The following is a 72,089-nucleotide window of genomic DNA, read 5'->3' on the forward strand; positions in this document are numbered from 1 at the left end:
GTTTGGTAGGTTTCCCTAGGTGGCGGCTGAGCTACAGGCCAAAATCTACAGGTAGGCACTTTGCAAAAAACACCTCTGTTTTCCTTCACCAATTTGGCTGTGTCCACGTTGCGCTTTGGGGCGTTTCCTGTCACGGGCGCTAGGCCTACCCACACAAGTGAGGTATCATTTTTATCGGGAGATGTGGGGGAACGCTGGGTGGGAGGAAATTCGTGGCTCCTCTCAGATTCCAGAACTTTCTGCCACAGAAATGTGAGGAACATGTGTTTTTTTAGCCAAATCTTGAGGTTTGCAAAGGATTCTGGGTAACAGAACCTGGTCCGAGCCACACAAGTCACCCCATCTTGGATTCCCCTAGGTCTCTAGTTTTCAGAAATGCACAGGTTTGGTAGGTTTTCCTAGGTGGCGGCTGAGCTACAGGCCAAAATCTACAGGTAGGCACTTTGCAAAAAACACCTCTGTTTTCCTTCACCAATTTGGCTGTGTCCACGTTGCGCTTTGGGGCGTTTCCTGTCGCGGGCGCTAGGCCTACCCACACAAGTGAGGTATCATTTTTATCGGGAGATGTGGGGGAACGCTGCGTGGAAGAAAATTCGTGGCTCCTGTCAGATTCCATAACTTTCTGCCACAGAAATGTGAGGAACATGTGTTTTTTTAGCCAAATTTTGAGGTTTGCAAAGGATTCTGGGTAACAGAACCTGGTCCGAGCCACACAAGTCACCCCATCTTGGATTCCCCTAGGTCTCTAGTTTTCAGAAATGCACAGGTTTGGTAGGTTTTCCTAGGTGGCGGCTGAGCTACAGGCCAAAATCTACAGGTAGGCACTTTGCAAAAAACACCTCTGTTTTCCTTCACCAATTTGGCTGTGTCCACGTTGCGCTTTGGGGCGTTTCCTGTCGCGGGCGCTAGGCCTACCCACACAAGTGAGGTATCATTTTTATCGGGAGATGTGGGGGAACGCTGGGTGGAAGAAAATTCGTGGCTCCTGTCAGATTCCAAAACTTTCTGCCACAGAAATGTGAGGAACATGTGTTTTTTTAGCCAAATTTTGAGGTTTGCAAAGGATTCTGGGTAACAGAACCTGGTCCGAGCCACACAAGTCACCCCATCTTGGATTCCCCTAGGTCTCTAGTTTTCAGAAATGCACAGGTTTGGTAGGTTTCCCTAGGTGGCGGCTGAGCTACAGGCCAAAATCTACAGGTAGGCACTTTGCAAAAAACACCTCTGTTTTCCTTCACCAATTTGGCTGTGTCCACGTTGCGCTTTGGGGCGTTTCCTGTCGCGGGCGCTAGGCCTACCCACACAAGTGAGGTATCATTTTTATCGGGAGATGTGGGGGAACGCTGGGTGGAAGAAAATTCGTGGCTCCTGTCAGATTCCATAACTTTCTGCCACAGAAATGTGAGGAACATGTGTTTTTTTAGCCACATTTGGAGGTTTGCAAAGGATTCTGGGTAACAAAACCTGGTCCGAGCCACACAAGTCACCCCATCTTGGATTCCCCTAGGTCTCTAGTTTTCAGAAATGCAAAGGTTTGGTAGGTTTCCCTAGGTGGCGGCTGAGCTACAGGCCAAAATCTACAGGTAGGCACTTTGCAAAAAACACCTCTGTTTTCTGTGATGTGTCCACGTTGTGTTTTGGGGCATATCCTGTCGCGGGCGCTAGGCCTACCCACACAAGTGAGGTATCATTTTTATCGGGAGATGTGGGGGAACGCTGGGTGGAAGAAAATTCGTGGCTCCTGTCAGATTCCATAACTTTCTGCCACAGAAATGTGAGGAACATGTGTTTTTTTAGCCAAATTTTGAGGTTTGCAAAGGATTCTGGGTAACAGAACCTGGTCCGAGCCACACAAGTCACCCCATCTTGGATTCCCCTAGGTCTCTAGTTTTCAGAAATGCACAGGTTTGGTAGGTTTTCCTAGGTGGCGGCTGAGCTACAGGCCAAAATCTACAGGTAGGCACTTTGCAAAAAACACCTCTGTTTTCCTTCACCAATTTGGCTGTGTCCACGTTGCGCTTTGGGGCGTTTCCTGTCGCGGGCGCTAGGCCTACCCACACAAGTGAGGTATCATTTTTATCGGGAGATGTGGGGGAACGCTGGGTGGAAGAAAATTCGTGGCTCCTGTCAGATTCCATAACTTTCTGCCACAGAAATGTGAGGAACATGTGTTTTTTTAGCCAAATTTTGAGGTTTGCAAAGGATTCTGGGTAACAGAACCTGGTCCGAGCCACGCAAGTCACCCCATCTTGGATTCCCCTAGGTCTCTAGCTTTCAGAAATGCACAGGTTTGGTAGGTTTCCCTAGGTGGCGGCTGAGCTACAGGCCAAAATCTACAGGTAGGCACTTTGCAAAAAACACCTCTGTTTTCCTTCACCAATTTGGCTGTGTCCACGTTGCGCTTTGGGGCGTTTCCTGTCGCGGGCGCTAGGCCTACCCACACAAGTGAGGTATCATTTTTATCGGGAGATGTGGGGGAACGCTGGGTGGAAGAAAATTCGTGGCTCCTGTCAGATTCCATAACTTTCTGCCACAGAAATGTGAGGAACATGTGTTTTTTTAGCCAAATTTTGAGGTTTGCAAAGGATTCTGGGTAACAGAACCTGGTCCGAGTCACACAAGTCACCCCATCTTGGATTCCCCTAGGTCTCTAGTTTTGAGAAATGCACAGGTTTGGTAGGTTTCCCTAGGTGGCGGCTGAGCTACAGGCCAAAATCTACAGGTAGGCACTTTGCAAAAAACACCTCTGTTTTCCTTCCCCAATTTGGCTGTGTCCACGTTGCGCTTTGGGGCGTTTCCTGTCGCGGGCGCTAGGCCTACCCACACAAGTGAGGTATCATTTTTATCGGGAGACGTGGGGGAACGCTGGGTGGAAGGAAATTCGTGGCTCCTCTCAGATTCCAGAACTTTCTGCCACAGAAATGTGAGGAACATGTGTTTTTTTAGCCAAATTTTGAGGTTTGCAAAGGATTCTGGGTAACAGAACCTGGTCCGAGCCACACAAGTCACCCCATCTTGGATTCCCCTAGGTCTCTAGTTTTCAGAAATGCACAGGTTTGGTAGGTTTCCCTAGGTGGCGGCTGAGCTACAGGCCAAAATCTACAGGTAGGCACTTTGCAAAAAACACCTCTGTTTTCCTTCACCAATTTGGCTGTGTCCACGTTGCGCTTTGGGGCGTTTCCTGTCACGGGCGCTAGGCCTACCCACACAAGTGAGGTATCATTTTTATCGGGAGATGTGGGGGAACGCTGGGTGGGAGGAAATTCGTGGCTCCTCTCAGATTCCAGAACTTTCTGCCACAGAAATGTGAGGAACATGTGTTTTTTTAGACAAATCTTGAGGTTTGCAAAGGATTCTGGGTAACAGAACCTGGTCCGAGCCACACAAGTCACCCCATCTTGGATTCCCCTAGGTCTCTAGTTTTCAGAAATGCACAGGTTTGGTAGGTTTTCCTAGGTGGCGGCTGAGCTACAGGCCAAAATCTACAGGTAGGCACTTTGCAAAAAACACCTCTGTTTTCCTTCACCAATTTGGCTGTGTCCACGTTGCGCTTTGGGGCGTTTCCTGTCGCGGGCGCTAGGCCTACCCACACAAGTGAGGTATCATTTTTATCGGGAGATGTGGGGGAACGCTGGGTGGAAGAAAATTCGTGGCTCCTGTCAGATTCCATAACTTTCTGCCACAGAAATGTGAGGAACATGTGTTTTTTTAGCCAAATTTTGAGGTTTGCAAAGGATTCTGGGTAACAGAACCTGGTCCGAGCCACACAAGTCACCCCATCTTGGATTCCCCTAGGTCTCTAGTTTTCAGAAATGCACAGGTTTGGTAGGTTTCCCTAGGTGGCGGCTGAGCTATAGGCCAAAATCTACAGGTAGGCACTTTGCAAAAAACACCTCTGTTTTCCTTCACCAATTTGGCTGTGTCCACGTTGCGCTTTGGGGCGTTTCCTGTCGCGGGCGCTAGGCCTACCCACACAAGTGAGGTATCATTTTTATCGGGAGATGTGGGGGAACGCTGGGTGGAAGAAAATTCGTGGCTCCTGTCAGATTCCATAACTTTCTGCCACAGAAATGTGAGGAACATGTGTTTTTTTAGCCAAATTTTGAGGTTTGCAAAGGATTCTGGGTAACAGAACCTGGTCCGAGCCACACAAGTCACCCCATCTTGGATTCCCCTAGGTCTCTAGTTTTCAGAAATGCACAGGTTTGGTAGGTTTCCCTAGGTGGCGGCTGAGCTACAGGCCAAAATCTACAGGTAGGCACTTTGCAAAAAACACCTCTGTTTTCCTTCACCAATTTGGCTGTGTCCACGTTGCGCTTTGGGGCGTTTCCTGTCGCGGGCGCTAGGCCTACCCACACAAGTGAGGTATCATTTTTATCGGGAGACGTGGGGGAACGCTGGGTGGAAGGAAATTCGTGGCTCCTCTCAGATTCCAGAACTTTCTGCCACAGAAATGTGAGGAACATGTGTTTTTTTAGCCAAATTTTGAGGTTTGCAAAGGATTCTGGGTAACAGAACCTGGTCCGAGCCACACAAGTCACCCCATCTTGGATTCCCCTAGGTCTCTAGTTTTCAGAAATGCACAGGTTTGGTAGGTTTCCCTAGGTGGCGGCTGAGCTACAGGCCAAAATCTACAGGTAGGCACTTTGCAAAAAACACCTCTGTTTTCCTTCACCAGTTTGGCTGTGTCCACGTTGCGCTTTGGGGCGTTTCCTGTCACGGGCGCTAGGCCTACCCACACAAGTGAGGTATCATTTTTATCGGGAGATGTGGGGGAACGCTGGGTGGGAGGAAATTCGTGGCTCCTCTCAGATTCCAGAACTTTCTGCCACAGAAATGTGAGGAACATGTGTTTTTTTAGCCAAATCTTGAGGTTTGCAAAGGATTCTGGGTAACAGAACCTGGTCCGAGCCACACAAGTCACCCCATCTTGGATTCCCCTAGGTCTCTAGTTTTCAGAAATGCACAGGTTTGGTAGGTTTTCCTAGGTGGCGGCTGAGCTACAGGCCAAAATCTACAGGTAGGCACTTTGCAAAAAACACCTCTGTTTTCCTTCACCAATTTGGCTGTGTCCACGTTGCGCTTTGGGGCGTTTCCTGTCGCGGGCGCTAGGCCTACCCACACAAGTGAGGTATCATTTTTATCGGGAGATGTGGGGGAACGCTGCGTGGAAGAAAATTCGTGGCTCCTGTCAGATTCCATAACTTTCTGCCACAGAAATGTGAGGAACATGTGTTTTTTTAGCCAAATTTTGAGGTTTGCAAAGGATTCTGGGTAACAGAACCTGGTCCGAGCCACACAAGTCACCCCATCTTGGATTCCCCTAGGTCTCTAGTTTTCAGAAATGCACAGGTTTGGTAGGTTTTCCTAGGTGGCGGCTGAGCTACAGGCCAAAATCTACAGGTAGGCACTTTGCAAAAAACACCTCTGTTTTCCTTCACCAATTTGGCTGTGTCCACGTTGCGCTTTGGGGCGTTTCCTGTCGCGGGCGCTAGGCCTACCCACACAAGTGAGGTATCATTTTTATCGGGAGATGTGGGGGAACGCTGGGTGGAAGAAAATTCGTGGCTCCTGTCAGATTCCAAAACTTTCTGCCACAGAAATGTGAGGAACATGTGTTTTTTTAGCCAAATTTTGAGGTTTGCAAAGGATTCTGGGTAACAGAACCTGGTCCGAGCCACACAAGTCACCCCATCTTGGATTCCCCTAGGTCTCTAGTTTTCAGAAATGCACAGGTTTGGTAGGTTTCCCTAGGTGGCGGCTGAGCTACAGGCCAAAATCTACAGGTAGGCACTTTGCAAAAAACACCTCTGTTTTCCTTCACCAATTTGGCTGTGTCCACGTTGCGCTTTGGGGCGTTTCCTGTCGCGGGCGCTAGGCCTACCCACACAAGTGAGGTATCATTTTTATCGGGAGATGTGGGGGAACGCTGGGTGGAAGAAAATTCGTGGCTCCTGTCAGATTCCATAACTTTCTGCCACAGAAATGTGAGGAACATGTGTTTTTTTAGCCAAATTTTGAGGTTTGCAAAGGATTCTGGGTAACAGAACCTGGTCCGAGCCACACAAGTCACCCCATCTTGGATTCCCCTAGGTCTCTAGTTTTCAGAAATGCACAGGTTTGGTAGGTTTCCCTAGGTGGCAGCTGAGCTAGAGGCCAAAATCTACAGGTAGGCACTTTGCAAAAAACACCTCTGTTTTCCTTCACCAATTTGGCTGTGTCCACGTTGCGCTTTGGGGCATTTCCTGTCGCGGGCGCTAGGCCTACCCACACAAGTGAGGTATCATTTTTATCGGGAGACGTGGGGGAACGCTGGGTGGAAGGAAATTCGTGGCTCCTCTCAGATTCCAGAACTTTCTGCCACAGAAATGTGAGGAACATGTGTTTTTTTAGCCACATTTGGAGGTTTGCAAAGGATTCTGGGTAACAAAACCTGGTCCGAGCCACACAAGTCACCCCATCTTGGATTCCCCTAGGTCTCTAGTTTTCAGAAATGCAAAGGTTTGGTAGGTTTCCCTAGGTGGCGGCTGAGCTACAGGCCAAAATCTACAGGTAGGCACTTTGCAAAAAACACCTCTGTTTTCTGTGATGTGTCCACGTTGTGTTTTGGGGCATATCCTGTCGCGGGCGCTAGGCCTACCCACACAAGTGAGGTATCATTTTTATCGGGAGACTTGGGGGAACATAGAATAGCAAAACAAGTGTTAGTGCCTCTTGTCTTTCTCTACATTTTTTCCTTCCAAATGTAAGACAGTGTGTAAAAAAGACGTCTATTTGAGAAATGCCCTGTAATTCACATGCTAGTATGGGCACCCCGGAATTCAGAGATGTGCAAATAACCACTGCTTCTCAACACCTTATCTTGTGCCCATTTTGGAAATACAAAGGTTTTCTTGATAGCTATTTTTTACTCTTTATATTTCAGCAAATGAATTGCTGTATACCCGGCATAGATTGAAAACCCACTGCAGGGTGCAGGTCATTTATTGGCTCTGTGTAGCTAGAGTTCTTGATGAACCTATAAGCCCTATATATCCCCGCAACCAGAAGAGTCCAGCAGACGTAACGGTATATTGCTTTCGAAAATCTGACATTGCTGGAAAAAGTTACAGAGTAAAACGTAGAGAAAAATTTATGTTTTTTTCACCTCAATTTCAATATTTTTCTTTTTCAGTTGTTATTTTCTGTAGGACACCCTTGTAGGATCTACACAAATGACCGCTTGCTGAATTCAGATTTTTGTCTACTTTCCAAAAATGTTGCGGTGTCTGGGATCCAGCGTTGGTTTCATGCCCATTTCTGTCACTGACTGGAAGGAGGCTGAAAGCACAAAAAATCGTAAAAATGGGGTATGTCCCAGTAAAATGCCAAAATTGTGTTGAAAAATTGGGTTTTCTGATTCAAGTCTGCCTGTTCCTGAAAGCTGGGAGGCTGGTGATTTTATCACCGCAAACCCTTTGTTGATGCCCTTTTCAGGGAAAAAACCACAAGCCTTCTTCTGCAGCTCATTTTTCAATTTTTTTTGAAAAAAACGAAATTTTCACTGTTTTTTGGCTAATTTCTTGGCCTCCTTCTGGGGAACCCACAAAGTCTGGGTACCTCTAGAATCCCTAGGATGTTGGAAAAAAAGGACGCAAATTTGGCGTGGGTATCTTATGTGAACAAAAAGTTATGAGGGCCTAAGCGCGAACTGCTCCAAATAGCCAAAAAAAGGCTCGGCACAGGAGGGGGAAAAGGGCTGGCAGCGAAGGGGTTAAAAGAAAGGTTTCCTATTTTTGTTTAAGAGTGAGATAAACACTCTGGTATACCATTGCCTACTCTGCCACAAACTTTTCTTTTACAATTTTATTTTTTACCTTCAAAAAGGAAAAAAGATCTCAAGGGGACCCATTACCCTTTACAAATGCTTTACCACCTCCTTTAAGGTTTCAGTAAAAAATCAATGTTTTGGGATCAGATTTTTGGTTGCAAAACATTGATGCATTAGTTACTAATTTAATATTCAGAAATGACGTCTACAGCATGCCCCTACCAAACATGAAATCGGTATCTACAATCTCATTTTAGAAATCAGAAAACGTTTCCTGCTCTTAAAATTGTGAGGTACATTAGACAAAGCATTTTAGTGGTTGCAAACACTGAATTGGAGCATTTGTAAGTGGTAAAAAGTTTAGCTCATCTTACCCATAGATCCTCGACAATGAGAAAGTTGAAACAGACTTGTTCCACCCACTTTACGTGGACTTTATCCTATGTTTTACCACAATGCATATTCTGCGGCGCTTGGACTATCATCAACATTACGTAGACATGTCAGGGGATGATTACTTAGTAGCCTCATTTGACACCAAGAAGGCATTCAATACAGTAGGCTGGGAGCATATGACAGATGGAAAACATCAAGGATGTCCGCTGTCACCACTTTTATTTGCTTTGACAATGGAGCCTGTGGCCTGTATGCTATGACCACAAACAAAAGAATGGCAGATTGCAGTTGAGGGTAATAACATATGTGGTACCTCTGTATGTAGATGACATATTAGTATATCGGAGAAACCTGGCTAATGCATTTCTGCATTTATTGATTCTTCTGGATGTATTTGTAGACATTGCATCAATTGGAATAAATCACTAATATTCCAGAGGGTGCCTAAGACAGTGAGCTTGAATGGAGATTGCAGTTACAGTCAAGAGACCTGAAATATGTGAGTATTCGACTGGCACATACAGCTGAGGAATATTTGTACCTTAATATCAGTTATGAATGTCCATGAAATTCTGGATGTAGTTGCCCCTTATTATGATGGGTAGGGTAGCACTAGTTCAGATAGTAGTTCTTCGTAGGTGTCTCTACATCTTTCAGGACGTGTTCTTTTAAATACCTGGACAAGTATTCCGGGAACTGGACACCATTATGTTTATTGGGACTATAGCAAGCCCTAAAATAAAATCTGCTACTCTGAAGTTGCTGGACAAAGAGGATAACCTTGAGGGGACGGATATGGCGCATTATTTTCTGGCCATGTAGCCATAGTGTCTTTCTGAGTGGAAGTTTGAAGGTCTGGGTGGGAGTCCAGATTACTGAGGGGCTGCCCTGGTGACACACAACTAAAATATCAATTATTTGCAGTGTTGAATAGAATTTTAGGAGTAATGTATTTAGTCTCTTAGATGTCCACAGATGGCAGCAAATTCCTCAATGAGTTCGTGAACCACACCTTTTTTGGCCCATGCACTACTAAGGGGACTGCCACAGCTTTGTAAATTACATAAGGAAGCTAAGACATTAGAATGGCTGGCTGCAGGCTGCATGAAAATAGGAGGACATTTATGAAAGGAAAGCCCTGTGCATCTTTGAAGAAGCCAGAATACATATTCTGGTTGGTGGTGATGGAACACTTTGTATCATATACTAGTTTGTCTAGGACAAGGTATGCCATGTGGAGGGATTCCCAGGCAGACTCCTGGAGTGTTAATTATTCCTGGAATTTCTGTTTCTGATGAAAGGAGGACAGCCTATTCTGGCACTACCAATGCCCCAGACATTTACTATTGATACAAGTGGGACAGAGGTTATAGGAGACAAATCCCTGAGAACTATATGGAAAAGAATACTGGCATATATTAAGGGGAGCACAATTGACACATAATTTCATTAAGCTCATTTTCAGTTCTTGCACAGAACACACTTTACATCAGTCATAGTAAGAATTTCCCCTGCATATTCAGTTATCTACCTGATGCTGGAAAAACAACGAAAAATCCGGCATATCTCATGGATATGTAAAGTGGCTGAGAACGTCATCCATCAACTGTAAAGAACAAATCGTAACTTGTTCTTTTTTAATATCGAATAATTTATATGAGGCTTACATCCACAAAAGGGAACTAATTGCAGATTTGTGAGGTTGCTATAGTTCTTATCATAGCTAAGTATTAAAAAGCAATACAATGGATGCTGAAAAAGGGCAAGATAATTATTCTTGGCACAGCAATCTATCTAAATATTCTATAGAGCAGAAACACACATATGATCATTATATGTGCTGATTATATACTGGAAGGAAACCCGAAAGCTTGGAATGAAATGTCTTAGATATTGAATGTGATAGAGGATATTGAGGTATCTCCATAGGATTGTTATATGTCACCTATTCGTTCTGCGTGAAGGGAGAAATATTTATAGATGGGATTATGTAATCGTTTGCCCTCTCTGTACATGCAAACTCTATTAAAGCATGATAAATACATCAAAATTACATCATTCATTACATAATGGTGCAGCAGAAATTTGGCTGTTACCTTTTGTGTCACATTGATGATCTATAAGTTACATGTTTTGCATTATAATGTGTGAAGTTTTAACAAGTAAACTGTGAAGTGGTACACCGAAAACCCATTTTGAAGTGGATTCACTGTATACTAGTAATCTAATGTGATATGGTATAGGTACTTTGATCTAAGTAAAATCATTCTTTTTGATTCCATGTGTTTCCTAATGCTTTCAAGAAATAGTTTTCACTGAAACAATAACACATTTTTCAATTACTGTGACTAAAATGTAATATTACCCATTGTAGTTGCTCAAATGTATTAACAAGTTATTTTACTTTCCAAATCTTCTGTACCATGAACACTGAACAAGACTTATTAATGATGAATTCATAATTCAAATGTTATATGTGCTTTATTTAACTTAAATAAATGCACCATTTTACCTTGCTTTAGCCTATGTGAAGCCTGCTAGGCCCTGGTTCATGAATTGTGTGTAAAACTGATTGTCATTCTTGCTAATGTGTCATTTCTTTCAGACTTCGTTCACATGAATTGTAAGTATGAAAATCGATGTGCTATGGTCTTATGTGTGGAGAGCCTGAGAAAGTAACCTTGAAATTGGAACACTAAGAGACTGAGAACATTACCTTTTTTAAATTGTTGCAAAGTCCTACAGGAGAGTTAACAAATTATGCCTTCCCATGTCGGTTATGGGAATTGTTAGACCTGACAGCAGAAAAAAGGAGGGAGGCAGGCATAAAGTGGTGGTCATCCCACAACTTTATGCCTGTCTCCCTCCATTTTTCTAACCCTGTTTTTGCTGTTTTGAGGGCTCTGCACACTTTACCACTGCTGACCAGTGCTAAGGTGTATGTGCTCTCTCCCCTAAACATAGTAACATTGGTTTCTACCCAATTGGCATATTTAATTCAGCCCCTAGTAAAGTGCACTACCTGTGCCCCGGGCCTGTAAGTTGAATGCTACTACTGGGCCTGCAGAGCTGATTGTGCCACCCACAATAAGTAGCCCTTTAACCCAGTGCTTAAGTTGTAAATAAAAACATGCAGGGGCCCAAAGCCCTCCTCTTAAATGTGCAAACACGGAATATTGAGGCAGCGTAATCCTGAAGCCATCTCAGGCCTCTTTAATCCATTCACAGCCACTCCCTGCCCCTTCAGATCACTCTTGCAGCTTTCTGCTTTCTCCCATTGAGACCATTTTTCGTTTTTCTCTTCATCCAGCCTTTCCATATGTGTCTTTTGCTCGCAGTAAATGCTTGAGGCAGAAAAATAAGTGCCGGCCCTCAAAAATAAGTACCGGTGCTCCGCACCGGAAACAACAAGCACAAATTAAGCACTGCTTTAGCCATGTCTGAGGCCTGCTATTGCAAGGCCTGTGTGTGCAGTTTCACTGCCACTTCGACTTGGCATTTAAACCTTCTTGCCGAGCCTTAAACGTCTTTTTTTTTTACATACATGTCATCCCTAAGGTAGGCCCTAAGTAACCCATAGGGCAGTGTGCTTTGTAAGTAAAAGGCAGGACATGTACTTATGTGTGTTACACGTACTGGTAGTGAAAAACTCACCCATTTGTTTTTCACTACTGACAGGTCTGCTCCTCATAGGCTAGAATTAGAACTCCCTCATTTACTTTTAAGTGGTAGATTCTGATCTGTAATGTTTAGTATGGTAATAGAAAATCCTACTTACTTGTGAAGTTGGATTTAATATTACTATTTTAGAAATGCCACTTTCAGAAAGTGGGCATTTCTCTGCACTTACTGCTATCTGTGCCTTACAGCCCTGTCTCCAATCCACGGCTGGTCTGTGCTGGTTGCCAGCTCCCCTTGTCCATTCAACCCAGACAACCATAAAACACAGGACATTCAGTCACATCTGCATTCTTCTGCATACTGAAGGGGTCTCCTTGAAGTTTCTCTTAAGTGGCCTGCACTCACACAAAGGATTGATAAATCCCACAAGGATCCTGACAGACGGGACTGGGTTGAAAGGGGAACTTTTGCACTTCAAACACACTCTTTGAAGTTTCCTCCACTCCAAAGGCATTTTTGGGTATATATGCTGGGTCACTGACCCCACCAATTCAGACACTTCTGGACCTACAACTGGACTCTGTCTGAGAAACTGTCTGGCTGCCCAAAGGACTCATCTTGACAGCTTTGCTGAATGTCTGCTTTCTGGCTTGTTGCTCTGCTGCCTGCTGCTCCTAACTCTGCTGGAAGGACTCTGCTTTCCTCCAAAAGTGCTCTCCAAGTGTGTGGATTGAGTTTGTCTCCTTTTTCTGAAGTCTCAAGGCACACAAGGACTTCACCCCTTCAGCAAATCCTCATGCGTCGGAAGATCAACACAAGACTGGCAGAAATTGATGCAGCACCTGCATCACAGCTGGAAAAATGCTGCACCGCTGACCAAAACGACGGAGCTACAGACCAGCAACTGGAAATCTATGCAGCTCTGCCTCGTGGTAGAATTTCACCACCTGCTCCTACCAGCGTATCAAGGACTTTCAACGCATCATCCCTGAGTGTCAAAGTATCACAGCATCGCAGTCAGGAACCAAAGCTGCGCTCCTGAAATTCAAAGCATCATCTTGCAGTGTGGAAAGAAACAACGCATCGTCTCTGCCGCGCTGGAGAATCTGATGCAACACCTTATTTTTTCACAAATCTCCTCCTCTGTGGCCCCTGTGCCTCGTTATTGTTGATTCATCTTAGGTACTGTGTGATACAAAAATACACCCATTAATTCCTAAGGAATGAAACTCTTTCAAACCTTTGAAACGTGATATTTCAACTTGTGCTTTTTGGATTTTTGTTTTCTTCACCTTATTTTATTCAGATAAATATTATCTACTTTTCTAAACCTGTGTGGTGTATTTTTGTGGTGTTTTCACTGTTCTACTGTATGAGTTATTGCACAAATACTTTACACATTGCCTTCTAAGTTAAGCCTGACTGCCCAGTGCCAAGCTACCAGAGGGTGGGCATAGGATAATTTGGATTGTGTTGTGACTTACCCTGACTAGGACTGTGGTCCCTACTTGGCCAATGGTGAATACCTCTGCCAACTAGAGACCCAATTTCTAACAGGAGTCTTTCCTGATGTTGCAGCAGCCTGTCATAATGTGGGCTATCATTGGACAACTAAACCTTCCGATCCATGTGGTGTGAGGAATGGACAAATCAACTTTCACTTTGGACTTTAATTTATTGTTCCCCAGTTGGAGTTGGGGCAGTCACCATTCAGACTTTGATGAGAACTCTTTCCTTGGACTTTGAAAGGTACAGACCTCTTTGCCCTTGCCCCTCACCTTCCTAATGCTTTGCTGATATAAGACTTAGAATTTGTCCTGATCCATTAGAAGACTCTTGATCGAGCTCTGAAATGCTTACAAGTTCCCTTTTTACTTACTTTTAGATTTATCCTGCCCCAGATGTCGGTTTTCCAAAACCTTTTTGTCCTTTACTTCCTTTACACTTTTTGTCTGCATGATTTGTAGCCCAGCACATGACAATTACTGATTTATGGATTTCCTTTATTTAATTAATTACAATTGATTGTTTTAGATTGCCTCCAGGCCTAGAAGAAATGGTCAACATTTGTTTTCAGAACATCAGGTTCTGGGGCTAATGTTCTGTATCACATTAATCAAATGGTTTGTTTATTGGGTGTTAATTAAGCTTCAGATATTCTAATGTCTTGGACACCCAAAGGTGATTTTGTATCTCTATAGTATTGTCTTGAGAATTGCCTACATTAATCTGAATCTGAGTTTGTAATAAACGCTTTAACTTTATTTCGACTTGGGTTTTCCTTGTGTGGTCAAATTGGTCATACTGTTAAATTTAAATGCTGAATTGATTGGTCATGTTGGATTTTCTCTTAACTCAGTCGCTAGGGTGAAGAGATCTCTCAGTCTCTTTTTAAGCATACCTGAAATGCTCCAGCAAATCTGGTAGCAGAGGTCTAGCTTCTCCCACAAGGGGGAATAGAGTAATTAGGCATAGTGTAAGGAAACCCTAGTCCTTGTCCCATTATGAAATTGACCAAACCTAGTCGGAATTCTGATCCAATGGTTGGTTTGGAGGATTAATGGAGTTTCAGCATATTTCCTTTGAAGCAGATGTATTAACATAGTCTGCACTTGCATTGCTTTTCTTTAGATTGAGGTGAAGTGTGATGTTGTGAAACGTTTCACTGAGTTTTTCAAGTTTTTGTGTCATTGTGGACTTTCTGCTAAGAAGCTGTGTTGGTTAATGGGTCTGTCATGGCCTAAAATCCTGGGATTATCCCCAGATCCCACACAAGTGTAGAAGACACTTGGTTAATTTATTGCCTGCAGTGTAAGGTTCTAATTGTGAGATGACCTTGGCAGTGCCAATAGTATTACTTGAGTGAGTGTGGGTAGTTAGCATTAGCGAATCCTGAGTGCCCTTGGAGGAACTGCATCAGTCAGAGTGAGATCTGATGTTCTAGTCTCATTCGTTGTGTAATTTTGAAATGTATCTCTGTTCTGCTTTGAAGTGTTTGAATACCCTATCCTTTAGGAGCAGACAGTTGTTGTTTGTTTTTATCACAATATTTTGCATTGGATTTGCATAAAAAATGATTGTATGAGAGAAATCTTTTGATGAAGTATGATGTTTTTTGTCCCGGTTATGGAGGGAATAGAGACTCCACCAAAAGGTACTCCAGATCATTATGTGTTGTCTGATGTAGGTCTTCATGCATGTTTGTGGCTTAAACAGTGGCATAAATTTACAGAGAAAGAAGGTGCATTAGCATCTCCTCACTATGGAACAGTTAATTTGAGAATTATTGAGAATTTTAGATGAATTTTGTATAAGATGAAACCGCCTCTGAGACCTGTACAATTTGAAACACTTAATATGTGGGAATACACAGCTCATCAGAGACAGAAGGAGAAGTATGAGGGTAGAATGAAGAAAGCAGTAAGAACTGTGAAGAGGCGAGATGGGATAGTCACCATAAAGCTTGGAGAGCAGGCATAATTGAGGGAACTCAATTGTATCCTGTCTTAATGAGTGAAGGAGAAAGCACTAAACCTTAGAGTGAGAAAAAGACAGAAAAGGAAAATCAGGTAGCAGAGAGAGAAAAAGGCTGAAACTTATGAGAGTGCTCTGGATGATGATTTTATAAATCAGTTATTGCTAAATCGTCCGCCTCCATACAATTCTGAGCAATAGGAGTGGCAGGTGAAACATTGAGAAATGTGACTTTTGAAGTGCCTACTGCATCTGTTGATCAGAACCCTAGTCAGACAATAGAGAGTCGACGTGTGAATTTGATGACTTTGAGTGGTAATTCAAATCAGACAGGACAAGGTTTAAATTCAAATTTAACAAGGCAAAGTTTCAATCCGGATTTGACAGGACAGAGTTTAGGGATGACACTGTGACTGAATTTAGTGAATTTTGTAAATCCAGATGCATTAAAAGTTATAGTAACAATAGGTTCAGTTGTTTCTTTATATGGTCCAAGTATGGCAGGAAATAATATGCATGCATTAAATGTTCCAAACGTTCAGAATGTTTCAAATGTCCTCAATGTCCCAAATACCCCAGTTGTTCCAAATGGACTTGTTTCACAAGTGCTCATGGATAGTTTAGTCCACATGGTTCAGAGGTAGAAAGAATCCTTTCACTTCCAAGAATGTTATCCCATACACTCATTTCAGATATGACTCCAATGACAAGTCAAACAGGATTAACTCTTGATGCAAGGTTTCCTCAGAGATCCTCACTATATTTTATGCTCAAGTCAGAACCTGCTATGCAAATTGATTACAGTACCCCTAATAGGAGATTGCCCTTTAACGCTTCGGAAGGAGACATTTCTATTGCAAATACACCGTGTCAGGTAAATTTGAGTGCTACAATAGCAGAAGCACCGTTGAATCCTCCAATGAGTTTGCAAGGCTTTAGTGCCCAGGAATTGGTTGATTGAGTGGCTAAATAACTTCAGGTGCAGAAGGAAGAAATACAAATTGCAGTGAAAGTTCAGCTCAAACACAACATAGAGAAAGACTATTAGATGTGCCCCCATTGAAAGTAGAATTATGCGAGATGGTATTGGGAAATGTAGATGCAGCCCAGTTAGATACTTACAGTCAAATGTTTCCAGACTGAGGCCCTCATTATGACTTTGGTGGGCGACTGTGCCGGCAGTTGCACCATGGTGGCTCCGCCACAGTCTTAATATGGTGGTCAGACCGCCCCTGTCAGTGGCAGTCGAGCGCCACTGCAAGTCTGGCGGTCCATGGACTCGTAATGAGGCCCTGAATGTTAACCAGGTCACAAATGTAAATTCTGATTGATTGACAACTCATTTTCCCTTGAATGATTTGAGTGGGGAAGAGCTTTCAGACATCTTTCAATTACGGTGCCTGAAAGGAGAAGAGGAGTGGGTTCTTGGCACATCCTTAGAAGTAAATCAACGTTATCCATATGTTGATGGTGATGTAAATTGTCACCATGTGTCCTTCTAGTCGATACAGGTGCTACTCAGTCTATTGTGAGAACAGCAGATTTTCCTAAATTTCCTCTATCAAGACAGAAGATTCAAGTTGTAGGAGTCGCAAATCAGCAATTGATCAACCACTCCTACAACTTGAATCTGTGCCAAGTGTTTCTCTCCATACTGTTGCAAGAGGATAGACAGTTTCTCTTTGCATTTCGGTTTGGCTGTCGTGCTTTGGCATGAGGCAAGTCTGACAAGTGTATACCGATTGCCCCTCAATCTTTGATCAGATCTTGAAAATAATCTAGAGTCACTTACAATGCCCTATCACTCAGTCCTGATTCAATATACAAATGATGTGTTAGTAGCATCAAATTCCCCAGAAGCTTGCAGGGGAGACGCAATTGCCCTGTTGAACCACTTAGATGAGAATGGACATAAAGTTTCCCTGACTAAACTCAGTACTGTAAGAAAGAAGTCTTGTACTTAAGACACCACATTGAAAAAGGTGCAAGGAAGATATCACAAGAGAGAATGTCAGCAATGAATCGGCCAAAGACTCAGAAAGGCTGGCTGCTGTCGTCAGTGGATTCCATTTCTTTCCCTTTTGGCAAGCCTTTACAGAGGCTGACACACAAAGATGTGTCTGAGCTGGTACTATTGGATAATAATAACTGATTAAGTGCCATCACAGAGCTGAGAGAAAATCTCTGTTGTGCCCCTGCTCTGGGAATGCCTGATTGCAGTAAATGATTTACTCTGTACTGCTGCGACAAGGAGGGATGCCCTCTCTCACTGGCCATTTGTCTGCAAAACCACTCCTACCCTACTGAACAGGATCTTGAGAAATGCCTCATAGTGGCTTCCGACCTGTGGACAATGACCAGAAAGTGACAGGGGGCATCATGAATGCAAGGACTACTAGCAACTGTGGAATGCTTAAGGGAGAGTTTAAGGTGAACACATTAGCAATGACAACTCCCACAAGTGGAGGAGGGGATCAAGGGCCTGTTGGCATCACAGTGCAAGAGGACTTGGGTAAATCCAAAACCATGGGGGGGAGCACCCAAGATAACATGGAATCTGCATCTTGCGTACTGCTTTCTTGACCATCTTCCACTAATGCTGTTTCAGTAATGCTTGAGGAACTCACATGCAAACTTGAGGCTATCCTGTAAGAAATCTTTGACGTATAACCCCTGCTAGAGCCCAGAATTGATGCAGTGGCCCTGAATGTTGGGGGCTGAGAGCAGACTACAGAAAGCTCTTGAAACACATGGAAACTAAATAATTTGCTATTGCCATAATCCATCCATTGGTCTGTGAAGTACAGGCACAGATCCAGGTCCAGTTCTGAATCTAAAAGTGGATGATGCTGAAGGAAACTCACACAGAAATAACGTGCACACCATTGGGCTGCCAAGTAGGCTGAAGGGTCTAAGCATACACCTCTACTTGGAAGACTGATTGCAACACTCCACGCAGGCTGGCAAACAATCAACCTTCTTTTTTATTTGATGAGCACACAGAGGCCAAGGCCGTCCTCCATCCCCTCAGGACCATCCTCATCTGATAGTGGCAAGACTCCTCAACTACAGGGACTTAGATCATATTCTACAGATATCCCACACTATAGGCCCTTGGACTGTTGACATTTTCACAGTACACATCTTTCTGGGCTATATGGCAGATATTCAGAGGCAATGGGAATCCTTTCCAGAAGACAAGAAGTGACTCCACCAATAGAACTGCAGCTATTCACTGATGTCCTGACCAAACTTTGGGTCATGGCTGGTGATACCACCTGGTACTCCACTAGCCCGGTGGATAGCTGGACTTGGTTGAAGTCACAAGGATATAGAGGCAAATAGAAGAAACCAATAAGGAAGGTGAGTCACCTAGTGAGGGCGAGTTTGACTACTCTGGGACTGAAAATGAGGACATCTGATAGACTTTGGCTGCCCTCAGGCATGGCTCAGACATGACTCCACTGACTGCGGACCTACTAATGTGACGTTCAAAACCACATGGTAGTATTAACTCATCTGACCTGGTGACTTGTTGGGATGGGTGTAGCCACCTACCATGGAGATCTTGTCTGTGCAATTAAACCAAAGGAGATGTGCTTGCTGACAAAGGGAACGTAGTTAGATTTGTGGGGACGGGGTGGAAAGGCAGGAGCTCTCTTCAATTAATCATTGAAATGACACCACTTGTTCACTTTCTGAACTGGACTAGTTCAGTGAACAGTTTTACAGTGCTAAGTGTTTGGTGGGGTGCAGTGCTTAGGCCCTGCCATAGATGGGACATTCTGGCCCTCATTACGAGTGTGGCGGTCCAAGACCTCCACACTTGCGATGACGGTCGGACCATCACAGACAGGGCAGTTCAATCGCCCTATTATGACCGTGGTAGATGGGCCACGGTCCGACCACCAGAATCGCCAGGTTGCTGCCTGTCGACAGTCTAGTGATCTTGGTAGTCACAATCCACCAGGGCAGCACTGCACCTGGGGTGATTTATTGGCCAAAGGTAAATTTAACTTATTTGAGGTCCTTTGGATGACACATAAAATAGGAGTGCATGTAGGCTTGATGGAATGATGGAAGGGACACATAGGTCATAAAGTGACACTCACTGTGTGGGCACTGTGTGGGCACTGTGCCTCACTGTGTGAAACAGAACTCCAAAAATTATAGTCTAAGCTGCACACACTTCAATTATCTATACCACATGAACCTGACTACCAAACAAATTGACAGCATGTATCAAGGAGTGTTTTCAACTTGCATCCACTCTGATTGCAAGAAGCAGACATTATCCACATGGTATGTCTGTGCCTGAAGACAGAGCGTTACTGGGTGAACGATTGGAGATGCGTATGAGAGACGGCTGGAGACTGGTACCCAGACCATCAAAATATATTTGTTGGGCTTCTCCACATGCACCAAGGCTACCAAACAATGCTGTGGGTTTAAGGACCCGGAGATGGTGCTGGCAAAGAGGCAAATAGTGATTTCATAGAAAGCATGACGGCTCCGGATCGCAGATATTCAGTGAGAGATTTTCGCAAATGGGCTACCACTGAAGTTGCTGTTCTATGAGGTCCCTTGGAGGTGGGAGGATTGGGTACCCAGTATACAAACTGGGATGATTTCTTGATAAGGGTAGGAGCTAAAAAGGACTCTCGTCCACCTTAGAGTGAAAACCATACTCTGTCATCACTGTCATCATGAACAGGGCTGACAGCTCTAAACTCTAGAAATTGGTAAAGGAGGGACGGAGAAACTAATTGATATTGTGCAACTTATGAGTCCTAGAAAGACCCTTTCATCTGCCTCCCCCCAACCCGCACCCACCACCACCTTCTGCTACTATTGGCATGACTGGGAAATTGTAGGGCGGCCTACTGATAATACGAGGGTGGTTGAATGATAACACGAGTGCAAGGTACTAGCAACACCACACCATTCACCTGGTCAGGTTTATCCAAACTCTTGGGCTATACTGATGGAGTAAAGGCACTAGATTGCGTGCACTAAATTGCAGTAATGTGAGATTGTAACGACAGCTACCGCCTTACAAAGTACTGCTCTGTGATCGTATGGAAAACATCAATAAAGAGATACGGTGAAAAAAATGTTAATTGTGACAAAGGTTTGACTCTGCACCGTGCCTCTTCAATTATTCAAATATTTTCACGTCTTTTTCTTCACCCCCATTCACTGGTGCAATTTAAATTAACAATCTTGCCTTAAGAGTTACCAGGACCCTTTAATACGTTTTAACTTACTGTCGTAAAACAGAAGGAGGACCGAGCAGCAAAAACAAATAGACAGTTAACTGAGAACTGGCTACTTCTGAAAAACACTGTTGCAGAGCCTGATCTTGATGATGTCATGGTAATTAAACAGATCGTGCTGCAGTCAGAGTACACTGCCCTGATGAAGGAAGGAGAAACGAAGGAATCTGTGACATAGGCCCTCGTGAAGAGTGATCTGACAGTTGGCTGTGGTAATGCCGCCTGAAAAATAGTGACACTGAAGTGTACATTTTTTTCCAAGTGCTGTATTGCCTCACTGTTACTCGTTCTGTAGTTCAGAATGAGGATAAAGTGGTAATGCTGCACATTTCTCCCTTTCTGAGTTCATAACTGGGTATGCTGAATTTTTCTATGTATGAATTTCACCAAGATATTACCCTGGGGAAGGTGGAAAAATGATATCCACACCAATCGCAATCAGAAATTTGTGCCCGAATAAGTGCCTTAGAGATAGACTCCTTTTTCGAATACTTGGCGCTCAGAAATGTGTGCCAAATTCCATATCCTAACTAAATTAAATTTTTAACATTGAACAAAGTACTTAAGTGATACAAGGAAATTAATAACTGCCAAGTTAGCTAATAATGTTTAGGTTGGTCAGGCCATTCACGATTTCCATGCAGGGAGGACTGTGTCAAATGAACGCATTATTAAGACTTTGTGGATCACAGTTTTATTGAAAACTCTTTTACCTTCATTTACTCACAAATCTACTTTTGTACTTTGGAGAACACGAAATTGCTTGTTTGTATACAAACTGTCTGAGGAGATTGATCAAATGTGTAAATGAGCCAGATCTTAAAATGCACATATTGCTCTAAAGCATTCTTGAGTGCTACAGGTGGCCTCTTAAAACTTGGCTGTAAAAAGCCCTATTTTGGACTAAACATTGTATTTTATCACTCACAGTAATTGCTCCATTAAATCAGAAACATTAGCCAATCCAGATGCAATATGAAATGTAGACTTGATTAATTTACAACAGCCTGTTTCAGACAGTATGTTCTTTGGCTGAATCGTTCTGGGTTTACAAGAGCTGTCTTTACAGACAGTTCCACCTTCCAAGTGTAGGGCAAAGGCTGTCAGAAAAAGAGACAGCCAAATAAAACCAAGCCAAATAGCTGATTTATGTGAACCTCAAGGGTACTTACTTTCCCTAGTGTGTGTGTGTGTGTGTTTATGTCATGACAAAGAATGCCAATTATTCAGCATACATTGAGAAACAGATGTAGATCCCACAACTTTTGGGGGCACGAAGCCATAGGAAAGTGCTAAGAACACTGAGCTATTAAATTGAAAATGCAGTATGCCATCATGAGCAAGAAAGACTGGTGTGAGGTGCGTAGAAAAAGATGCAAGCAACTGGCAAACTGAGCAGCTGTCGTGCAAGATGAGAGACCCAATGCAGTGAGCAATTGGAAGCATGCTGACATGAAGTACCTCAACAAGGCTAAACAAGCAAGTTACAGCAAACTGGGAGAGCATGCTGTATACACAGAAAGGGTCACATTCATGCACGTCGCACGCTAATAAGAGACCTAAAATGCAGTGTAGAAACAGAAACAAACATGTTTACAATCCGAGCACATTCATGACAATGGTGATTTGTGGTCATCATTTGGTATGTGTTCGGACATACCTATCACTTGAACACAAAAGTATATGAAGTCACAAAGGAAATAATGCAGCGAGCAAATGCAGGTAGTAAGGTTTTACCACAACCTGGTATATAATGCAATAAATGGTCCCAGAAAAAAACACGCACACTATGTAAGTGCACCCTTAAACCTTAAGCAGAACATGTCTGAGAAAAAAAAAACTGTCACAATAAGGACACACTTGAATCCTTTTGTATTTTATTGGTATCTATATCTTTCCACAATCCTTTTAAGGCCTGCAGCGCGTTTCATAACTCTGACTAGAACACTGGTGACTTTGATTTTAATCTACTTTCCGGACACCCTTTGGGTGTCTGATTGAAAGCTTGTTGTTTATATGTTGATCTCTGTGGGAGAAATCGAGTGCCATGAATGAGGTTTGCACGCAGGCTAGAAGTGGTGTGTAGGTCAAATCAAATCAAATCATTAACATTTATAAAGCGCGCTACTCACCCGTGCGGGTCTCAAGGCGCTAGGGGGGAAAGGGGGGGTTATCGCTGCTCGAACAGCCAAGTCTTTAGGAGTCTCCGGAAAGCGGAGTGGTCCTGGGTGGTCCTGAGGCTGGTGGGGAGGGAGTTCCAGGTCTTGGCCGCCAGGAAGGAGAAAGATCTCCCACCCGCCGTGGAGCGGCGGGTGCGAGGGACGGCAGCAAGTGCGAGGCCAGCGGAGCGGAGGGGGCGGGTGGGGACGTAGAAGCTGAGGCGTCTGTTGAGGTATTCCGGTCCCTTGTTGTGGAGGGCTTTGTGTGCGTGGGTGAGAAGACGGAAGGGGATCCTTTTGCTGACTGGGAGCCAATGCAGGTGTCTCAGGTGTGCGGAGATGTGGCTGTTGCAGGGTACGTCGAGGATGAGGCGGGCCGAGGCGTTTTGGATGCGTTGCAGGCGGTTTTGGAGTTTGGTGGTGGTCCCGGCGTAGAGGGTGTTGCCGTAGTCCAGGCGACTCGTGACAAGGGCGTGGGTCACGGTTTTTCTGGTGTCGGCGGGGATCCAGCGGAAGATCTTGCGGAGCATGCGGAGAGTGAGGAAGCAGGCGGAGGACACGGCGTTGACTTGCTTGGTCATGGTGAGAAGAGGGTCCAAGATGAAGCCGAGGTTGCGGGCGTGGTCTGCGGGGGTCGGTGCGGTGCCGAGGGCCGTGGGCCACCAGGAGTCGTCCCAGGCGGACGGGGTGTTGCCGAGGATGAGGACTTCCGTTTTTTCAGAGTTCAGCTTTAGGCGGCTGAGCCTCATCCAATCTGCGACGTCCTTCATACCCTCTTGTAGGTTGGTCTTGGCGCTGGCGGGGTCCTTGGTGAGGGAGAGTACAAGTTGGGTGTCGTCGGCGTAGGAGGTGATGATGATGTCGTGCTTGCGTACGATGTCGGCGAGGGGGCTCATGTAGACATTGAAGAGTGTCGGGCTGAGCGATGAGCCTTGAGGTACGCCGCAGATGATCTTGGTGGGTTCTGAGCGAAACGGAGGGAGGTAAACTCTTTGGGAGCGGTTAGCGAGGAAGGAGGCGATCCAGTCCAGGGCCTGGCCTTGGATCCCGGTGGAGCGTAGGCGAGTGATTAGGGTGCGGTGACAGACGGTGTCAAAGGCAGCCGAGAGGTCGAGGAGAATGAGGGCGACTGTTTCACCGTTGTCCATCAGGGTTCTGATGTCGTCTGTGACTGAGATGAGGGCGGTTTCCGTGCTGTGGTTGGTTCGGAATCCGGTTTGTGAAGGGTCGAGCAGGTTGTTGTCTTCCAGGAAGGTGGTCAGCTGTTTGTTGACGGTCTTTTCTATTACCTTGGCTGGGAAAGGTAGAAGAGAGATGGGGCGGAAGTTTTTCAGGTCGCTTGGGTCAGCCGTAGGTTTCTTTAGTAGGGCGTTGACTTCAGCGTGCTTCCAGCATTCGGGGAAGGTAGCAGAAGAAAAAGAAGAGTTGATGACGGTCTGGAGGTGCGGGGCGATGATGTCGTCGGCTTTGTTAAAGATGAAGTGCGGGCAGGGGTCCGAAGGGGCGCCGGAGTGGATAGAGTTCATGATGGATTTGGTTTCTTCCGTGTTGATGTGGGTCCAGTTGTTGAGGGTGATGTCCGGGGAAGCGGGTTCAGTGGTGTATGGTTGGGTCTGGTGTCCGAAGCTGTCGTGGAGGTCGCTGATCTTGCGATGGAAGAAAGTGGCGAGGGATTCGCACAAATCCTGTGAGGGCGTGACGGCGTTGGCGCTGGCGCTGGGGTTGGAGAACTCTTTGACGATGCTGAAGAGTTCTCTGCTGTTGTGGCTGTTTTTGTCTAGTCTGTCGGTGAAAAGTTCCTTTTGGCAGTGCGGATCAGGTGGTGGTGTTCGCGTGTAGCGTTCTTGAGGGCGGTCATGTTGTCAGCGGTGTGGTCCTTGCGCCAGGCCTTCTCAAGGGCACGACAAGTTTTCTTTGATTCTTTGAGGGTGTCAGAGAACCAGAGAGGTTTTTTGGTGTTGGTCTGTCGATGCGTGCGTTTGAGGGGAGCAAGGTTGTCAGCGCAGTTGGAGATCCAGTTTGTGAGGTTGAGAGCTGCGTCGTTGGGGTCGGTGGTGAGGGTGGGTTGGTTGGCGGCGAGAGCGGAGAAGAGTTGCTCTTCAGGGATCTTGTTCCACTGTCGATGAGGGATGGGTTGAGTGTGGAGGTGGGAGGTCTCGCGTCGGAATGTGAAGTGGACGCAGCTGTGGTCGGTCCAGTGTAGGGCAGAGGTGTGGCTGAAGAAGACGTGTTTGCTGGCGGAGAAGATAGGGTCGAGCGTGTGTCCGGCGATGTGGGTGGCGGTGTTCACCAGTTGTTTGAGGACATAACACATAAGCAATGGTGTTACAGACAGTATGAAAGTTAGATGTAGTTGCATATGTAGTTACGTATACTCTGTATGTTGAGATTAATATATATTTTGCATTACTTTGATGGTGTCTGTGTAATCTTTGGTTAGAACTCCGCACTGTGCTGTCAACAGTTGCAATAACTAGTTAGGAGCCTTCAATTATTTTCTTATCCATCCAGTGGCACTGTGGCATTGACCCACTAGTGTTCTGCTAAACTGTCCTTCAGTGTTTTTATTCATTAAATTAAGAGTTTGGACATGGTCCTCTAAGGATTGGGTTACTTTTTGGTTAAAGGTCAGCATTCATTGCTTCTCTGTTTTTAGAATGTTTCTGACATCCTCATTTTGTTTAGAGGTTTGTATTGAGGAAGGTCTTCCATCTACACTCTCTCTGCTGAACGGAGGTACAAATAGTAGCAGAACCATTCTCTACCCAAAGTATCGCCTATGACATACATGTGTGATAAATTTATATAAATCAGCATGTAAATAAAAATACATTATTTTATCAAAATCAAAAAAGTGTAACTACATGGCCCACTGGGAATTAGAAAGGCAGGTGGACCTTGGAAAAATGTGTATAATGTAACATATTAACCAACAGATGGTAAGGAGAGTATTTATGCCTTACGTGGTAGATTCAACCAATGTGATCAAACAACCACGGAAAACACAATCACACATATTGATAGCAAAATAAACAACTAGGATGCGTTTGTGTACTATCAGTTGGGAGTCCGTGGCTCCCCGTCACATTTGTTCCATACCATTGCTGACATACAAGATCAAAACAATTCCTGAATTCAGCAGATACATAATGATTGTAGCTGGCACGGTTCACACAATCACCAAGTGGCACCTACTGTGTTCACATGTTATATATCATCTCTATTATATTATAGTTGCATCGTAGTGCTATTGCTTACTGAACTTGAAGAGCATATTGAGATTCATACCCATGGCAAGATACCAAAGCATTTTGCCAATAGGTAACAAACTACTTCATGGCTGTTCCTGAGTCAAAGAATACGAGTTTCTTGTTTAGTCTATGTAGGAAGAGTTTCAATCCTGTGCTACTATTCCAAAGCAATACTCCAGTGCAATAAATAAGTTAACAACATATTCGATCTCTAATGCTTCAATGATCAGATAATTTTTTCGAATTCTTCCCCATAATCCTGTAATTCCAAATTCCTCAAGCTTCGTTTTATGTACGACAATTTAAGTCGAACCTACATAAAGCATATCATATGTTGAAAAGAAGTTTGGGAAATAATCTGGGAGACATAATATTAGCCTCTGTGTCTTAATTAAATTATAGTTGTCTTCTCATCCAGCTGTAGAAATTCGTATGGCAAGGCACGGAGGCTAATACTAAGCCACTTCATAGCACCCTCATAATATTTCCAGCGGCACTAAGCACTGGTTTAAAGTAAAAGATTTTTCAGTACTGAATAATTTGAGCAACTTAGAATCCAATATATTGTGCAGACCTCTACTCACCATTAAAGCTTTTATGGCCATCGCATCAGCACAATGTGCACTCCACATATTGTCAAATGCACATTAGCTTTTACCACAGCCCCTTTTAACCATTTTGCTAAAGTAGGTAGAAAAACAGTTTGTATGGTTTCCTAAAGGACAACAGTAGTTAAGTGCACCAGTTCCCCTTAGACCAGAGGTCTCCTCTCATATTTCTTACCAAACACAATTTTTAGTTTCATTCGAAATCTAGATAGAATATGCTGGTAGGCTTTGTTTTTCTCCTTCTGTTAACATAGTAAATATACCCTCTGGCTGATACCCCAAAATTGCAATACCTAATGATCTAACATCTGATACCCTCCTTTAAGATGTCAAACACAACAGCATCACTTTCATAAAGAACGCCTTCAAAGAAAGACCTCCATTATCCCATTTACTCCAAATTCACACAACAAAGTCGAATCCCACAGATAATTATATTTGGTAAAGGAGGCTGTGACAGCTCCTTACTTCTTATTAAGCTTCTTATTAACATACTCTGTACCACAAGGACACTCTTGATCTTAAGATGCCCTGTAGAAATCACAAAAAGATTCAGATTTACCGTAATATAATCCAGTTCCAGCTCAAATAATTCCACCAAACACTTCACACCCTGAACTTCTGTAGCCAAAAGGGGATCCCCAACCGTCTTCATATGCTAACAAAGCCATTTGCTATAAGACAATGTTTATGATTTAGAATCATTTGAGCCTCAAATTTACGAATAAGTTTGAAGGAATGAAGCTTCCGCTAAAAGCCCAGGTATTCCTCAGAATCTTCTGAAATCTTCTGTACCATCCACTGGAGGTGTCCTTCCAAAACCTGATTTTGGCCCTGTGTGCAACACTGGGATTATGGAATTATGCCATCATGCTACATCCCGTAATTCGGGGGGGGGGAAATGGTAATGCAAGATCTACTGTTAGGATAATTTGTTTAACACAAGTAGCTTTTCAGATAGATTTTTCTACTTAAGTGGACTGTTTGGGTAATTTTTGAGTATGAAACCATAAATCTGAGCAGGTGTGGCAGTATATTAAGTGAGAGTGGCAGTTCCTTTAGCATGGGCAGTCAAAAAACATTTTATATAGATTATTTCACTTGAGCGGACTGTTCTGGTAATTCCTAAGTGCAAAACTACAAATTTGAATGCAAGTGGCAGTGTTTTGAACACAGGTGACAGGAGATCATCTCGAAATTACATTTTCGAGTTCAGTTTTTCCCAAACAGATCTTTTCGGTAAATATTTTGTGCAAGGCATATTTCATGTTATTACATCTGATTTTGCATAATTTCATGTAATTACACTGCAGCAAATTATGCAAGTTATACACTCCTAACAAAGGAGGATCAAATATAAATTTAAATCCCAATCAAAATCTGAAAAGCAACTTAGGACCACATGTCCACTTCTAGAGGATGTGTCACAAGACACATACATGTGCCCCCATTTAAGTGTGTTTTTATTTCCAGCTGGATTTATTACATCATATATTGGGTCCATACTCTGCTTAGCCACAAAACCTTCAGCCTTCTCAGCAAGGTCCTCTTTGGAACAATCATGTCCCATCGCCACTCTGGAAATGTCATACTCCATTAAACCCATCTTTGTTTTCAAAATTTTGATTTGTACATGCATTTTCATCTCTGTGACCTTTCCTACAGTCTTTGACTGCCAGGCCAATTCAGACTCACCAACACTTTTCATCATCCACCTGATGCACCACATTGTTCAATATAGCAACTCTATCAGCCGTACTCTAAACTAAAGGAAGTAACCTTCCAAGTTTTTTCTCAATTTTTTGCCCTCATCTAATTCCAAAACATATACTGCTTTATTAACTAACTCCTCAATTTTCCCATTCAGATATAAGCCTGAAGCCTTCTTTCCCACCTTAGAACCAAATTCAACATTAATAATCCTCAGATAAAAACTGTTTAGCAGAGTTGACCACAAATGTGTCCTGAGTAAAACACCATAATTATTTCAAAACATTGACACTACATAGACACTACTTCCTTTTTGTGTACTTCCTTTTTTTGGGATCACAGTACGACATAATTACATAACATTTTTTACATCTGTCTTTTTGTGTGTCCCTTTTTTATCTTTGCATTGTGACCTACATAACCGAACAGGAAGCAAAACTGCCAATGGTACATGTGCTTAGTGTGCATGACAATCCCATAAATAGTATCCAGAAGGATCCTGCTTCCAATCCCATCCCTTCAGGTTCGACTTCGACAGTCCACCAGAGCAGCCTCCCGTATACTTAAGGATGCAGTGCATTATTAGTCATTTACCATGTAATCATCCAGCCCCTCCACTGTGAATTGCTGGAGTCCGCTCTGCAGTTGTTCACTCCCTAGTTCTAATCTGCAGAGCCTTTAGTTAGGGCCCGTTTCCACACAATTCTCCTCTGTCAATCGCCCTTGAGAGGCTGGTGCATGGTCCCCTGTGTCTGCGACCCACTTCTGCTTCCTCCATCCATTTCCCTCTGTAGGGTTACCAGCAGCCTGGCCCAGGCCCCCAGGTCAACCTGCAGTTTGTCATCCATCTATTAAGTCTCATGTGGGCTTCTTCTGCTAATGCCCACTCTGTAACATCTTTCATTCAGAGCTCAAGTGAGAGGGCCCTTGTACTTATTCACCTAACAGCCACTCGTTGTTTAGCCAGCACCAAAGACAACTGTAACAACTTCTATGCCATCTTTTCTCCTTGGGCCTACTGACAATTCCCAGCAGACATTCCCAGGGCAGCACCTTAACCCTCAGGTTTGTGGTTGCCTGTAACTGCGTGACTACAGTCGCCCAGTATGCATAAACTCTGGGACAATCCCAAGCTATGTGTAAGAAGGAAGCACCCTCTCCTCTAAATCTAGGACAATCCACTCTGTCCCTATACATTCGACTAAGCTTAACCGGTGTTAGGTAAGTGTGGTGTACATAGTTGAAATGCACCCACTTGAACCTGGCATTGCAGGAGACCCCCTTAACCAATGCATAAGTCTGACTCCACTCCCTGTCAGTCAACAGTTTTGCAAGATCCTGCCCCACGCCTTGAGAGCTAGAGGGTCAGTCCCAGCTCTGTCCACCTTAAGAGCTTTAGAGAGGAGTGTCACTATATGTCGTGCCGCCCCAGCTGTAAGTAATAGATATAGGCCCTCATTACGACCCTGGTAGTGGGTGATAAAGTGGCGGTAATATCACCAACAGGCTGTCGGTAACTACCGTCAGATTATGACCACGGCAGTGATATGTCCGATAGACAGCCAATGTACCACTCCGACCGCCAGGGTGGAAACAACAGTCACCACAGCAGTAGCTGCCTACAGCCAGGCAGAAGACAAAGTTCCAAACACCATATTAAGACACATGATTCCGCCACCTTTTCCGGAGCGGTACCAATGCCAACAAAAGCCTGGCGGAAACAGAGCACAAACGTGAAAGGACTCACCATTGGAGACAGGGAAGAACCACGCCACCATGGAACCCGAACTGCAAGTTTTCCCGATGATCTTCTACGTTATGCTCCACCTGGAACACCAACGCCGGCGAAGACGACGACGGTTAGTACAGCCTCCTAGCACACAAGGGAGGGTGGGAGGAAAACGAGAGTGACACACACACGCACAACACACACCTGACACGCACAAACCATACACACAACCAGCTGCATAACAAAAATAATTTGACCCCGAAAATCTGCAGAATAATGCAAGAACATCAGGAAAGTGAATGTAATGAGTTCAACATCAAAATTATTAATCCGATTTGGCCATGAAACAGATATGTACACTTGTATAAAAAAGGGACACTGCCCAGTCCATAGTTCAAAGGGCCCACATGGCCACAGGGCACAGTCCAAGGCTCAACTCGAATCCTGCACCAATCCGGATAGAACACTGCAGGGGCATCAGTTGTCAAATAGGCAGGCACCTCAGGAGGAGGAAGGGCACCTCAGCCGGATGTGGGAACAAGCCCACTGGTTCTGGAGGGGGCAACATGCCTTGTGTTTTGTCCTGGGGAGTGCAAGGCCACAGTTCCTGGAGTGGATGTCCTCCCACTGGTTCTGGAGGTGGCAACATGCCCTGTGTTTTGTCCTGGGAGTGCAAGGCCACAGTTCCTGGAGTGGATGTCTTGCCCACTGGTTCGGTAGGGGACAACATGCCCCTTGCTTTGCCCTGGGGAGTGCAAGGCCACAGTCTCTTGAGTGGGTGTCTTACCCACTGGTTCTGAAGGGGGCAGCCCGCACAGTACCTCCTGGAGGGTGGACTACATGGCGTCCACCGGCAGTTATGGCTGCATGCTGGTGGTGATTGTGGGAGGCTCCTGGACAGCCCCTGCACTCTGTGATGGCTGCATGCTGGTGGTGATTGTGGGAGGCACCTGGACAGCCCCTGCACTCTGTGATGGCTGCATGCTGGTGGTAGTTGTGGGAGGCTCCTGGACAGCCCCAGCACTCTGTGATGGCTGCATGCTGGTGTTGGTTGGGGGAGGCTCCTCTGCAGTCCCTGCACTCTGTGATGGCAGCATATCCACGGCTCGTGGTGGGGACCCTGTAACAGCTGGTGGTGGTGGCTCTGTTTGGCTGACAGCCTCTGCTGGCGTAGAGTGCCACTTCTACTGGTCATGGCTTGAGGATCCCTTACCCTTCCTGGTAGGGGTGGATGGGCTCTTCCCCCCTCTGCCTGGTGGTGCAGGCTCCTTCCCCTTCTTCCCAGCTGGTGCAGGCTTCTTCCCCTTCCTCAAAGCTGGTGCCGGACTTCTCCCTTTCATCCCAGGTTGTGCTGCCTCCTTCCTCTTCAGTGTTGTTGTTCTGGTATCCCTACCACCACAAGTAGGTGGTGCTACCACTGTCCACGTGGACTGTTTGGCTGAGGTGCTGGGCTGTATCCTTGCTACCCTGCCCATATGTGCAGGACGGGGGGGAGGGGTAGGAAAGAGGTCAAGTTGGGCAAGGAAAAGCTTTTTAGGGACGTTCAGGTGGGAGGAAGGAGGAGTAATGGGAGTGGAGGATGAGGGAGTGGTCGTCGGAAGTGTGTGTCTGCTGGATTTGGGTGCAAGTGAATGGGCTGTATGCTGTTGTGAGCTGGATGGCTGTTGGGTGTCTGAGTGCTTGCATTTGTGTCCTTTAGGATAGGGGGGCAGACACGGTGGGAGAGGACACAGGGGACGTGTGCATGGATGTTGTGGAGGTGTCTGCCAGTGAGGTGTGTGTTCTGCTTGGTGTGGTTATGACGCTGGTAGTGGGTATTGATGTAATGCATGCAGGTATGAGTGTGAACATAACTGGGTTGGAGGTGGGGGAGGAAGAGGAGGGAGAGACAGTGGAGGCAGTGGATGTTGTAATGTCTGTAACTGAATGGTGTTTGTGTGAGTTCCTGTGGGATGAAGTGTGTTGCTTGTGTTTGCCTGTGCCACTCTTAGGTGTTGTCTTGTGTGTGTGCTCGTCTGTCTGTGTGCTTGGGATGGGTTGGGGTTGAGGAGAATGGGACTGGGAAGTGGAAGTTGGAGGAGGGATGGTAGAAACATGGACAATGGCTGCCATCAGAGAGGAGGCCAGAGCCTGAATTGATCTCTGTTGCGCGGCCAACCCACCATGAATGCCCTCCAGGAATGCATTTCATTGCTGCATCTGGGCTGCCAGCCCCTGGATGGCATTCACAGTGGTTGATTGCCCTACAGAGATGGATAGCAGGAGGTCAATAGCCTCCTCACTCAGGGTAGCAGTGCTCATTGGGGCAGGGTCTGAGGTGCCTGGGGCGAAGGAGATGCCCACCCTCCCAGGTGAGCGGGCACAGGAAACTCGCTGAGGGGCTACTGGGAGGGCGGTGCTGGTACGGGGGTGTTGGCTGTACCTGCAGCTGGGGTGGTCACAGAGGTGTTCGCTACCACCAGGAAGCTCCCACCGGAGGAGGTATCAAAGTCTGTGTTGTCCCCTCCAGTCCCCGCCGTGGTGCTCCCCTCACCCTTCATCCCACTGGTTCCCTCAGCGTTGGTGGGCTCTTCCTCCAGGGTCCTGTGGGATGCAGCTCCCTCTGTCGCCGGTGCCTCTGCTCCTCCGCCAGATGATGCTAATGCACATAAGGACAGGATAGCAAAACAAGAAAGGTGGGGAGAGAGACAAAGGATACACTGGGTCAATGGCTGCAACCATTTGCGTACACAGCACCCTCACACACAGGGAACAGGCCTACGCACTATGCATTGCACTACCAGTGAAATGACTAGTCACTAAGGAATGAGGAGGGGCACACACCATCAACTGCAGCACACATGGGACACACGCAGCCCTGCCCAGAAGTTAATACCAACAAGCTAGGTAAGCAGTATTTTCCATTCAAACCCTTAGCCACCAGAGGACCTACACTGCTATGTCTGGCCTGGCCTAGGGGTACCCAAGGACACACAACCACCACCTGGATACCACCCCACCAGCCGTAAGTTGTAATCATAGCCACTGTACTCACCCCCTTGTGGCTGCTGTGATGCCCTCAAGTGCCCATCCAGCTCGGGGTAGGCCAATGCCAGTATGCGGGCCATCAGGGTGGTCAGGGTCTGGCAGGCACCCCTTCCTCATTGGGAGGCCATCCCCAGCTGGGCCTCTGCAGTCTTCCGTGCCCAGCGTATCAGGTCCTCCCACCGTTTCAGACAGTGGGTGCTCTGCTGCCATAGACCCCCAGGGTCCGCACCTCATTGGCGATGACATGCCATATCCTCTTCTTTTGATGGGTGCTGACCTGCAGAGGCAATACAGACAGGAGAACACCATTAGACAAACAGTCCAGCCTGTCACACAAATGGCCCCATACCCGATCCCATCACCATTGGCACACACATAGCCCAGCGCACACCATGTACACTGCCAAGAGGACATCCACCTATCCCCCTTACACAATGCCTTCAAACACAACTCCATGCATTCATGGCACATGCATCATGCCCACAATGTACTCACCTGCCTGGTGGTCTGGAGGCCCATACAGCAGTCTGTACTGGGGTAGGACCCCATCCACCAGTCACTCCAACTCCTTAGAAGTGAAGGCTGGGGCCCTTTCCCCGGTCACCTGGGCCATGGTAGGTTCCAGACACAGGTCACAGCAGTGCATGCAGTGTAGGTCCTCTCCTATGGAAGGTCAGGAAACAAGTGAGGACTGAGATAGAAAATGGCAATCATGTCTGCCGGGGTGCATACCGTCCCCGCTGGCGTAAATCCACCATTGGCCACCGTACCCCATAGGGCCCAATATAAACCAATGAGGATTGCATGGCAGTTCACGACCGCCTACCGCCACAGCGCACTACATCGGCAGAATTACCTCACTTCCACCTGTCCCTCCACACAGGACAGGCGGTCGCCATTTCAGGGGGAGTGAACAGGCCTATTGATAATTGCTGTGTCACAGGATAAATAGCCACATTCATTATAAATCACACTGTCCCAAAACATGTTTGCATGATGTGGATTGCTGATGTGGTATAGTTGTTCAAATTGTGACAGCCTACTCACTCTTGTGTCCCTTAGATACCTACTGCTGCAGATGAATAGGAGATGGAGACATACCCCTATGTACAGACCCATGGTAGACTTGGCTACACTGGAGGACAGGCACATTATACTCACCTATAGACTGGACAGGGCCACAATCACAGAGCTGTGCGTCCAGTTGGAACCTGCCCTGATCTCAGCTATCTGGGATACCCCCTCTTGTGCAGGTTCTATCAGTACTCCATTTCCAGGCAACTGGTTCTTTCCAAGTGACAGGGGCTTGGCAGCAGGAATGTCACAGCCAATGTTCTAAGTCGTTCTAGCAAGAGTCTTGTCTGCCCTGATAAAACACATGTGCAGCTATACTGCTTGTCCCCCAGGTGGAGGATTTGGCCACTGTGAAAGCCGGGTTTTATGCAACGGGACATATCCCACATATAATTCGGGCGATTTATGGACCACATATTGCATTTGTACCCCCCCGGCAAAATAAACAGGTGTACAGGGATTGTAAGAGTTTCTACTCCATGAATGTGCAGATGGTGTGTCTGGTGGACCATTACATCTCCCCCATCAATGTTAAGTATCCTGGATTGGTGCAAGATACCTTTGTCCTAAGGAATGGCAGCATCCCAAATGTGATGTCCCAACTACAGAGGGACAGGGTGTGGCTAATACGCGAGCCCGGTTCCCACCAGTATATGTTGGTGTATGCCTATGGTGTTGGCCATATAGGATAGTGAGTGGCTGAATGTTGTCACTCAATATTTGCAGGTGACTCTGGTAACCCAAACCTATCATGGCTGCTGACCCCTGGGAGGAATGCCAGGACAAGGGCAGAATAACGTTATAATGAGGCACACGGGTGAACTTGAAGGATCATTGAAAGGACCTTTGACTTCCTGAAGGCCAGGTTCAGGTCCCTCCATCAGACAGGTGGATCCCTGTGCTACTCACCCAAGAAGATCTGCCAGATAGTAGTGGCATGCTGCATGTTGCAAAACCTGGCCCTCCGACGCGATGTACCTTTTCTGCAGGAGGAGGAGGAGACTGGAGGTGCCCCTGTGGCAGCAGTGGGCCATGTGGACAGTGAGGATCAGGAGGCAGAGGATGAGGATCTGGACAACAGAACATTGGTGATGCATCATTACTTCCAATGACACACAGGTGAGACAGTGCAACTTCACATTTCTATAACTGTTGGTGTATGCTGTGTGTTATTGGCATGCTGGCATTACCCATTTCTTTCCCCTACTTACTGTTATCTATGGATATTCATTTTACAGATGTTGGTGATATGACAACATTCTACTGATGTGATCACAACAGCCAGCTACCAGTCATTAATTATATGCTCATGCTATTCACACTTCATTTGTAATGACTGTAGCTGTTCCAATCAATACAAATTTGCAACACATGAAATACTAGTAGTCGAGTTTTATCCAAGGGTGTTTATTGTTGTGCTAAAGTATAGAGGGGAAAGTGCAATGGAATGGGGTGATGATGGAGGAAAGTCCAGGGTATTGTTCAATCTGTTTGTAGCACAGGTGCATTGTCCATGAGGACATTGGGAGGGGAGCTATGGCAGTTGAAAGTGGACAAGGTGACAGTGTGGGACAATCAGGAGCGTTACATTTCCTGGCAGTGGTCTTCACAAGTGTCCCTGGCTTCTGGCTGGTTTGCAGGGAACATTTGTGGGGTGGTTCACCTTCTGCAGGGGGAGGGGTGTTGGAGGCCTGTTGGTCCTGTGGAGGGGCCTCTTGTCCACTAGTGGCAGCAGAAGTGGAGGGCTGTTCAGATGACTGGCTAGTAATAGGGGCCCGCTGGTGTGCTGTTGCCTCCCTCATGATGTTGGCCAGGGTGTTGTTAATGGCCTGCTAGTCCTCCCTGATCCCCTGATACTGTCCCTCCTGCAGCCGCATGTTCTCCTGCATGTTGTCTAGGATCTGGTCCATTGTGTCCTGGGAATGTTGGTAGGCTCCCAGGATCTCAGAGAGTGCCTCCTGAAAAGTCAGTTCCCTGCTCCTGACCCCCCCCCCAGCGCACAGCAGTCCTCCCAGTGTCCCTGTTGGCCTGTGCCTCTGTCCTCTGAACTGTGTGCCCACTGCCATGACCCCAGGTCCCTGATTGTCTTGAGGGCGTGGTGTGGGCTGGGGTCCCTGTACAGGTGGGCACACTGCTGATTGACATGTCCGAGCGACAGAGGTGTGGGTAAGCTGGGTGGGTGCTGTGGTGTTGGTTCCTGATGGGGGAGGCTCTGTGGTGGTCTGTGAGTTGGCTTTGGTGACCGGTTGTCCAGTGGTCCCTGATGGGCCAGGTAGATCTTCCAGATCCAGAAGTCCAGAGTTACTGTCATCACTGTGGGCCTCTTCTGTTGGGGACTGGATAGTGGCGGCATTTCCTCTCCAGTGACATTGGCTGGGGTACCTGTGGGGAAGTAAATGATGTACTACAAGTGTCTGACATTTGTATTTCTGTAGCTTCCCCTCTATGATTGTTGTTCCCCTGCCAGATTTTGCTTGTGTATGTTGGTGTATTGTGGTTATGTTAGTTTCCCTATGCTGTGCATGCTTTAGTGATGAGCGTCCATGCAGGGCTGAGAGGGGTATCCCTGCATTGGTACTGCATGCAGGGCCTGGCTTTGGGATTAGTGAAATGTGATGGTGGAGTATGTGGGATGTGGTGGAGTGATGGGAGTGAGGGTGAGGGTGTGTGATGGCATGCAGGTATGAAGGTGATAGTTGTTAAAAGTTGACTTACCAGTGTCCGGTCCTCCGCCAACTCCAGCGAGTCCCTCAGGATGCAGTATTGCCAGTACCTGCTCCTCCCATGCTGTGAGTTGTGGGGGTCCACCGCCAGACATGTGTATGGCGAGCTGGTGTCTTGCTGCTATGGAACGTACCTTCCCCTGTAGGTCATTCCACCTCTTCCTGATGGTGTCCCTTGTTCTTGGGTACTGTCCCACAGTGTTGACCCTGTCCATGATTCTCCGCCATAGCTCCATCTTCCTTGCTATTGATATCTGCTGTACCTCCGCTCCAAAGAGCTGTGGCTTTACCCTGACGATTTCCTCCACCATGACCCTTAACTCCTCCTCAGTGAAACAGGGGTGCCTTTGTGGTGCCATGGTTGTTGTGTAATGTGTTTTGGTGAGGGTGTGTTGGATAATGTGGTGGGGTGTGTGATGTGGAGTGCGTTAAGGGGGTATGAGTGTGAGTGGTGTGTGTGTCTAGTTGTCTCTGTGCTCTTCTTCTCAGTCTTCTGGTGGCAATAGTTGTTGGTAAAGGGTTGTGGGTAATGTGGGTGTGTGTTTTATAGTGGTGTGGTGTGTGTATGAGTGTCACGTGTGTGTTTTTTGTATTGCCAAATGTAGTGTTGTTTTGTATGTGGGTGTCCATTGTGAGCGTGGCGGTATGTACTGCCAATGGTTTTACCTTTGTTGAATGTCCGCCGTGGTGATTCGTGGGTCGTAATGTGATGGGCATTGTTCTGTTGGCGTAAGGGTGTGGGTTTTGGGAACAACAGTTTATCACTGACCTTTGGTCTGGCGGATTTGTGTATGTGGCTGTATTCTGTCGGATTGGTGTGTGTGTGTCATAAAATGGTGAGCGGATATTCGCCAGCGCAGCGGTAAGCGTCATTTACCGCCAATGTCATAATGAGGGCCATAGTGTTTCCGTTTGCTTAGGGATGTTGGCGAAATCAGTCCATATCTCCCCACCATACTCACTATCTTAGTGTATTGCAAGAATTGTCCACCCCCTACTGCAAAAGCTTCATGAGTCTCTGCAAAGGTGAAGGCCCCCCCAGCGTCTCACATCCCACCTCTCTCCAGCACACAACTGAGATATCTGCACTGATGCAATGGAAAGGCCAGCGTGCCCAAACATTGAGTTCCCAATCAAGGGGCAGTATCTTAAAGACTCAGGTGACTGTTTGATCCCACATCTCTGCCACTTGCCACACTATGTAAGGTATATCTTGTGATTGCCTAGAGCCTCTCATGAACCGTGACAGAACTGAAAGTGTTCCATACGTGTCACGGAGAAGTGTCCCGGAGAAGTCTCCTCTCCCAGTTATCCTCCTGTTCCATCCAATGTGACACATGTTGCTGCTTAGATACATAGTAATAAAGTTCCAGGTCCGGGAGGCTCATGATTCCTTCCAACACATCTCGCTTGAGAAGAGGCAGTGCCACATGGCTCAACTTCCCCACCCATACCAAGGAGACAATAAGCCTATCAAGGGTTTTAACAGGCTACAGGGCAGGGTGGAAAGCGCATTCTGACTGATTTACAGACACCAGGGAAGGAATGCCATTTTAGCCACCGCAATTCTTCCCGGCATTGAGAGTGACAACATATTCTAGAACTGCACAGATTTTGTCAGGCCAGTCACCAGCGAGCCAATACTATATTCACTTTGACTTTCCAAAGAGTGTCCAACCAGGATGCCAAGGTATCAAAACACCTTGGTCTCCCATCTCAGCCCCAGTGGAGCTAATTCCCCTTCCAGCATTCCTCTAAACACCGCCAAAGGAAAAAGCAGGGATTTATGTCTAATTATGTGCAATTTCAACATGACTTTAAATTCCTCTACCTGAGCCAGCAGTAACGGAATTGCCTCAGCAAGTCTCCACAAATAAAACGGGACATTGTCAGTGTACAGAGAAAGAAGATGTGTAACATCACTCACCCTATATACTATACCTGTCTATCTTACAGTGAAGCTTCGCTGCCAGGGGTTCCAACACAAGTGCAAATAATAGTGGAGAGAGGGGGCAGCTCTTTTGCATGCCTCTCCTCACCTCCCATTCAGTGGACACCACAAGTCCATTCTGCCCCTGGCTATGGGGGCTGTATATAGGAGTCTGGCCCACTTGGTGAACTTGGGTCCAAAACTCATCTTCCGGAGCACTTGCAATAGGTATGTCCATTCAAGAGTATCAAAAGCTTTGGTAATGTCCACCGATGCCAGGACCAGATCTTCCCCTGTATGGGTCGCAGAGTGCATCACGTGTTGAGTTTTACAGGTTGAGGGCTGTACTATGCCCTGGCATGAAACCACATTGGTCTTCGTGGACCAGGGAGACCACCACCCCCTGCAAGAGCTCCAGAAGCACCTTGCAGAGCACTTTGGAGTCTGCATTAAGCACAGTAAGGAGTCAGTAGGCCAACGGGATCATCTCATCTCCCCCTGGCTTTTGAATCATGCATATAACCCCTCCCAGAGTGTATTGGTAAGCAGCTGTCCCCCTAACATAATGAAAGACCTCCAACGGCAGCCTCACCAGTTGTGCCAAATACACTTGATTAAACTCCACTGGGAAACCATCAGCACCTTGTTCCTTACCCCTATTCATCATGTCCAGTGTCTTCCTCAATTCCTCAACAGTGATGTCTGCCTCCAGTTCCCCTCTCTGCAAGGCAGGGAGAACTGTCAGTTTCATATTGCCCAAATATTCATTTACTGCATCATTGTCAGCTGCTGCACCACCCGCATATAGCTCTCACAGACGTTACCCCAGGGTGTCGTTGATCACCCATTGAGATGTGGCCAGTGATCTGTCCCACAGCTGCAAGTCTGTTGTGGGTGCCCTGATCATCTCGTGCCTGAGCAGCTGAGCAAGCATTTTGCCAAGTTTGCCCCCCTCCCGGTGTAGTTGTCTGTACTCTCACCTTGTCCCATGTGTCCCCAAGGCTTCTCCATAACACCACTATCATTTCCCTTGTGTCTCCTGAGGTCGTCTCCCCCACTGAACCTCAGCAAGTCTGGCCTCTAGTTCCATGAGCTCCCCCTCCAATTGTCTACGGATACCATGCACCTTACTGAGACACTCACTCCGGATAACTGCTTTCAGTGCCTCCCAGTCAGTTACCCTTCTCCCTGTGATGCCCCTATTACCCGCCAGATACTCTGTGATTGCATTGTGAATCATTTGCCAAAACTGAACACCTAACAGGGCCTCCGCCCTCAGGCACCAACTAGCCCACCCCCTCCCAAGCCCCGCACCCCCACTCCAGAGCAGTGGGCATGATCCGACAGGTATCTACCCATGTAAGTGACTGGCTGGATTTCCATTTGTGTAGTTGCAGTCCCCAGAGCATGGTTCAGTGTGCTATAAGTGATGTTAGTGGCTGAGTAACATGAGTACTCTTTCTGAGTTCAATAGAGGTCCCTCCAGATTTCCCTTCATCCCAGACTATGCATAACTGCAGTTAGTGTCTCTGATATACCAGGCTTAGTGAGGGCACAGTCTGTCCGTATCAGCATCAAGAACAGAATGAAAGTCTCCAACCCATAACTGGTGCTCCACCCTATTATCCATCACTAGAGTCTGCTGATGCAGGAAGAACTCCCTTTCATCAATATTCGGGGTGTACACATTCAAAAATGTAATTTCCAGTCCATCTAAAGTCCCCTGCTCCAGGATGTACCACCCATTGTGATCCACCTCTGAGTATAGCAGCCGGAAGGGCCCCCTAGGGTGCCACCCAAATAGCCACCCCAAGCACATGAGTAATAGGTGGATGATATTAGTTGCCCCCTCCATTTCCTCCTTCAATTATCCACCTCGTCCTCTGTGAGGTGTGTTTCCAGTAGACAGGCTATGCTGACCCCAGTCTGCCACAGATATGATAGCACCCTATGCCTCTTCAAGTAGCTTCTCAGGCAATTGACATTCCTTGGGACTATTCTATATGCGTGCATCATGCTACCTAGCGGTACGTGCCAGTCCCCAATTTTCAGGGTCTAGCCTCCCTCCAACCCCGTGGATCCCTGTCTATCTCAGTAGTTTGGCATTGCACACAGCATCTGAATCCTCAAATCAACAATATGTACCATAACTCCTGACTCTCCCAACTGCGAGCCCTTCATGATCTCTCTTCCTATCCCGGGCAAACTAAACAACAATAATACCAAATAGTGATCACCCACTGTCGGAAATGGGGTCTTTGGTTGACAGTCAGGTTACCCGCTCCTCAAGCAAGGACCTCACTCTAGTCAGGGTAAAAGAGAATAGCCCTTAGCTAACCCCTGCTTACCCCCTTTGTAGCTTGGCAGAGCAGTAGGCTAAACTTCAGAGTGTTAGGTGTAAAGTATTTGTACCAACACACACAGTAACCTAATTAAAACACTACAACATGACACAACACAGGTTTAGAAAAATAGGAAATATTTATCTAAACAAAACAAGACCAAAATGACAAAACTCTGACATACACAAGTCAAGTTATGAATTTTTAAAGATTAAATTTAAAAATAGCGCTTAGAAACACAAAATGCTTCGATGAGGTGTTACCACGGCGTCGTGACGGAGTCGTTCCCAACAATCCGACACCAGCGGCGCCGGCCACGGACTCCCGCGGACCCCCAGGTACAGTACCTTGGTAAATAATGAAAACAAGCCGATGCGCGAAGTCGGGGATCGCGGTGTCATTGCGAAACTTTGAATCTGCGCACTTCGAGCGGCATCGGTCACGCCGTGGTGCGGTGACTTCCACGGAGTCGCGGACTTCGGCAGGGCTGCAGCGGTGTCGGGCCTGCAAAGGACATCGCGTTCCAGGGAAGATCACGGAGTCGGTTGCAGGTGGCATCACCGGATTCAGCAGTGGCGTCGGTCCGGAGTCATTTGTAGTCGATTTCCTTGAATTTTCACCAGCTTTTCCTTTCAAGGGCCCAGGGACTGGATAGCGCACCACTTGTCAGGGCAGGAGTCTCAGCAGAGAGTCCAGGTGCTGGTAAGGGAAGTCTTTGATGGCTCTGAAACTTCAGAACAGGTGGCAAGCTAAGACCAAGCCCTTGGAGAGTCCTTCTCAAGCTGGAATATACCACAAAGTCCAGTCTTTGTCCCCTTGTTCAGGCAGAAGCAGCAACTGCAGGATAGCTCCACAAAGCACAGTCACAGGCACTTCTCCTCAGCTCGTCGGCTCTTCTCCAGGCAGAGGCTCCTCTTGATGTCCAGAAGTGATCTAAAGTCTGTGGTTTTGGGGTGCCCTTCTTATACCCAATTTCTCCTTTGAAGTAGGCTTACTTCAAGGTAAAGTCTATTTTGAATGTGAAATCCTGCCTTGCCCAGGCCAGACCCCAGACACTCACCAGGGGGTTGGAGACTGCATTGTGTGAAGACAGGCACAGCCCTTTCAGGTGTAAGTGACCACTCCTCCCTTCCCTCCTAGCACAAATGGCTCATCAGGAAATGCAGACTATACCCCAGCTCCCTTTGTGTCACTGTCTAGTGTGAGGTGCAAACAGCCCAACTGTCAAACTGACCCAGACAGGCAATCCCCTAAAGGCAGAGTCACAGAAATGGTATAAGCAAGAAAATGCTCACTTTCTAAAAGTGGCATTTTCAAATACCCAATCTTAAAATCAACTTTACTAAAAGATGTATTTTAAAATTGTGAGCTCAGAGACCCAAACTCCACATGTCCATCCGCTCCCAAAGGGAATCTACACTTTAATCAGATTTAAAGGTAGCCCCCATGTTAACCTATGAGAGGGACATGCCTTGCAACAGTGAAAAATGAATTTAGCAATATTTCACTGTCAGGACATATAAAACACATTACTATGGGGGTTATTCTAACTTTGGAGGAGTGTTAATCCGTCCCAAAAGTGACGGTAAAGTGACGGATATACCACCAGCCGTATTACGAGTTCCATAGGATATAATGGACTCGTAATACGGCTGGTGGTAAATCCGTCACTTTTCCGTCACTTTTGGGACGGATTAACACCTCCTCCAAAGTTAGAATAACCCCCTATATGTCCTACCTTAACCATACACTGCACCCTGCCCTTGGGGCTACCTAGGGCCTACCTTAGGGTTGCCTTACATGTAAGAAAATGGCAGGTTTAGACCTGGCAAGTGGGTACACTTGCCAAGTCGAATTTAGATTTAAAACTTCACACACAGACACTGCAGTGGCAGGTCTGAGACATGATTACAGAGTTACTTATGTGGGTGGCACAACCAATGCTGCAGGCCCACTAGTAGCATTTGATTTCCAAGCCCTGGCACCTCCAGTCCCCTTTACTAGGGACTTAGTAGTAAATCAAATATGCCAATCATGAATAAACCAATTACATACAATCTTACACAGAGAGCATATGCACTTTAGCACTGGTTAGCAGTGGTAAAGTGCTCAGAGTTCAAAATCTAACAGCAACGGGTCAGAAACAATAGGAAGCAGGAGGCAACAAGATTGGGGATGACCCTGCATAAGCAAAAAAGTCCAACACCCACTATTTTGTGCTATAAGGGCACAAATACACAAATCCCAACCCTCTATGACCAAACTGGCAGACATTCTTCTTGTAGAACTAGTGTCCAACCTCCACACAGTTACAATAACACTAACAGTTCCCAATGCACAGGGGCGAGTCAATCCAGAGCTACTTCCACCCTGAACTGGGCAGAGTCTCAGACCAGGTCTCACTCCACCTGCCCTACCCAGCCCTAAATAAATTCCTGTATTGCTTATAAATATTATTAAAGCATCATGTAAATTGACCAGTTACTCTAAACAGTGTAGGAGCTACCCCCTTCTCGCTGCACTTCAGTGAGGACCTTACCAAATCACTCTACCTCCATAGCATCAGCCCCCTGCATGAACCACACCCCTCCACCATAAATTCTTCACCTCCCATCCAGTCCCTTGCAGCCACTGAGATTGTGAGCCACCAGTTCCTGAGAGGGTTGGGGTGAAAATGTCTTCAGTGTTGATCAGGCACAGGGGCAAGCTATTGCTGTCCATCAGGTTGTCTGCTAACGTACCATCTTACTGCACCAGTGTCTGGGATGTCGAGCCGTTCCCCGCCAGTGACTGGACCCAGTGTCCACCCTCATGGGTTGTCTTCATCCTGCCGGACCTTCTCACACAACTTGCCCTCAGTGTTCCTCGGTCTCAGCTCGGCATCTTGTCCCATTGTTCTGACCATTACCAAATTTCTTTGGGCATTTCAAAAAATTGTGTTTTGTCATTCGAATCCACTCTCAGTCTGGACGGGACCAGCAAAATGTAAGAGAGTCCCATATTGCACATTTCTGCATGGCTTTGACAAACGATCATCTTTGAGTTTGCACCTTTCTAGTGTAATCTGGGAATACAGCAACGCTGTGATTCTTGTACTTCAGGGAACCCACCTCACTACCCATTCAAAGGATAAAGGTGGTCATCCCAACCTTGGCGGTAAAAGGCGCTTACCGCCGTGCAGAAGACCACCATAACACCGCCGCGGCCGCCGTAAACCGCCACGGTCATTCTGACCCACAACAGGCAAACCGCCAAAATACAGACATCCACAAAAGTCCGCCACACCAAAGGGCAGCGAGAAACTGGCGATGACCAAACCTCCACCGTCACGCCAACAGAAATACGCCCACACTATCACGACACACTAATCCACGTGGTGGTCTTTCAACCGCGGTATTCCATTGGCGGTACACACCGCCGCACTCAAAATACACACACATATACAAAACACAGCCACATTGGACAATTCGAAATACACACACCTGATACATATACACACACCACTCCCACACACCCAATACAATATAAAACACACACCCACATCACCCACAAACCCCTACTCCTAGAGATTCGTGAACACGCACAGAGATAAGAGACCCGAGCACACAGACGCGCAATTCACTGTCACCCAGCTATACTACCACGCACGTCAAAATACACACCAATACACATCACCACACTTAGCACCACACAATCCACCCCACACATCACCCAAACCACCCCATGGCACCGCAAAGACACCCCAGGTTTTCTGACGCTGAACTCAGGGTCATGGTGGAGGAAATTGTACGGGTAGAGCCACAGCTCTTCGGGACACAGGTGCAGCACACCACCATTGCCAGGAAGATAGAGCTATGGAGCAGAATAGTGGACAGGGTCAACGCTGTGGGACAGCACCCAAGAAATCGGGACGACATCAGGAAGCGGTGGAACGACCTACGGGGGAAGGTGCGTTCCATGGTATCCAGGCACAACATCGCGGTGCAGCGGACTGGCGGCGGACCCCCACCTCCTCCCCCAGAATTTACAACATGGGAGGAGCAGGTCTTGGCGATCCTGCATCCTGAGGGCCTCACAGGAGTAGGCAGAGGAATGGACTCTGGTAAGTCATATCTTAATTACTACATCCCACCAGCATGCCAATTCATACCCCCACCCTCACCCCCACCCCCACCCCATCACACATACTCCTTGCAAATGTCTCACCCTCACAACCCACCCATCCCAACACCAAGCCCTGCATGCGACCACTAAGCATGGACACCCATCACCTAAGCATGCCCACTGCACATACCCATCCACCCCCTAAACCACCCTCACAAAAGCCCCCACACAGGAATGCAAGCACAGGGGTACATGGGCACCCACCCATTGCACGCTATGGCACACACAGAAGCAATAATCATACTATTATACCCCTGCAGGACCCGAACGCCACGTCACCGCGCAGGAGGGTCCACAAATGTCCACTCCACCCCCAGAAGAGGCCCACAGTGATGACAGCACCTCTGTCTCCCTGGATCTAGATGACCAGCCCGGCCCATCGGGGACCTCTGGACAGTCGGTTCCCCTCAGACAGCCACAGGCCACAGCAGACCTTCCCCCCTCTGGGAACACCAGCACAGCACCCACCCAGCGGGCCCATATCTCTGTCCCCAGGACACGTCAATCAGCGGTGTGTCCACCACTACAGGGCACCCAGGTTAACCTACCACCCCAACAACAACAGGGACCTGGGGGCAGTGGTAGTGGGCACACGGTCCAGGGGACAGAGGCACAGGGAAACAGGGGAACTGGGAGGGCTGCTGTGCGACAGGGGGGGGACAGGCCCAGGGAACCCACCCTCCACGAGGCCCTCTCCTCCATCATGGGAGCATACCACCACTCCCAGGAGACGATGGCGGCGGTCCTGGCCAGGTTTCAGGAGATCCAGCTTCTGCAGGAGCAACAGTATATGGGGTTCAGGGAAGAACTAAGGGGGTGATTCTAACCCCGGCGGTCTTAGACCGCCGGGGCCAGGGTCGGCGGGATCACCGCCGACAGACCGGCGGTGCCCCGCAGGGCATTCTGACCGCGGCGCTTTGGCCGCGGTCAGTGCAGGAAAACCGGCGGTCTCCCGCCGGTTTTCCGCTGCCCCTTGGAATCCTCCAAGGCGGCGCAGCTTGCTGCGCCGCCAAGGGGATTCCGACCCCCCCTACCGCCATCCAGTTCCCGGCGGTCCGCCCGCCGGGAACCGGATGGCGGTAGGGGGGGTCGCGGGGCCCATGCAGTGCCCATGCCACTGGCATGGGCACTGCAGGGGCCCCCGTAAGAGGGCCCCAAAATGTATTTCACTGTCTGCTGCGCAGACAGTGAAATACGCGACGGGTGCAACTGCACCCGTCGCACAGCTTCCACTCCGCCGGCTCGATTCCGAGCCGGCTTCATCGTGGAAGCCTCTTTCCCGCTGGGCTGGCGGGCGGCCTGAAGGCGGCCGCCCGCCAGCCCAGCGGGAAAGTCAGAATTACCGCCGCGGTCTTTCGACCGCGGAACGGTAACCTGACGGCGGGACTTTGGCGGGCGGCCTCCGCCGCCCGCCAATGTCAGGATGAGGGCCTAAGAAACATCAGTACCGCCATGGGCACCATCGTAGTGGCTCTGAATGAGCTAGTCACCCCATTGCGGCACCACAAAGGGCCCCTGACACTAGCATGGACCAAGAACTGCCTACCACCTCCGCCGGCGCTAGTGGACAGGAGGCCCCAACACAAGACCAACAGGCCACCAGAACCCCACCCCCTGCAGAAGGTGAACCACCCCGCAAGCGGGCCCTGAGATCCAGGAAGAAGACAGAGTAAGATGCCAAGACCCCCGCCAGCAAAGGATACCTCCCTGATTGTCATCCAACTGTCCCACATTGACACCCTGTCCATTCTTACACTGCCCCTGCTCCACTTTCCACAGGCATCTTGACAATGCACCTGTGATACTGATAGTCTGGACTCTGCCATGGACAATCCTCCACCATCACACCTCAACGATTTGCAACCACCCACCAATTTAGAGCACTGTAATAAACACACTTATTGCATAAAAGAATTTGGAGTCTGGCTGTGATTATGTACAAATGTATTAGACATTACCGTGCCAAATGGAATATTCACATTGTGATGCCAACATACTTATGTCACACAGCTGTAGTCCATGGGGAAATAAAGCAGATGTCATGCAGTGGGGCCCACATCTCTGAAATTGGAAGGGTAAGTCACAACTCAGTTACCATACACTGGGGGAAAAGGACAGACAGTAGAGAGGTAGTAGGGGTTAAGTATATGTAATATGCCGGTGTGGATTCTTACCTGTGTGTCATTGAAAATACTGCTGTATTACAGTGTTCCTGTTCTCTATGTCGTCCTCTTCGCCTTCCTCGTCTTCACTCTCCACAGGCTCCACAGCTGCTACAACACCACCATCTGGACCATCCTCCTGCAGAAAAGGCACCTGGCGTCGCAAAGCCAGGTTGTGAAGCATACAGTAGGCCACGATGATCTGGCACACCTTCTTTGGTGAGTACATTAGGGATCCACCAGTCATATGGAGGCACCTAAACCTGGCCTTCAGGAGGCCAAAGGTCCGCTCAATCACCCTCCTAGTTCTCCCATGGGCCTCATTGTACCGTTCCTCTGCCCTTGTCCTGTGATTCCTCACTGGGGCCACTAGCCATGACAGGTTGGGGTAACCAGAGTCTCCTAATAGCCACACACGGTGCCTCTGGAGTTGACCCATCACGTAAGGGATGCTGCTATTCCGCAGGATGTACGCGTCATGCACTGACCCAGGGAACTTGGCATTAACATGGGAGGTGTACTGGTCAGCCAAACACACCATCTGAACATTCATCGAATGATAACTCTTCCTGTTCCTGTACACCTGTTCACTCCTGCTGGGCGGGACCAAAGCAACATGTGTCCCATCAATGGCACCAATGATGTTGGGGATATGTCCAAGGGCATAGAAATCAGCCTTCACTGTAGCCAAATCCCCCACCTCAGGGAAGACGATGTAGCTCCGCATGTGTTTCAGCAGGGCAGACAACACTCTGGACAACACCTTGGAAAACATGGGCTGGGACATCCCTGATGATATGGCCACTGTTGTTTGAAATGACCCACTTGCAAGGAAATGGAGTACTGACAGCACCTGCACTAGAGGGGGGATCCCTGTGGGTTGGTGGATTGGTGACATCAGGTCTGGCTCCAACTGGGTACACAGTTCCTGTATAGTGGCTCGGTCAAGCCTGTATGTCAGTATGACATGTCTTTCCTCCATTGTCGACAGGTCCACCAGCGGTCTGTACACGGGAAAATTTCTCCATCTCCTCGCATGTCCCAGTGGACGGTGCCTATGAAGGGCAACAGCGAGCACAGAGGCAATCAACCCACAGGTACGTAACCACAGCTTGCACATAACACGATTCCCAATGCATTGAATGGCTTGTATGAGTGTTGATGCAAGGCCTAGGTATGTGTGACGCAGTAGAAAATAAGGGATGTGGGCCCTTGAAATGGCAGCTGCCTGACCTGTGAAGTGCGACAATGGGATGTGAGGTCAATGCGCTGGCGTGGGACACCGTGGCGGTAGGCGGTCGAAGACCGCGGCGCAAAGCTGCATTGGTTAACATTGAACCCTATGGGTCTCAGGAGCCAATGACGATGTGCGCCGGCAGTCGCGGTACGCACCGCCGCGGGCGTGACCGCCATTTTCTATCAGCTTAATAACTCAATACAAGATCTTCCACAGGAGAGGACCTAAACTGCAAGTGCTGCTGTGACCACGGTCTGGAAGAGACAATGGCTCATGCGACTGGGGAAAGGGCCCCTGCCTTCACTGCTCAGGAGTTGGAGAAACTCGTGGATGGGGTCCTCCCCCAGTGTGCGCTACTCTACGGTCCTCCAGACCAACAGGTAAGTACACTGGGACCATGCTTTGTGGCCAATGCCTGTGTTGAGTCGGGTGGATGAAAGATGGTTGGGAGGGGAGCGATTGAGGCATGCATCAAACGACAGATGAGAGCATGTGCCACATGGCAAGGGTGGGGATGGGGGGGCCACTCACATCGAGCATGCAGAAGGTGATGATTATTCTTCTCTCCCTGTACATGTCACATAGGTCAGTGCCCGCCAGAAAATCTGTATTTGGCGTGCCATCGCCAAGGACGTCCGGACCCTGGGGGTCCACCAGAGACGGGGCACCCACTGCAGGAAGAGATGGGAGGACATCCGATGCTGGAGCAGGAAGACGGCGGAGGCTCAGCTGGGGATGGCCTCCCAACGTGGGAGGGGTGCCAGTCGTACTTTGACCCCCCTGATGTCCCGGATCCTGGCGGTGGCCTACCCCGAGTTGGATGGGTGCGTGAGGACATCACAGCAGACACAAGGGGGTGAGTACACTCAAATCCTGGTTACTTTGCGCGCAGTGGAGGTGTCTGGGTGGGGGAGGAGGGCTGTGGGTATCCCTAGGCCAGTGCGATATCTGTAGGGTAGGCCCCTCCGTAAGGCATGGCCCTGTGCCCCCGCCCCCTACCTCTGTAGGGTGCCAAGTACAGCTATTCATTGCCCAGTGTCATGTATGTGAGCAGAGGTCGCCCATAGGCTTGTAGGCCATGTCCCACGGATTGCGTAGTCGACCCCAAGTGCGCGGCGTAGTGCAGGGGGCTTCTGTGTCTATCCTGTCCGCCAACGGTGTCGCCAATGCATGCACTCAACATTTCTTTCTTTTTCCCCACCCCCCTTTTTTGTTGTCTTCCTGTTCATTTGTGCATTAGCATCATCAGGCGGAGGAGAAGTGGCATCGGAGCACGAGGGAGCTGCATCTCACATGGCCATGGCGGGCCATGCAACTGACTTGGATTTCACCAGTGAGACGGAGGGCGAGGGGAGCTCCACAGCGGGGACTCGTGCGGATGTCAGTGACAGCGACTCGTCCTCTGAAGGGAGCTCCCTTGTGGTGGCGGCAACATCCGTGCCCCCCACTACAACAGGTACAGCCACCACCCAGCGCACCCGCACCGCCCTCCCAGCAGGACCTTAGCGTTTGCCCCGTGCCCGCTCACCCAGGAAGGTGGGCATCTCCTTCGCCCCAGGCACCTCAGGCCCTGCCCCAGTCACCCCTGCTGCCCTCAGTGAGGAGGTCATTGACCTCCTGCGGACGCTCATTGTTGGGCAGTCTACCCTTTTGAATGCCATCCAGGGTGTAGAAAGGGAGGTGCACCAGAGTAATGCATACCTGGAGGGCATTCATTCGGGTCAGGCTGCCCATCAGCGATCGTTCAACACTCTGGCCTCAGCATTGATGGCAGCAATTGTCCCTGTCTCTAGCCTCTCCCCTCCAACTTCCTCCACCCAGACCCAATCCCCTGTACCTCTGCCTATCCCAGACACACCATCAGACCAGCCTGCACACACCTCAACACCCAAGGGAAGCTCATCCAGACATAAGCACCACACATCACACAAGCATTCACACAAGCAACATCCACATGCAGACATACCAACACCCACTGCCTCCACTGTGTCCCCATCCTCCTCGTCTCCCTCCTCCCTCCCTGTCACGTCTACACTCACACCTGCATGCACAACATCTTCAGCCACTACGTCCATCACCAGCACACCCACCAGAACCCCCCGCACACATGCAGTCACCACCCCCACTACCATTCACACGTCCCCTGTGTCCTCTCCCAGTGTGTCTGTCACCCCCTCTTCCAAGCTACACAAACGCAGGCAGCCACCCACCCAACAGCCATCCACCTCACGACAGCCTCCAGCACAAGCACCTGCACCCAAAGACACCAGACTTCAAACTCCTACAACCACAACCTCCTCCTCCACTCCCATACCTACTACACCTACCCGTCCCTCTCTTCCTAAACTTATTTTCCTTTTCAAACTTGACCTCTTCCCAACAACTCCCCCACCCCGTCCATCTAAAAAGACTCCAGTCAGCACCTCAGCCACCACAACAGCGGGCCCTCTGAAGACAGTCTGCCATGGACTGTGGAGTCCCCCACCCTCAAGGGCAGGCAGCTCAGTAGGGAGCCAAGGCACGGGCAGCCCACCGCCGCAAAAACACGCCAAAATTGTCAGTGCCCGGCGCGAGAGGCCTAAAACACCTGGGACAAAAATCCCTACCATGGCTCAGGCAGGGAGTGTGGTGCCACCTGGCACACTGCCAAAGGTGGGGAAGGCCCACAGGCGACCAGGGAAGGCTGGGAAGGGCAGCACGCCCGACAAGACCGCCAGCAGCCCAGCCCAGGAGGGCCCCACCAGGCCGATCCCAGGTGGGCAGGAAGGCGCAGCCAGTCACAGGTCAGGTGGCGAATGACCTCCACGCCATGGGCTGATCCGCTGAACTGGGAACTCATCCGAAGCACCGCTGCGCTGGGCACCGCCGTCTCAAGCACCGCTCCGCTGGGCCCTTCATCTCAAGCACTGCTCCACTGGGCACCGCCGTCTCAAGAACCGCTGAACAGGGCCCTTCATCTCAAGCACCTCTCCGCTGGGCCATTCATCTCAAGCACTGCTCCGCTGGGCACCACCGTCTCAAGAACCGCTGAACTGGGCCCTTCATCTCAAGCACCGCTCCGCTGGGCCCTTCATCTCAAGCACCGCTCCGCTGGGCCCTTCATCTCAAGTACTGCTCCACTGGGCACCGCCATCTCAAGAACCGCTGAACTGGGCCCTTCATCTCAAGCACCGCTCCGCTGGGCCCTTCCTCTCAAGCACTGCTCCGCTGGGCACCGCCGTCTCAAGCACCGCTCCGCTGGGCACCGCCGTCTCAAGCACCGCTCCGCTGGGCCCTTCATCTCAAGCACTGCTCCGCTGGGCACCGCCATCTCAAGAACCGCTGAACTGGCAACCGCCGTCTCAAGCACTGCTCCGCTGGGCACCGCCATCTCAAGAACCGCTGAACTGGGCCCTTCATCTCAAGCACCGCTCCGCTGGGCACCGCCGTCTCAAGACCTGCTGAACTGGGCACCGCCGTCTCAAGCACTGCTCCGCTGGGCACCGCCGTCTCAAGAACCGCTGAACTGGGCCCTTCATCTCAAGCACTGCTCCGCTGGGCACCGCCGTCTCAAGAACCGCTGAACTGGGCCCTTCATCTCAAGCACCGCTCCGCTGGGCCCTTCATCTCAAGCACCGCTCCGCTGGGCCCTTCATCTCAAGCACTGCTCCGCTGGGCACCGCCATCTCAAGAACCGCTGAACTGGGCCCTTCATCTCAAGCACTGCTCCGCTGGGCACCGCCGTCTCAAGAACCGCTGAACTGGGCCCTTCATCTCAAGCACCGCTCCACTGGGCACCGCCGTCTCAAGAACCGCTCCGCTGGGCCCTTCATCTCAAGCACTGCTCCGCTGGGCACCGCCGTCTCAAGAACCGCTGAACTGGGCCCTTCATCTCAAGCACCGCTCCGCTGGGCCCTTCATCTCAAGCACCGCTCCGCTGGGCCCTTCATCTCAAGCACTGCTCCACTGCGCACCGCCGTCTCAAGAACCGCAGAACTGGGCCCTTCATCTCAAGCACCGCTCCGCTGGGCCCTTCATCTCAAGCAACGCTCCGCTGGGCCCTCCATCTCAAGCACCGCTCCGCTGGGCACCGCCGTCTCAAGCACCGCTGAACTGGGCCCTTCATCTCAAGCACCGCTGGCCCACTGGCGGAAGGGGCAGGCCCGCATCTGTGTCGGGCAGGGCTGCACGAAGCACTGTGGGCACTAGTCCCCCTCCAGTACCAGTGGAGACTGATATTGAATTGAGAGATTTTGGCTTTGCACTCCCCAGGATGGCACAGTGGGCAAGCCACCCACTGTTGAGACTTGAGAGACTGTGGCTTTGCACTCCCCAGGATGGCACAGTGGGCAAGCCACCCACTGTAGAGACTTGAGAGACTGTGGCTTTGCACTCCCCAGGATGGTCCAGTGGGCAAGCCACCCACTGTAGAGACTTGAGAGACTGTGGCTTTGCACTCCCCAGGATGGCACAGTGGGCAAGCCACCCACTGTAGAGACTTGAGAGACTGTGGCTTTGCACTCCCCAAGATGGCACAGTGGCCATGGAGGCCCCTCGTGGATCTGGCGTCGTGGACTCATCTGGCTGAGGTGCCCCCCCTTCCCTTCCCCCTGAGGTGCCTGTAGTTTTGCTATCTGATGCCCCTGCAGTGTTCTCTCCGTTGGAGTCAGGTATCCTGTGTGGGCTTTGCCCATGTGATTTTGGCCCAGTGGCCCACAAACAATGGCTGATACACATATCGGACTGGACAATTTATGTATATAAAGTTATAGATGTGTGATATATTTTATACTCAGTCAAACAATATATTTCTAAGTTTATAATCATTTCCTTTTGTCTTTGCATTCTTCCAGGGGGTTTGGGGGGTAACTGTGATGTGTTGCTATGCATTGATGTGTGTGTTGTAGTGGGTGAGGGTGAGGGTGGGTGTGTTGCATATGTGTGTTCCCGAAATGTTTTGCCTCCCCCCACCCCTGTGTCGTAGGTGCAGTACTCACCGTTGTCTTCTGCGTCGGCGTTCGTGCTCCTGGTAGAGGAGCAGGAAGACAATAGCTGGGAGGATGTGGAGTTCGGGTTCCATGCTGTCCAGATTCCTCGTGGGGTGTATGGAGGTGAGCGTTTTCCGTTTGAAATGTCTGTTTCCGCCGTGTTTTTATCAGCGGGGCTACCGCCCCGGAAAAGGTGGCGGATTGGTGGGTTGTGATAGGGTGGGCGGTACATTGTCTCCCGCCTGTCTGTTGGCGGTGACTGCCGCACTGTTTGTTTGTCCCACCGTGGCGGGCGGTGTGTTAAAGTGGCGGTCTCTGTTGGCGGTTTCCGCCAGGGTCGGAATTGCATTTTTTTTACCGCCAGCCTGTTGGTGGTTTTGCCGCCGCTTTAACACCGACCGCCAGGTTTGGAATGACCCCCAAAGTCTCTGTCTCTGTTGCGGTAATTGGAAGATCCATGCAATGATAGCTTGGGAAGAGGCCCATGGTGGGGGCTGCATTACCAATGCTTGGTGTGCCCTCTCCACCGCAAACATTGGTGACAGGCCTTTTCACTTGGGGGTGTTAAGAAGCCAATGTTCAATTAACTTGTTAATTTTCCCCCTTCAGCACCCTCCAGGAACCCTACCAATCAGAGAATATTGCTCCAGCATTCTCAGCCCTGTCCTCCAGCACTTTGGTAATAGGGGTGAGACGTGTGACCTGTTCCTTAAGGGTATCAACATCAGTATTCAAGCCATCAATTGACTGTTTTGTGATTGTCACTCTCTCTGGTAATTTGTGAAGATCTGCACGGAGAAGTGCAACTTCTATCGCAACCGTACCGATTTTCCCCTCTCAGGCAGTATGAGACCCCTGAATCGCCTGAAGGAAAGCTGTGTGCAAGGGTTCCCCATCAGCGTTGGCACGTGTTGCGCATTGAGGAGCCCTGTGGTAGAGTATATTGTGTTATGGTGTTGGCCTGCAGGCCCTTGAGTGTTTTATCTTTTCCCATGCCCTGCTCCGGCGACCACGATGTCTGTTCCCAGCAAAGTACTTAGGTTGACCTGAGTCCCCTCAGACTTGGCAGCAGTATTGCGCCCCCTTGGTGTCCCAACCCTCTGCCACTGTGACAGTCTCAGGCGGTACCCCACCAAGTCCTCTGCACTGGCAGGCTCCTCCGCTTCCTCTCTGCCGCTCATGGCAAGCAATGATGTGTACCCCTTTACAGGTCTTCCCCTGTGCTCTGGTGGCATTTGGAAGGAGAGGATGGCCAAGCCATCAAGCACCGCTAAGTGCAGCCCACTGTGTTCCTGGTCAGGACCTGCCACAACCCTACCAATCCATGCACTTCACACATCTCCAGTAGATGTACTCATGTAAATAGCTGCAAGGAGGACCAGTCTTCAGTTCTCTATAGAGCCCTAGCAGAGCCTACACCTCAGCTGACCCCAGTCAGTGCCCTGCACTCCTGTCGATTCCACGGGGTTGCACACAGGACCTCTGCAGTCCTCAGCCACTCAGCCCCCACCTCTGAGAGCAGGTTCAACCACCCCACAAATTGCACACCTCCTTCAGAATCCTGCAGTCAGCGCTCCACTCTCTGCCCCTGATCCACACCCCTTGTGGCTGGCCTGTGTCCACAGCTGTCACCAGTCCTCATGGAGAGGCCCACAGACCAGCAATAGCTCTGGCCACAAGCTGTGGCTGGCCGCTACATCTCCTGACCAAGCCGCAGCACCACTCTGCGCTAATATCTCTCCCCAGGTGATGGGATCACTCACTCTCAGGATGATGTCGCTGTATCTTCCTGTGTATGTTGTGGTTACTCACCCAGTGCTTAATTTGTGCTTGTTGTTTCCGGTGCTGAGCACCTGCACTTACATTTGAGGTCCGGCGCTTATCCTTCTGCCTCAAGCATTTGCTGCGAGCAAAAGACACATATGGGAAAGACGGAGGAAGGGAAAAAAGAAAAAGCACCAGGATGAGGGAAAGTAGAAAGCTGCTAGAGTGAGCTGAAGGGGAGGGGAGTGGCTTTAAATGGATTGACGATGCCCGAGATGGCTTCAGGATTACGCCGCCTAAGTATTCCATGCTCGCACATTTAATTGCAGCAGCCTCATTTTTAAGAGGAGGGCTTTGGGCACTGGCACATTTTTATTTACAAAGTATGCACTGTACTCACCTCAGCAGAGCTAACACAGAAGTGGGCTCAAGTGCATTATGTGTCATCAGGGCAAGGCATGCAACTACCTCCCTCCAAAATGACCCAATACCACTGCATGTTCATATGATGTGGGCAAGGTCTGCTGCAGTTGTACGTTATTTTGGGCAGTCAGAGGTTCGCGTAGGGTCAGTTTGTGCCATGGCTGCAAGCATGAGCATGATCTACGCTCTTCGTAGGAACTTATAGTGAGGAGTTTTTGATGGTGGTTAAAGGATTTAAGGCATGTATGTGCACAGCAAGCATACCAAATTTTATCAGTTAAAGGATGCGCCAAATCTGTGTCACATGTGTCCCTGATCTTGGAATCTCTCACCGGTAAGAGGTTTAAGCAAGTTTTGTATAATATGGAGATTAATCTACTTCTGTCTCAATCATTAATTACTAAAGTCAGTGGTGAAAATTTTCAGGGGCCAATGGATAAAATGGCATCTGGGCGCACAGTGCATTTGAAGCTGTCAAAGCACAATAAATCTGTCTTCCATACAGCTGAAGACCTGTCTGTCAGGTAAGAGATGCCCAAAGGTGAGTAAAAAATGGGTTGTTAATGTGCGTTGGACCAATTTTTCTCATGTCATGGGAAGCGAGGAACTGTTCACCAGTGGGATTGCGGTGGGGTATAGCATTCCCCCCACCCAGCATCCTAGTTAATTTCCTCCAGGCCCAGCTAGTGGTTGAAAAGGGCTGTACGTCCAAAGGGAGGCCTGCCAGCAACAGGGCGCATAGTGGCACCAGAGCGGCCATGTCTTTTTCTGGTGTGGAGTAAGGTAGGTGAGCATCAGTGTGGTACCAATGCTGAGGATATTGACACTGCACTGCCAGATAATACAAATGGAAAAGTGGAACTCCAAATCCCCTGTGTTCATATGGGAGTAATAAGGTGTCCCACACAATTTGTGGCTGTATGCCCGCTCATAAAAGCCTCAGCAGTATACTTCTTAAAAGATGCTACAAAGGAATTGGTGAGATGGATGGGTATGTTCTGAAAAAGATACAAAAATTGGGGCAGTACCACCATTTTTAGAATGGCGATGCGGCCAGCTGTAGACAATGGAAGACAAATCCACAGGTCCACCTTGTCAGTCAACTTGTCCACCGCTGGGCCATAGCTTAGGCAAACAACTTGTTCGTTGTTCTGATATATGTCTATACTCAAATACTGCACGGGGCCATCACACCATGTCAGGTGGAACTCACAGTCTACCAGGGTTGTTGCATCAGTAAGCGGAAATAACTGATTTAGCCCAGTTAACGTATAAGCCTGAAAAAGCACCGCACCAAGCTATCTTGAGGAGCATCAGTGCTAAGTTTTCAGCAGGGTGTTATATAAATATCAATATATCACCTGCATATAGGGAGATTGCAAGTGGGCCTGGTTTGAACCGCAAGCCCCGATGCAGATGACGTACTAGGGGAATCAGTATTATAATAAAAAGCGACAGCGATAGAAGGCATCCCTGCTGCATTCCCCCATTGCGAAAGGGGCTGATAGTGCATCATTCACTCTGATCCGGGCTGTCGGTTGTGTATGTAAGAGCTTGATCAATCAATCAATCAATCAGTATTTATAAAGTGCGGCTACTCACCCGTGAGGGTCTCAAGGTGCTGGGAGGGAGGGGCCTCATCCGAAGAGCCACGTCTTGAGGTTCTTCCTGAAGATGGTGAGCGACGGGCTTTGTCTGAGGTGCAGGGGGAGGTTGTTCCAGCTCTTCGCCGCAGTGTAGGTAAAAAATCATCCTCCGGTGGTGGTTTTGCGGAAGCGAGGGACAGTGGCCAAGGCCCTCTGGGCGAAGTGGAGTGGAGGGATCTGGCGGGGGTGTGGAAGGAGACGCAGTAGTTGAGGTAGGGTTGTCCTGCGTTGTGGAAGGCCTTGTAAGTGTGAGTGAGAAGCTTGAAGGTGATTTGCTTCTCGACCGGTAGCCAGTGGAGGGTCCTCAGGTGTTGGGAGATGTGTTCTCGGTGGGGGAGGTCCAGAATGAGTCTGGAGGCGGTGTTCTGGATGAGTTGAAGTTTTTTGATGTTCCTAGTTGAGGTGCCGGCGAAGAGGGCGTTGCCATAGTCAAGCTTGCTCGTGACTTACGCGTGAGTGACTGTCCTGCGATAGTCTGCTGTCATCCATCTGAAGATCTTCTGGAGTTTGCAAAGTGTGTGCCAGCAGGAGGAGGTGCCAGAGTTTATCTGGTGGGTCATGGATAGGGAGGAGTCGAGGATGATTCCGAAGTTGCGGGCATGCTCGGCCAGCACACGGGGGGCGCTGAGGGATGTGGGCCACCATGAGTCACCCCAAGCTGAAGTGACGTTTCTGAAGATGATGAGCTCCGTCTTGTCAGAGTTGAGCTTGAGGTAGCTTTCTCTCATCCAGGTGGTGACATCTTCCATTCCTGCGTGAAAGTTCCTTTTCGCCGTGTCTGGGCCTTCGGTGAGGGAAATAATGAGTTGTGTGTCATCGGCATATGACACGATGTTCATACTGTGGTTTCTGACGATAGCAGTAAGAGGGGCCATGTATACGTTGAACAGAGTGGTACTCAGTGAGAATCCTTGGGGGACTCGACAGTTGACTCCTGTGGGTCTGGAGGTGTAGGGTGGGAATCTGACCCGTAGAGGAAGGAATTCCAGGGCTCTTCTGCGGATTCCTATGTCATAGAGTCTGGTGCGCAGAGAGATGTGGGAGACCGTGTCGAAAGCTGCTGAGAGGTCGAGGAGTATGAGTGCTGTGGTGTGGCTGCGGTCTAGGAGTAATCAGATTTCGTCGGTGGCTGCCAGGAGTGCTGTCTCCGTGCTGTGATTGCTGCGGAAGCCGGACTGGGAGCTGTCCAGGAAGTTGTTGGCCTCGATGAAATTCTCCAGTTGTGCGTCGATTGCTGATCAGTGATGTAAAGTTACATGGAATGCCCAGCTTGTAGAGCATGACATGCAGAAATGGCCATTCCAACTAATCAAACACCTTCTCTGTATATAACAAGGCCACTGCAGCAGGCACTGATGGGGAGATTCTATTAAGCACCGCAAGCACCGTGTGCACGTTAAGTGATGTTGAGCTGTGTGGGACAAAGCCCGACTGGGCAAGGGTAACAATCTGGCCCATCAGTAGAGCAAGACGTGAGGGCAGCATCTCGCCGAGTATTTTATTATAAAAAATCTGCAAGGACAACAGTTGTGATGACCCCCACTGTAGAGGATCCTTGCCCGGTTTTAAAAGCAGTATGATCACTGCTTTTCGCAATGTGGGTTGGAATATACCCATCTTCAGGGCCAGCATCTGTTTGTAAATTTTGTAAAACATACCCTACAGCCATCCAGGCCGGGCGCCTTAGAGCCATCCATAGCATCAATTGCCAGTATTTCTCACCCCAAGTTGATGCCATCAGCAGCCCTTCAGTTTTCCCCTCTATGTTCGGACCACACAGCACTATCAATCCCATCAGACCTGAGTGGGCCCTCGATTCTTTGCTCCCAGTGCCTCCGGTGCGGCTGCCGTACACTAAAGTCCAGCACGGGCTGCAGCTCACTTCATGCAGCTCTCCAGAGACTCTTGGCTCCCCAGCACCACATCTTCACACTGCTGAATGCTGAAGTGAGTCCCTGCTCCCAAGCAGCCCTCTGACTCCGCACCCGGAGACTGGGCCAAACTGTTACGTGTAGGCCGAGGCTCCCCGATCACAGCCAGTGGTGTCAGCAGGCTTCTGTATTTCTCCTTCTCAATCGGGTACACTCAGCAGTATGGATTCTGTTGGTCCCAGGTGGATCCCCACTTCTCCCTAGTGCCTCCGGTGCAACAGCCATATTCGGGCCCCTTGGAGGCAGCAGCGTCATCCAGAGAGCTCCCTCAAATGTTCGTGTGCCTCAGCACCGTTCCTAAACGCCATCTGGTCTCAAAGGCAGCTTCAGCTTCCATACTGCTGTCCGGTATAGCAGTCACAGTTACCGCTCACAGCTCGCCACTCTCCTCCATCAACAGATCGTTGGATGGGGGGGTGCATACAGATGCCAATACACCCATTGGCATATTACATACTGATATATATGGGTAAGATTGTTTTGGATAATAGTACAGGGCTCTGGAGCTCGGGCTTAAAGCTGCCGAGCAGCCACCTTGCCAGGCCAAGCCCTATTTACTACTTATTAATAGCATTTTCCCTATCTACCTGCATGTCTGCTTCACATAGTACGGCGTACGCCAGCAACATTTTTCAGCGAGGGTAAAAACACAAGATATTCATCCACTCTACTGTGTCCTTGCTACTTCCTAATCACCTGCACTTCTCCGCTAAGGCACCATACCCAAATCATTTGCAGACACTGACATCATAATTAATCTACTGTTAGAATATAACATTGGAATGAATTACTCCTACAATCTTGGTGGTTAATGCGTTCTCCACCAAACAAACCTAAGCTATCCCTATTAGGTTTCAATATTTAAACATTGAGGCCCTGATTTTTACCTTTTGGGGCAAAACTGCACTAACCTTAGTTTTGCACCAAAAAGTTTAGCACTGGCTTGCACCATTTCCGTGCACTAGCTGGGCACCATATTTATGGAATGGTGCAAGCCGGTACAAAGGGTAGGCTAGCGTAAACAAAAATGACGTTAGTCGGGTGGGGCTAGCGGTATAGAAGAAGGGGGTTTTGCACCAAAAAATGTCGTTAGCCAGGTTAGTGTGAAAAAAAAGACTCTAACCTGCCTAGAGTCATTTTCTGATGCAAAACCATCCATACCACATGACAGGAGTCATGCCCATCACCCCAGTGGCCCGCACAGGGGACCAGGGTCCCCTGGACATGGCCATTGCACCCTGTGCCATGTATGGGGCCCCATTTCAGGGGCCCCTATGGCACTTTAAAAAATAAAATACTTACCTGTACATACCTGGGATGGGGTCCCCCATCCTCCGCAGTCCCTCTGGTGTGGTTGGGGATGTCCCTGGGACATGAGGAGGGCACCTGTGGGCTTATTCCATGGTGTTTCACCATGGAAATAGGCCCACAGGCCCTCTAACGCCTGCCCTGACCCAGGTGTTAAAAAATGGGGCAAAGCAAGCTTTGCACCTTTTTTTGACCCCTCCTCTCTCCTGTGCACCATTTTTGCACAGGAGTATAAATATGGAGTCAAGCCCATAGAGTCATTTTTTGCACGGGAACGCCTACCTTGCATCTGATTAAGGCAAGGTAGGTTTACACGTCCAAAAAATGACTTTAACTCCATAAATGAAGTATAAATATGGAGTATACTGAATTAGAGTAAAAAAAATTACGCTAATTCGGTGCAAACAGAGTATAAATATGCCCCTTAGAGCTTTCATCAAACTGTCACCAAGTCTTACTTTATGCATAGCAATATTTAAACGAAATCTAAAAAAGGTGCTGTTCCCTGTCTTTCCAGAACATACATCTGATCTAATTAATGCTATGTTTTCATGACAGTGATATACTGCACAAACTCACTCATATTTAGACATGTCACGCACTGAAGCACACAACTATTCTCTGTGCTGAGTCTATAAGATACTTCTTGGAGAATGAACATCTATAAAACAAAGTAGATTCATATTGCTTTGGGATGGTGCTACTGCCTGAGAAAGAATAAAAGGAGCTGCCTTTAGTTCGACGCATGTGCTTTGCCATTAAATTGATAGCACTTTAGATGTTGTTGAAACTGACTTGTTGTACTGACCTGGCCGGGCCTAAAGGTACTATCGATCTTTTTGCTTCCCGTCTGAATTCTCAACTCCCCACGTACTTCAGTTGGCGCCCAGATCCGGGAGCGAGAGCTACCGACGCTTTCCTCCAGGATTTGACTCCTTTCCTCTCTTATGCATTTACTCCTTTTGTAATGATTCCCAGGGTCCTGGCATATCTCCAGAGACAGGAAGAGGAAATGGTTTTGATCACTCAGTTTTGGAGGGCCCAGCCTTGGTTTCCCATCTTGATGGAGCTAGCCTGTGCTCCCCCCAGTCCCTCGCATAGGAGTTGGAACCTCCTTTTGGATCCGGTGGGGTCTCTCCACCCCTTGATTCTGTGAGGTCAATTGTCCCTTCTAGCTTGGCGTCTTTCAGGCAAAACTGGAGCCTCCCAGGCCTTTCGAATGAAGCTCAGGAATTCATCAATCAATCCTGGGTCCCCAACACACATAAACGTTATGCCTCAGCTTGGAGACGATGGTGTAGTTGGTGTTCTTCACGGGGTTCAGATCCCTTTAATGCGGATTGTACTATGATCCTGAATTTTCTGGCTTCTTTAGCCGCTTCTGGGATGGCTTATAATTCCATCAACAATTTTTGCTCAGCCATTCTGCCGGCCATGTCTTTATTGAGGGTAGACCTGTTGGTCAATTACCTGTTGTTTGCAGACTGATTTGAGGCATTAGAATGTTAAATCCCCCTCTACCCAAGTACTCTGAGCTTTGGGATGTTAACATCATTCTTCTGTTTTTAGATTCCTGGCCTTCTAATAAATACCTCTCCAGAAAACAACTTTCTGCTAGACTTACCATCCTTCTTTGTCTCATTTCCTGCAAACGTGTTTCTGACGTTAAAGCTCTGCATTTACCAGGGAGACGTTTCTCTCCTGAAGGTGTCTCTTTTGTCATAACTGGAAGGACTAAGTGCAACACCAGATTGGTGTCCTATCCAGCTTTTCCGGAAAATCACAAACTTTGTGTTGTTCAATGTCTAAAGGATTATGAGGTGAGTACATCAGAATTCCGATCTGATATGTTGGGTCAGCTGCTTATGTCCCTTCAAAAGCCATTTAGGCCGGTTTCTTTGGCTACTCTGGCTAGATGGGTGAGATGGATTTTGTTTGAAGCGGGCACTGACACTTCCAAATTTGGAGCACACTCCATGAGGGGAGCTATGTCATCAAAATCTTTTGCTCTTGGTTCTCGTTTAGAAGATATTTTGAATGCAGCAGATTGGTTCTCAGATTCCACGTTTAAAAGGTTTTATTATAAGCCTATTTGGATGTGTCTTCTGTGGTACTGACAGGACTTTAAACTAGCATAATCTGAGCCTCCGGTCCTGACATAGAATGAAAAATTTTCTAGCTATCACATTTAGAATTTTCAATTCTATTAAGGACACGGAGGCGAGGATTATCGCGCCCATGTTTATTATGTTTCTGATGTTTTATACTTTGTTTGTCATAATGATGTAGGATTTTGGAACAAGTAGTATTATTAATAAATTCCGACCCTGTTATTATATTCTGCAACAAAATAAAAATAAAATGTATGTTGATTGTGTTTTCTTCTGAACTATATATAAGACAGTGTTTATGGCTCGTTATTTCTCTCTATCCTAGGTCAAGAGGATAAATGATTCAGACTCCATTGTTCAGATTCCTCAGAAGATTCTTTTCCTCCCACGTTGTTGATGCGATTTTCGTCCTTTAGTTTGGAAGTTGGTTGTTCTTCAGGCTCTGGACTCCAGGTTCTTTTGTGACTTTTTTTCAGCATTAGTGCTGTATATCTGGCTATGTGCAAAGAAAGAGGAAGAGTCTTTGTGTCAGGAAGGTTTTATAGGCTCGGACTCTATGGTTATTATGGTACTATGGTGGGTTCATGGGATTTGTGCTTTCTAATTGGCTGCTGAAATTTATTAAAGCATAGAGAGAGAAGCATAATCCTTGCCTCCGTGTCCTGACATAGAATGGACAGGAAGGCCATCCTTCGGTGCTTGCTTGTTGTGCTCTTTGGATGGAATTTAATTCTATGGCACGACCGAAGGCGAGGATTATGCAGTTGTTTCTTCACTTTTTATTACAACAGCAGGTTCAAAGTTCAACATAAAAAACATTAGAACCACAAATCCCATGAGTCCGTAGTCATGGCAACCATAGTCCAATGAACACCGATAACGCCAACAGTATAAATGCCCAAAGTAACGTCATTCTCCCTCTTTCTTCACTGCACCAGTGACAGATAAGTGCCTTTCTGCCTCTGAGCTACGTTTTTGACATCCTAGTGTGTATTTGATATTTTGGCTTTGCGCGCGTCAAACCTTCACTTCTGTGTGTATTCACTGTTGTAGCAACACTGTTGCTACGTGTGCGGTAGGCTTTTGACAGCCCGAGCGTGTTTGTGCTGCAGTGACGCGTCGGGCCCTCTAGAGGGCGCGCGCCACAGTTTTGATACGCGTTCGCAGCGCGCGAGCCATTTTAACGCTCAGCGCTGTGTTTTTCTTAAAGCGTTTAGGGCAATTCGGTGTGTTTTTCGATTGCCCTGCCTTTTCTCCCCCTAAATTGACACCGTTTGGTTGTGCATACCTAGAGCGGGAAGTGCGCTCCTACTACGCGGTCACACAGGTTAGTGTGTCTGTTTTTCTTTGGCATTTAGGCTTGTGGACTTTACAAGCCTTTGATTGCAGATAGGAGAGTGAGGGGGCTATTTCTCCTGTCATTACCCTCACTAGCAGCATGCAACCTGCCCAGGACCAAGACTCTTTTCCCCTCATGTCTTCAGAGGGCCCTTCGCTTCGCATCCTTCCCCCTGGGGTGGATGTCGTCCTGTCACAGGCCATCGCGCAGGCTCTCGCTCCTATTAAGGAGAGCATGGCGCAGCTGGCCGAAAAGGTCTCTAAAGGGCCAGGCATGCCAGGGGTGACGGAGGTCGCCCATGAGGCTTCCCCCAAGAAGTCATGCAAGCGTGCAGCAGAGCACCTCGGGGAAACAGAGCCTTTGTCTGCGCTTCCTGGTAAGAGTGCACGCGCGCAACTGCGTTTACCCTCCCCGGAGGGTTCATTAACTGGGGTTACTGGTGACAAGTGGCACTCCAAATCGGACCTACTTGTGGGTTCTTCATTGGGCATGGTTGGCGATTCTGAGGGAGATTCCTCCTCATTGAGGAGGTGGAAACGGGTCGTCCGTGGCGCCCGGAGGCCTCTATCCTGGAATCTCAGGATCCAGGGGAGTCGGATTCCGACATGCTTGAGCCGGAGGGAATCTACCACCCCCGCTCATCTGAATGGCGCCCGGATCCGAAGGTGGCAGACTATGTGGCGAGTAAAATTTGCCAACCTTTGGACAAGGATGTACGGGCGCGGCTCAGGGATGAATGCCCCTGCCCTACTCTCCCTGATAGGGTGGCAGCCACCCCAAATAAAGACCCAAAAATTTGTACTTTCTTCGGAAAGTACGTTAAGGACCCTAAAAAAGGGATTGATAGGTCTTGGCAAGTGTGTCAGGATAAGCTCCTGGACATTGTTGGGCCTCTGACCCAGATTATCCAATTGGCCGAGAGTGCCAAATTGTCAAATACACCTCTCCAAAAGGATGTTGTGGCGGGTTGGCCCAGAGGGCGTTATGCCTTCTCGGCAATGCCAACTGCGCCATATCAGCCGAGAGGCGCCGCTCCCTGCTTATTAAGATTGACCCCAAGTTGGGGGAATTGTCAACTTCAGAGGCAGGGGCGGTGGCACAGGGTAATTTGTTCGGAGATCCCTTTGTCAAGGAGCTCGGAAAATTTGTGGCCACTTTTTCGGCCCTTGATAAGGCCCAATCATCGATAAAGAAGATCTTTCCTGGGATGGTTTTTGGCAGGGCCGGACGAGGAAGGGGTCGCTCTTCCGCCCGCCAATTCCAACAAGGCCCTGGTGCTTTCCGACAGGCCGGTTGGCGAGATGGTCGCCAAGGGACCTTCTTCCCCAGCAGGGGCAAAGGAAGAAGTAAAGCGAGAAGAGGAGCCCGCAGAGCAGCCATCGCCCCAGGAGGAACCTCGGGTAAGGATTACCCCTTCTTTCCCTCAACAACTGGGGGGGGCGACTTTGCTTGTTCAGACGCAACTGGGAACTCCTCACCTCAGACGCATGGGTCTTACAGACAGTGTCAGGCTTCCACATAGAGTTCTCGGGGACTCCAGTTCAGGAGGTGCTTCCCAGGCCTATGGTCTTTTCGGACTCAGGCTCCATCCTCAGAGACGCAGAGGTCCAGGAGTTGTTGCGCAAAGGCGCTATCTGCCCTGCATCGCTCCACCCAAGGGGTTTTGTCAGCAATCTTTTCCTAGTCGAAAAGAAGGACAAAGGTTTTCGTCCGGTGATCAATCTGCGTTCCTTCAACGACTGGGTTGTCTATCGGCACTTCAAAATGGAGGGTATTCACCTCCTGCAGGACATCCTACTGCAGGGGGACTGGATGGTTTGTCTGGACCTCAAGGACGCGTACCTCACGTCCCCATTTTTCCTCCTCATCGCAGGTTCCTGCAATTTCTGTGGCGACAACAGGTGATCGAATTCACCTCTCTCCCTTTCGGACTCTCATCCGCCCCTTGGTGCTTTACCAAGCTCCTCAAACCGGTGGTGGAATTCCTTCGTTCTCGGGGGATCCGCCTCATTATCTACCTGGACGATATACTTTTGATGGACCAGTCCAAATCCCATCTCATGTCCAATGTGAACATGACTATTGCTTTGTTGCAAGATCTGGGGTTTGTGATCAATTACCAGAAGTCCGATCAGACCCCTCCCAGTCAATGACCTTTCTGGGTTTCCTCATAGATTCCCAGGCAGCCTGTCTGAGACTTCCGCTCAAGAAGATTGCGAAAATCAAGAAGGAGCTGAGGATTGTGTTGAGGCGGGACAGGATCTCACTTCGCCAACTTGCCAGGGTAGTGGGCTTACTGTCCTCATCGATCCAGGCCATTTTTCCAGGCCCACTTCATTACAGGGCTCTCCAGTGCCTCAAAGCGCATCATCTTCGCCGGGGTCTAGCTTACTCCGAACGGACTTCCCCTCACTTCGGAGGCCAGGACGGAGTTGCAATGGTGGTTGGACCACATGGAGGTCTGGAACGGCAGGACCATCTTTGGTTCCTCTCCCGATCTTGCCATAGAGTCGGATGCCAGTCTGCAGGGCTGGGGGGCCCGATGCGGGGACCTCTCCTTCGGGGGTCAGTGGACTTCCCAAGAACTTAGCCTGCATATCAATTGCTTGGAACTCCTAGCGGGTTCGTTCGCGATCAAGTCCCTGACTCGGGACAAGATCTCTTGTGTGGTGCTCCTTCGGATGGACAATATATCGGCGGTTCAATACATCAACCGTCTGGGGGGCACCCGGTCAAGGGCACTGGCGGAATTGGCGAAGGATTTTTGGCATTTTTGTCTGGCGCTCTCAGATATCAGTCATGGCGGAGTATCTCCCGGGCATCCAGAACGCCACGGCGGACTGGAACTCCAGGTATCTGACGGATTCCAGCGACTGGCAGCTGGATCCGATGACTTTTCAAGCGATCATGTCCTATTGGGACCCTTGTGCGGTGGACCTTTTTGCATCCCAGTGGAATGCGCATCTGCCTCGCTATTTCAGTTGGCATCCCGATCCGGGGGCGGAGGCCGTGGATGCGTTCCAACAGAACTGGTGTCCGTTTCTGGGGCACGCTTTTCCCCCGTTTCCGTTGATTCCGAGAGTTCTGTTTCAAGTGCGTCGCCAGGAAGCCACGATTATCCTAGTGACTCCTCTGTGGCATTCTCAGGCTTGGTTTCCGACCCTACTGGAACTATTGTGCGATTTTCCTCTTCGCCTCCCACCTTGTCCCTCAATCCTTTGGGATTCAATGGGTCCGTGGCACCCGATGGTGCTCCAGGGTCACCTGCAGCTGGTAGCCTGGAGGATTCAGGAACCGCTGGCAGGATTGCCGACTCTCAAAGGAAGCTCAAACCTTCATCTCTCAGGCCTGGGCTCCAGGGAATGGGAAGAGATACAAGTCAGCCTGGTCTCGCTGGTCTCGCTGGTGTTTGGACAGACATACAGATCCCATGGGGGCCCACATTACAGACGTGCTGAATTTTCTGGCTGAACTGGCTGCGGCAGGTCTATCGTACTGCACTGTGAATTCTTTTAGGTCGGCTATTTTGGCAGGACATCCTCCTTTGGAGGGCCATCCAGTGGGAGCTCACCCGTGGGTGTGCAAACTTCTCAAGGGCATTCGCCTGTCCCGTCCTCCTCAACCCAGATACTCTGAACTTTGGGATGTCAACCTAGTGCTACGGTTGTTATCCACTTGGCAGGACAATTCTTTCCTTTCTAGGAAGGAGTTATCGGCTAAATTGGCCATGTTGCTGTGCCTCATATCTTGTAAAAGAGTGTCGGACGTTAGGGCTCTTGGCGTTTCGTCCAGAGTTTTTTCTCCTGAGGGAGTAACCTTTACGATTGCCCTTAGGACAAAATGTAATACCAGGTCAGTGTCTTATCCGGCGTTTCCGTTTGCTCCTAAATTGTGCATTGTTTGCTGCCTAAAGGCATACGAGGAGATGACGGCTGACCTTCGCCCTCCGGGTGAATGTCAACTACTGATTTCCCTGAAGAAACCGTTTAAAGCGATTTCCTCGCTTACCATTGCTAGGTGGATCAGATGGATCCTAGGGGAAGCCGTTGTGGACATTCAGGCTTTTGGAGCCCACTCGACTAGGGGTGCTATGGCTTCTAAGGCAGTGCAGGTAGGTGGTAGGCTTGAGGAAATCATGAATGCAGCGGATTGGTCCTCAGAGTCGGTTTTCAAAAAATTATATTTTAAACCGATCCATGATGCGGCCTCATTGGTGGTAAGTAAGCTTTGAACTTGCATAATCCTCGCCTCCGGTCCTGCCAAAGAATGAGAAATTTCCTAGCTATCATGAAGGAAAGTTTCAGTTCTATTAAGGACACGGAGATGAGGATTATCCCACCCATCACATGGTCCGTTTCCTTCCCACCCAGAGAGGACAGATTGGATCTCGTTCGAAGGTGGTATATCTCGCTATGTTTTCTGAGTAAATTCTCAGTTTGAGCCGCCTATGTCAAATTGCTATTTATTTCACCCGGTGTTGGGTCTACGATTCTTGTACTAGATTCCATTTTGTATGGCTTCTATTGTATATTACTTTCATGGTTACTTCATGCCCTGTTTGGCTTCAGATTTAAATCTTAGGATTGTTTTTTCGGGTGGTCTGATGTTGTTTACAATCTCTATGGATGCCCTTCGCAGTGAAGTCGAGGGAGATGTTACTTTGGGCACTTATACTGTTGGCGTTATCGGTGTTCATTGGACTATGGTTGCCATGACTACGGACTCATGGGATTTGTGGCTCTAATGTTTTTTTATGTTGAACTTTTAACCTGCTGTTGTAATAAAAAGTGAAGAAAGAACTACATAATCCTCGCCTGCCTCCGTGTCCTTAATAGAATTGAAACTTTCCTTCATGATAGCTAGGAAATTTCTCAGTATTGTTGAATCTAATCAGGAAGGGGTCAATGTATCAGCTATCATTGTGCCAGAATGCGTAACACTGTCTGCATTGATTAGCGATACGTCCGCTAGTGACACTGAGACAAGCATGACAGGAGAGGTAGCTCGAAGATCTGTAAGCAAACTAGTTACAACTTGAAGGTGGACATGTGTATTTAATTCCTTAGCGACACAAAAAGGTGTAGAGTCTAGAACAATTAAAATATAAATAAACAATGCAATCCGGACATAATCTTGGTGTTTGTAGATTAAACAATCGTTGTTTGAGAAGGGAGTCAATTTCACGATTGCAGATAAATTAGTATTGTTTCAAAAAATATTAATTTTTTTAAATACCTTTACAGAACAAAGACAGGAAAGCTTCATTTACTAAAATTTGCTCTTCAAAACGATATTGAGCGGTAACTGCAGACCGCCGACCTTGCAGTGCTTCTTGTATTGCTGACTTGCATCAAATTGTTCCCTATTTCAGAATCACTGGCGCAGTGATGCTAACCTGTATGGATTTCTTGCCAGTCACGTGACCACTCGGCCAGGCCTCCGGGGGTTTGGAAAGCACTTTTGAAATGGCGGCTGGATTGTGCTGTCCGTCACTCTTCTTCCCCGTCTGCGAGATGAGATCCCGAAGCAATGAAGCGACATGGACAGAAACGCAGCGGGACAGCATCTCCGTGCCTGGAAAGGAGCAAAACGACAGCGAAAAGAGTTACTTCTTTTAAAGATGACATTTCATTAAATTTTGATTTTCCATTGACACCAATCGTATGTGAACTTCGGAGTATTCTAGTAGCGCTGTTTATTTTTTTTTGTTCCACTAAAATGAAAGTATCTGACACATAGTGTAGGTATGCTTGCAAGAAAATATATGAGGTCGCAACTTTTGGAACTGAGAATGAGAATGGGTCATTAAAAGAATGGCAAGAAAGGCAGAGACGAAGTGTAGTATATACGTGCCTCATTTTTACAGAGGAATCAGCTGCTTCAGAGAGGAAAGTAAAAACCTAATGGTAAGCGCTTTAGTACTCGTTTAATAAGAAACGTATTCACGGTTATCACTAAAAGAATAGCTATAGCACTGAAGGCTGCAACATCTAAAGCAAAGATAAAATCATTGCTTGTTCATGAGCAAGGAATACTCCCCATTTTAGCCGTATCCCAAATGACACTGAGTGAGTGAGTGAGTGAGGTTAAGGAGTAACTTTCGGTTGTTTCCCGGAGGAAATCATACACACAGTGTGGCCAAATTATGCAGTTTACACCTACATTTTCAGTGAATTTACTCATCTGTCCTTCTAGCTATCTTTCTCTCTGTCCTTCTTTTCTTCCTTCATCCACCCTTCTTTTTCTTCGCCCACCAATACAATCCTATCCATCCATCCACCTTCATCACCCTTCCTTCTCTCCATCAATCCACCATCCTTATTTCTCTCATCCAACCATCAAATTTACCCCTCCCATTCATTCATCATCGTTGTTTAATTCATCCTTCTTTGCCTAATTCCATCTTCCTCTCTATAATTTCACACATCCTGCCATCTCTTTTCTACCCATCAATCTCTTCAAACTTCCATCCAACTCTCTGTCTACCAGTTCATCCATCCATCTCGCCATCTAATCTAATCTAATCTAATCTAATCTAATCTAATCTATTCGAATCTAATATAATCTAATCAAAATAAAAGTAAACATAAACACAATTTTAAAGATGTTACACATAGTGCCTAGTGATGCCCACTACCTGCTCAAGTGGGAGTTCTTAACTCCCCTGGTCATGATGGTGGAAATGGCTTGTGAATCAGCAGTGTGTTCCTCTCACCGTATGTGTACAACAAAGGCAAACGCCTTGCAAGAATCCCAGATACACAAAACTAGGGTATGCATCAATACCAGTACAATCTTCTTTCACATACATATTAAGCTACTTCTGGTGGGCAGCTACGTAGCTTCAGTTACACAAAGAAGTGGTACAACACGGGCAGGAGAAGTGTAAACCACCCTCGCATGCAATAGCTACCCTGCGAACAATAGTACCACAAGGTTCTTTCACACACGAGCAAGTATGCACCGTCAGCAGCAGCAGCATCAATGCAAGCAACCCTTAAACATATGTGGCCTCATTCTGAGTTTTGCACTAAGCTTACAATTTGGAGTAGAGAGTAACTTTAACTGTATGAAATTGGGTTATTAATTGAACAGGGTGTGAGAACTGCACAAGTAATGGGTTCACAATATTCCCTTGCTGGGAATCAAGAACCTCATTGTAGCACTTGACTCTCTCAGGTTAAGGAGGCAGGGTGGTCCAGGGCCTACTCAGTGGAGGTGGTGTGGGCTAGTACTCACCATTCACTGGCATGTAATAATGACATTTAAATGATTGTCAAGTTAATGATTTTTCTTCAGGGAAGGAAAAGTATGCTTATTACACACACTACTAACTACTACGTATTGATTTACAAATATATATTTTATTATATATATATATATATATATATATATATATATATATATATATATATATCAGGCAGATAGAAATACTTTTAGTGACATTCTGAAATTACATTTGACACCCTAAAGTCACAATGTCTGCCACCCCCTCCCATACCAGATAGAGCATCAAAATAGAGGGAATATAACTTTAAATAAAGAAGAACTAATGGCTTTGACAAAAGTAAAAAGTCACCAAATCAAGACCAAATGCAAGCCTTTTGGCTTTGTCAGTGGTCACCACATTAACATATTAAAAAAGCAAGCCTATTGGCTTTTTCAAAGGTAGCAAGTTAAAAGACCAATAATCCACATGTTTAAAAGCACCATTTTATAACTGGAATGAACAAGCATGTTTAAATGTGATTATTATTGTCAATAAAACTGTCAATATATATTTGCAAGAAAGCATTTAAAATGAGCATGACATGGGTTTGAGCCTTTCTTATGCCCCTTCAGGTCACATTTACTGCAGCCATAGAACCAACCACCAGATCTTGTTGCAGCCCCAGGCTGTAGAACTA

This window comes from Pleurodeles waltl, chromosome 2_1 (assembly GCF_031143425.1).
Source record: "Pleurodeles waltl isolate 20211129_DDA chromosome 2_1, aPleWal1.hap1.20221129, whole genome shotgun sequence".
NCBI lineage: Eukaryota > Metazoa > Chordata > Amphibia > Caudata > Salamandridae > Pleurodeles > Pleurodeles waltl.